A 69863-nucleotide genomic window follows, 5' to 3' on the forward strand; every position below is an offset into this window, starting at 1 on the left:
GCATTGGTGACAGCTCATGAAAGCTGGGACCCTGGAACTTCCTGCACAATCTGCAGGCACAAGAAGCTCAGCTGGCCTCAACTTTTTCCGGGTAGCTTGACCTATCTGAGTCTTACCTAGTCATCTCAGCTTGTCTGAGAGTGCCTTCCTGTAGCCCCTGATGTTATATATGCTTGGGGAAGGAGGAACATGGCATCTACTGAGTTTCAGGGACTTCCTGAAACTGTTCAGTTGTTTATTTCTTGTGTCTTAAGAAACTTCCCTACAGGATGGCATGATTCACCTTTCCTTTGAACATCTTGAACCTCTACTGTAAGAGATTGGTGTGTCTGTCCTTCCTGTGTCCTAACACTATTTACATTAGTCAACACACAGTAGGAATTCAATGGTTTCGTGAGTTCAGAGAACAGCTGATTTCAGTGACTGACTCTCAGTGGCTCCAAGTGTTGCCTCCCTCATTTTACATGTCTACCCTCAGCTCCCAGATTTATCACTACTCTCCCATTGACTAGCATCACCAGCATCACTGCTGGTATCACACTCCCTTCTGGAAGCCTTTCCCCATCGTTCACACCCAGGTTTTCCCCCACCTGCTCGGCAAAGAGAGCTTTCGCTGAAGCACTCCTCATTCTCTCCCCACTGCTGCCGCCTATGTAGTCGCTTCAGCATATTTTTTCCAAGCTCCATTGCCTGCTAATTGTTTCCCGTCTGTTGGCTTTGTGTCCCTGGGCTAGACTGCGTTCTTAGAGAGTGTAACCGCCTCTGTGATACTACAGAATCTCCCACAATACAGGGATTATGGAAGCTGTTCGATAGTTCAATAGAGCAATTGGTTCCTTCATTGATTGGGTCTGATTCCAATACTGATCACTGGCTGTTGTCCCTGGGGCACCAAGGAAGTGCAGAAATGACCGTCCTGTTGTCACAGCAGGTCCAAGTCACATGGAGAGCTACCATGATGGCCCTTCCAAAATGCTCCACACTTTCAGTCTCTTACACCCTACCAAGGTCTTGCCCTCCCTTCAGAAGATGTCCACAGTATGCACCTGGAATCACCCACCCCAGGAGGAGAAGAAACAGAATGCCCAGAGTAGATGGAGTGAACTTTACTCAGAGCCTGGAGTCTAGAAATACCTTCAGACATAATTTGACATGAGTCCTGCTCCACTGACCTTTATTTCCATCAAAAGGCATGCAGTGGATTCTCCACCCCACCTTGGTAGTGCAGTGATGCCACAGCTGATATGGCCAAAGGAAACACTGAACCTGGTTTAGAACTGAACATGAGGAAGGAAGAGAGAAAGATGGAGCCAGTGATATGTGTTTATTTCAGACAACCCAACCTAGAGGTGAACATTGATTTAGACTGCCAGCTATGGATGAGTCAGCCACTCTGAAAGAGAAGATGTACCAGTTGATGACACAAAATCACCACCCAGGTTCATCCATCCTTTTCATTAACACTCAGTTCCCTGTGGCTTAGAGATGCTACTTACTGACAGGAAGAAGGCCCTCAGAGGAAACACAGCTCAGAGGCAAGCCAAACAGGGCATATCTTCCACTTCTTCCCCATCTGGTAAAGGTAGACAACACAAAACACACCAATACAAGATGGGCCAGAGTGTTTAGTAAGCCATGGGTGGCCACAGTGTTTGTGCTCAGAGAAGTGGCTGAAGTCTTAGCTAGGGTGGGAATGAAGGAAGAAAGCACTTCTTTGCTGACACCAGAGTTCTATCTTGAAAGGTGGATGGAAATTTGGCAGAAGAGGATAATGTAGAGGCAGGCATTCTAAGAGAGGATATCAGCTCTAAAATGGACAGAAACAGCAAGCAGAGTGTGGAGAGATTGGAAGTGGGTGTGGTAGGGAGGGCAGAGACACTTCCGGCTTATTAAGGCAGTCTGAATCCATTTCTTCTACAGGCAGGAGGAAGATAAACCTCATCAGAGACATGTGGGCAGAGTGATCTTTCTAGAAAAGAGATGGCTTAGGAAACATCCCACTGTGGGACCAGCTCTAGAGTCATGGAGTCCAGCTAGATTAATCATTGCTGCAATCTCCCAGGCTAAAGAGGACAAGACTAGTGCAGAGGCTGTGTGGATGGACTGGAGGGCAGACAGGTGCTTGGTCGTTTAGACTCAGTATCTCTGAACTCTGGTCATGGATGGCATGTCAGCTGTTGTCAGGATCAAAGAAAAGCAAGGCTGGTAAGGGCATCATTGGGCCACCCACTGCTTCAGATCAGGACAGAGTACACATTCAAGAGAGAAGCCAGACACTCATGGTACACCTGTGGAATGTTCCAGAAGCTCTGTGTGCTGGAACCTTGCAACACAGGGAAAGCAAAGGGTGGTGGTGGAGTTTATGGAGATGGTTCAGGGGCAGGTAACTCCTACACCAAAAGTAGTTGAAAGGTAGTGGGATAAAACATGGAGTTGGTCCAGAGAAAGATTCTGAAAATGAAGGAGAATCAGTAATGAGTCTGGGAAGACTAGATGGAAATCTATCTACTGTAGATCACACAGTAGATAGAAAACTGACTAGAGGCAGAAATCTGTTGCATGTGAACACAGGACACCCATTTCTTGATTCTAACACACTAGCTGGTGGGGTCTAACCCTGGCCCATTTACCTTCCTAAGTTATGTCAAGAGGTCATAAGACTGACCTGGGAATATGATCATTATTTCTTATCAGTTTAGGGTTTAGGGCTAAAGATGTGACCCAAGATTTGCCAATAAACGTCAACTGTAAGACTTTTGTTGAAACCATTGGGAACATAAGTGTCCTGCTTCCTGCTGGGGTGTGATATTGTAGGACACCAGTGCAGAGCTTTCTAGATACCAATTTGTCACCTCTCGGGGAGGCTGACCTGCGAATGAAAACCAACACAGAGGAAGAAAGAGTGAGCACACACTGTTCACCCTTCAGATTATGCTGCGCCTAGGGATTTTATTTACTCGAGTCAAAGGAACTTGCATTTAAACTTAAGCCAGTTTGATTTGAGTTCTGTCATTTGCAACCAAAAGAGTGCTGGCCCACGCATGACTGCATAGCTAATGAGAAACTTCTGGTGACAAAGTAGCATCATGGAGAAGGCTAGCATCTAGCCCTGCACTTGCACATCACACAGATTTCCAGAGCAGGTCAGTGGTTATATAAACAAAAACCCCCAAAACTAGAAATTGACAAGCTGGCTGCATCTCAATACCTGTCAGTGTGAAAACACAATGATTTCCTTTCTATTGCAAGGAGTGAGTCATACTGATGAGGCCTGGCTTGGCACAGAAGCTTGGTGCTCCTGCCAAGGGCGATGGTTATGATGGGAGCTGATTTATTTGAGGCCACATGTGTTAACATCATCCCAGCAACAGAAATGCAGATATGCTTTGCTGCTGTGTGCTGTTCCAAAGAGGTCCCTTGTTTGGCCATGGAGACCAAAAGCCAGGATGTTAGATATTATGTAAGTCCTGAGGCTGACCACATGTGGGTTCTGAAGAAGGAGAGTCCACTCCTCACAACATGGACATAGTAAAGGGTGGCTTTATATCAAGTGGATCTGGATTGTGCAAAGAAGTCATTTCTAGAAAGACCTAGAAAAGGGATACCAAGTGCTCAGGCAGCCTGAACAATGAGGATGCCATGTGGCTGAAGAACCGCACTGGCTACAGATTGAGGACTTCCATTCTTTCTTTTCACATTACAGAGAGAATGGTATCTTGGTATCTTGTCTTTATAGTGTTTCCTGGTACTTAATGCATTCAATCTCATCTTTCCATGTAGAAGTCTGTCTACCCATCCGCCTACCTTCCCATTCATCCCACAAACATTTATTGCACCAGACTGTAGGGGGCGCTAAATCTGGAAGGAAGCATTTCCCAAGCAGAATGGGAAGAGCCCACCTTTGCAGAGAAAGCTCTTAACGGATACTTTGGAGTGGAAGCAGCTTATACTATGGAGCCAGTTAGAAAGGGCTTTGGATGTTGGCCCTTAGTACCAGGGTCTCTCTGCTGAGGGACAGAATGGAGGCCCTACAAGTCCAATGCCAGGAAAGATGAGACCATGAAGGAAAAAAAAAAACCAGTGATGAAATGAACCCTCCTGGGATAAATCAGATAAACTCCCACACTATATCCTAATACAGCCATGTGATAGCAGAGACCGACGCTTTAAGAGAAAATGAGGAGAGAAAATACTTAAGATGGAGACTAGTCCATCCATTAGCTTAATTTTTTCTGCCAACCAAGAGGGAACTGTCATTACTTAATATTAGCAATAGCCCAGCTGAGAGAACACCTGCCTCACGCAGACAGTTGGAGACGGCTGCTGTGGCCAGAAGGAGCTGTCTCGGGGCCTCCATCAGGCAGTGACATGATCAGATTTGCGCTCTGGAAAGGTCACAGTGGCTGCACTGCAGAGGATGGATGAAGGGAAAGAGACGTGTGGTTGTAACGGGGCTGCTGGAAAAGTACACATGGTGAAAGTTAGACTCTGGGCACCTGAAATGGAGAGGAAAATCCCCCGAGGGCAAGAGTTTGGGTCTGTTTGCCCCCTTTGACCAACAGCTAGCCTCTGCCACCAGTAGGATTTGAGAAATGCTTATAGAATTGAATTGTCTAGGACAGAAAGCTAATGAAGTCCGCATGAAACAAAACCGATGTCTCTTGCCATTTTCTGCTCTGGAATAAGCATCAGGGCTGAAGGCAGAGCTGGGAAGCTTCCTGGGGTCAGACACCCTTGAGGTTGTGAGCAACAATTTAGGTGGGCAGAATACAAAGCTGCTGTTTCCTGTGTCTGCCTGTCCGATCAGATCTCTGCACCTGAGCTATTCCTCGGGCTAAGGGATGTTTGCTGCTCATCTGGGTGTGGGAATGACCACCTGCCTTTTTAGAAGGTCAAAACTCAGTGGTGTCCATTGGGACTAGCTAAACTCCCTTCCTATGAGGGAACGTTACAGCCACATCTGGATTCCCAAACCATTAAACAAGAATCTCCAACATGTGCTTGGATGATGTTCAGTTCCCACAACTATGCCTTCCTCTTTGGGAGTGCAAAACCCAACCAATGCTTTCAGATGGCCGGACTGCTGCAGGAACAGATTCCCATCATGCTCACTGTGTTGAGGATTAAGGGCTTTTCTAGCATGTCTCCTTTAAATTTCTTCCCTAAAGGCTGTGTGACTCTCACAGTGCTGCAAACCCATCCTGTCAAGCCACTAGCCTGCTCTTGAGATCCCGCTCTTGCTGCCAGCCTGCCTTCACAATGAAAGTCCATGTTTATGGCCCCCTTCGGCACTGATTAGGATGACAAGCAGACAATGGAACACTTGTTCCCAAAAGGGACTTCGTGGACCCATTGGCAAAACATTAGAGAGTGGGTCTGAAGCTCAAGAAACAGGACACCAAAGCTCTGTAAGCTTGGGGAGGATTGCAGAATCCTATCCCAGGCCAAGAATGAGTCACAGCGAAAGCTTTTAAAACATAAAACCATCACCGTAGATTTCAGTTTTAGGGTAACACATACTTGGCCATGAGGGAATGCTTAAAAAAAAAAAAAATCTGAAGCTACTTGACAGAAAAATGAAACAGCTAAGAACATTGGAATATAATGATTTAACACTCCCCCACCCTCCATTCCTGCTCCCCTGCAATGTGGGTCAGAGCCTACAGTAACCGCTGACAGGGAGAGAGACAGGACTTCTCCCCAGCTCTTAACAACAGTTCTTGCCCAAACCCTGCGCCTCCACGAGGCCGGGGCTTCGCTGCTCCAGGCTGCCTTCTGGCTCCTGTGCTCAGCTCCTGTATTCTTCCATCTCCCTGTTCCTGGGCTCTGGAGTTGCTTGAGGTGCCTGTTTGGAGGATAAGAGACTTCTTGTTCTATTATTCATATGTGCGAACACTGTTCATCTCTCTCAAAGAGATGCAGGCTTGGTTGGTTTCCTAAATGTCCTACAATAAATATTTAAGATTCACCAAGAAGGGTCGTCACCGTGGGCTGAAACACAACACCGGGAATTTCTCTGCTAAGCTTCCTGAATGCAGAAAATGAATAAATTACCATTCTATATATTATTTGTCCAGAATCTGTAAAATTATTTTACAAAGTGCTTGTATTTGATCTTCACAATAACCTCTGAAAGGTGGACAGGCACGGATTGCAAAAATTATTAAAAATCGGACATATATATATTTAAAATACATACACTAAAAGAAAGCTCTAAAGGCTTTAGAGACGCTGGATGGAGGTCAGACCATTTGGGAACTTAATTTCAGGTCTCCAATATTCGTGCACATATTAAAAAACCATTTATTCAGAGCTTGTTACAAGCCAGATGAGATGGCAGTGGGTACAAAGATGACTAAAACACAGCCGTCCAGCGTAGGAGGAAGATCAGGTTCTAGCCAGAAGTAAACAACCCCTGCTTTGCAAGGTGGGGGGATGTGTGCTCTAGAGAATGGAGGAGAGAATAGGCCCACAGCTTCTAATCCAATGTTCCTGCCTGAGCCCGGCTCGGCGGTTGTTTACTAACGCCGTGTGCACTGAAAGGAGGAGGAGGGGGCTTTGCCACGTGACTGGGGTCGGCTCTCCCTGGAAGGGTCGGCTGCTGGTTGGCAACGGAACTCTTTCTTCCCTCACTGCACAGCTACCTCCCAGGGTCTGCACGGGCTTCCTCGCTTTTCTCTCCACGAGATGAACTCGGGGCCTGTGGCTTTGGGGCCGCCGAGTGCACGGTTCTACAGCCTCCAGCGGGGTCTGAGCCGCTTGACGTCCCCGCAACAGTCCCCGCTGATCGTCGGCAGCTCTAGGAAGGGGACTCGGGGGTCTGCACCGAGCTCGGCAGCGGAAGCCGGTCCTCACCAGCCTCGGCATCAGCGTGCACCGCTGCTCGCCGGCACCTTGATTCTTCTTCCATGCCTTAATTGTGTTATGTACCTCAAAGATAGTTTGCACACGAATGCTTAGTTGCACACTAACGCACGAACATTTGCACACGAATGCTTAGTTGCAGACGAAAGCACAAACACGCGCCCTTAAGAGAAAAGGCACCCGGGCTCCTATGCCTGGCCTCGCCGTAGCGCCGGGCTCTGGGCTCTGCTTGGCCGGCGTCGGAGAGACGTAGGCGACCCCAAGTGTGGCCAAGGTGTCCCCAGTGCAGCCCCCAAAGCTGTGGTCAAGACTGTGCGTGATGCACCCCATGAATCTGCACTGCAGATACGGGTCTGTCACCCGAGTTTGCCGATGACCCCGGCCTGCTAGGCCTCTCTGCTCTAGGGATGCGGCAACTGCAGCCCTGGGGGGGGGGGGCCCTCGGCGAGTTCCCCCAAGCCAAGCCAGAGTATCAGTGAGTCGGATGCATGGTTCCAGAGACTGGGAGGCGACCCGAAGGTCCTGCTCGTTGGAACGCAGGCATAGCCACAACACAAATTTCTTTTGGGGAGTGGGATTGGGGGGGTCTCCAAGTTAGCAGGGAACTTTTCCACTTGACCAGTACAACACTGTAGTGCCGCCTACAGAGTGTGGCGCCCAAGGGTGGGGGCCCGACGACCCCCTGACTGCACGCAGCAAGGTTTGCAAGGCCTGGAGCTCAAGCTTTTTTTTTTTTTTCCCTGTTCCTTTTTATCGCCTGGTTGTTTTTCGGATTTTTTTTTTTTTTTTTTTTTTTTAGTTAAAAAAAAAAAAAAGACCAAGCCATCTCAGCAGCGCCAGCCGCCTGCAGTGGAGCGTGCCTGGCCTGCAGAGGCAGTCGTCTCCCACTTTTTCTCCGCCCCCGCGCAGGACTAGGCTCTGCAAGAGCCACATTCTGTCTGCTTGGCAGTTGTGCTAGAAGTTCACAATTGCCTGGACCCCAGCGGTGGTTTTGGGCTCCAGGGCCAAGTTTTTGAAGTTTTTTTTTGGGCCAGGACTCCCGGCCCAAAGCCTGCACACACTTATGAAAAGGGAAACAGGGCACCCGGGGAAATACCCCGGAGAGGGCGGAGCGCTCCCACCCTTGGGGCAGGGCAACAAGGGAGATCCCTCTCCCGGAACGTTACAAACAAAGCCCATGATTATCGCAGGGGGGCACCCGTGAGGGACGGACAGGAAGAGGGCCGGGGGAATGCCGGGGAGGGGACCACAGCACGGAAACGGCCCTGGGGCAGGGTTGCAGCGGTGTCCCGGGACGGAGGGTGCCGGTGAAGAAGAGTGAGGAGGCCGGGGAGGCAGGCCGTGAGGTCCTAGTGGAGGCCTGCAGCCTGTTGGCAGTGGAGGACCAGGCCACCCGAGAAAGGAAGGGGTCAGGTCACTGAGCCCTAGAAAGCTCAGTCGACTTGCAGGGAGCTGCAGACGCTCCCTTGTAGTTTTGGGCTCAGGCCTTTTTGGTGTTTGGAGCAGGCCTCTTGTGAGGAGAGTTAACCAAATCTCGGAGTTAGAGCCACATGCCAGACACGCAGGCGCTAAGTTAGGGCTAGAAGGCCAAAATCTTTGGGGGCGGTCCTAGGAAATGAGTGGGTAGGGGTCTTTTCCATTCTCTCTCCTGATTGGTGGATTTGACGCTTGCACATCCGCGGTCGGATTGGGGAGGGGTCTCTAGGACGTTAGGTTTCGACGCAAGGATTGGGGGGATTCAAGTGCTTTGAGATCTGAGCCAGGCCTTGGTAGGGGGAGCCAGACAATTGGAAAGCCGAGGTGGTTATTTGGGGAGGGGTCTTTGCGCTTTGGCGGAGCGCAAAATTGCGCCTATTCTGGCCTAAGGCTTTGTCAAGAGAGGTTTCTATGCAAGGGCGGACCAGCTAGGCCAGAGCTAGATAAAGAAAGGGGGAAAAAAAAAATCAAGAATATAAAGGGGTGGGGGACCCTGAGAGGGGGTTCACAAAGGGTGAGACATGGCCACCAGGCGTTTAACCGACGCTTTCTTGTTGTTGCGGAATAATTCCATCCAAAACCGGCAGCTGTTAGCCGAGCAAGTGAGTAGTCACACCACCTCCAGCCCTCTGCATTCACGTAGCATTGCTGCGGTGAGTCTCCTGGCGGCCTCTCCAGACACACACACCGTGTGCACTGCGGCTCTGCCTGTCTGTCTGTCTCTGTTTGTCTCTCTGTCTAAAAAGAAAAAAAGAAAAAAAAAAAGGAAGAAAAAAGAACAAGACGACGACGATTAGGAGTGATACTAAGTGGAAGGGTTCCTTGGCCAGGGGTCATGGGGCACCTACAACCCCCAATGGGGACCACAGTATCAAGCCCTGCTCTACCTTACTTTACCCTTTTCACTTCTGTGGGCCTCCTAGTCCTCCTCCCCCATCTCCCGTCGTCACAGCACGACAGGCAGCTTCAATTTACATATGTTTTAACCACGAGGACTTGGAATCTAGGCCTTTCTCCAACCTTTTTGTTTTGTTTTGTTTGGAGTCCTCCCCCCCCCAACCCCCAACCCCCCTACCCCCCGCCCTCCTGCAATGGCCTCACTTTGGTTCTTTGAGCCAGGTAGTTGGTTAGCTGACTCAAATCCTTGCAGAGAAAACTGCCCCCCTCCCCCAGGAAGGAGGGGTGTGTGTGTGTGTGTGTGTGTGTGTGTGTGTGTGTGTCCGTCCGTGTGTGCCCCCTCCCCCAGGAAGGAGTTTTTGTGTGTGTGTGTGTGTGTGTGTGTGTGTGTGTGTGTGTGAGTGTGTGTGAGATGTTCTTTTCCCACCATTTTTCTTCAAATGGCCAAGTCCTCGGTGTAGCCGTACACCCCAAAAATAATTGCTTTGCTGTTTTTTCCCGGGGTTCATGTTGGTGAGACTGCAAGGTGCCGAGCACTTTGTTTTCCATTTCCCACACAGGAAATTAAGCTTTCCCCTCCATTCGAACTTTTTTTAAAAGCATGATGTGGATGTGAAAATTAACACCCCAAATAGCAGACGGCTTTTGATTTTATTGACCGGAACTTGGTCTAGCAGTAGTAGGTTTTTTTTTTTTTTGTTGTTGTTGTTCTTTTTCAAAGCAATGTGCCAGAAAGATTGCTGTATTTGGTTTGTTTTTGATGGAGGCTTTGACTTCCTGAGCCTCAGTTTACTGCCCTCTCAGATAGGGGGCAGGTCTGAATGGTTCAACCAGACGAATATTGTCAGCTTTTGTAATACCTTTAATTGAAAAGGGAAGGATTGAATGGACGCAGTCTTGGAACATAGGGGAATGAACAGTCACCCTAAGATCTTAGGAGGTTGTATTTGAAATACAATTTGTGAAACTCTGCACCTTTCCCGCCTTTTAGATGCTGTATTGCCTTTTCATTTATTTCTTTTATCATTTATCAAAGTGCTAATGAAAAATTAAGCTCTGTGTCGTGATTGTCAATGTGTTGCCAAGACAATTGTCCCTTTTTTAAGTCACCGTGGAAATTGTTTGGCCATATTATTCACAGAAAAGGGATTTTAAGCGGTGTGAGCAGTTTTAAGAATAAAAGGATGCAGGATGTAAACTTTGGTTACAAGGTATAGAAAACTGGCTCTGATTGTGCAGGGGCTTTTGTTTATATTCGAAGGATTTTTACATTTGTAAACTGAAAGAAATAATATTACATAGAAATAAGTATGAAAAAAAATCTTAGCATGAAAACGGGTTCATTCTAACACGGTTTTTGAAAAGAGTCTCCAGAAATAAGCCGAGAAATAATGAGTGGAGATGGAATAATACAGCTAGTGGTGGGTCTTCACTTATATTAAATAAGAGTTGCCTGCCCTTTATGACTTAATTTTATGCTACCTCATGGGGAAGGGGAAAAAAAAAACCCCGAAAAAACCGGAAAAAAAAATGGACCTAAACCCATGCTAAAGCTTCTAGGGTCTCAATTTTAATTGATGAAAAAGATATTATTTGATTTTTTAAATTTAATTCTGTAAGTTGAAAGCACCCTGAACCTTTGGGTAACATGAGAAAAAAAAAAAACCATTAATTCAGAGAGTTTAATAACACGGTGTCTCAGACAGGCAGCTTTTCAAAACGGCGTTGCTGAGTCCAGCTGCTTTTTAAATGTTTTTCTAAGTTAAACTATTTGAATATGTATCTGTTTGTATGTCTAAATATTTGTGGAATAAAATAATTTAAAATGCTTAGCTATAGGTATGGTTTGGAAAAGCAGATAATGTCAACAGATACACAGATCTATTTAGCAAATTCGGACAGTTTTTTGAAAGTGATTTATAAATGCAACTAAAATTCATGTTGAAGTTAAGAACATTAAAAATGTTTTCATATGTCATGCTTTTGAAAATACTGAATGCTTTTATTAGCCTGTGGTCCGGCGTTTTTCTTAGATGACTAAAAGGAGTCAAGTCTATGGAAATACCTGCGTGATCAGTTTGGACTACTCCAAAAAACAGATTTTTGCAGTCCAACAGAAATAGTTTGCCTAAGTTAGAGTTTAAAAGACAAAAATACATTTCTACTTTTCTATATTTTAATTGTGTTTATGAAAAAAAATGCATGCTATAAATCCCTGTTTAAAATTAAGTGTTATATTTTCAGTTTTTTTATAAGGTTTTTTTTCACAAATTATTTCTGCACATAAAATAATCAAGAATGTCAAGATATTAACAGAGATTACAATTTTTTAAATAACTTCAGGAAATCAAGAAAGCATTATAAATATTTTGAAGAAAAAGATATGCTTAAGACAATTTTTAGAAACTCTGGCATCGTTCATACCGTGCTTCTGGCTCAGAGAAATTTGAAAACCACATTTTGACTTGCAAATTTCAAAACCGGGTGGTAAATCAAAACTATTAGTCAGCTTTGACTATGGACAAGATATTAGATGATATTAGGGTATCCAAATAATTATAATCACATTTGCTAATTTTATTAGATATCTATGGAGATGTTTAATATTAAAATGGCAATTATTTTGTATATTCTGCTCTCAAAAATAGAGGAAGCAAAAGAGCAAAGCATCTTAAATTGTTAAATCTAGTGATGCATTTGTATGTCAGAGACATTTTACCACTTTGCATTTTAAATTGTTAAATCTAGTGATGCATTTGTATGTCAGAGACTTTTTACCACTTTGCATTTTTCTCAGCACGTTTTTCAGCTTGGAGAAATTACAAATAAAAATTTAAAAAGTATATATTTGTCTTAGTCATATAAGACAAAAGAGACAATTTGTAAATACATATTTAAACTTACATAATTAAAGGGGAAATAGCCAACCCTGAGAATTTAATTTTTAAAAATCATTACCTGGAATTTTAAATTTCTAATTAGAAGGTAAAACTTTAGATATTGATTTTAGTGTGTTTGTTGTCTCATGTGTAATTAAAAGCAAATATCTAAAATAATAAAATCAAAAATTTAATAATTAAATTTAAAAATTTAATATTGAGCTTTCACATCCTTATTTGAGGACAACACTACAGAAATGGATTGCAAAGGAGTATGTGGATGTGCATATCTCATACAACTGAAAACAAACCACAGTAGAAGCCTGAACATTTGAAAACAATAAGCCCATACTTTTAAAATAGTGATTTGAAGAGAAAACGGCAGGTTTGTTGGTGATAGTTTCAGCAGGAGGCTGTGTATGCACGTAGACTTAGGGCTAGGTTCGGGTAAATGTGTCACAAATGAGAAGGGGTTTAAGGAGGACTTTCAAGCAGCAAAACAAGCCAGCAGCAACAACAATAATAACAACAAACCCAAGGACCAGAATGGACCTAAAGGCCTTTGGCCCACTTGTCCCTTTTGTGGGACCCTCACGTTTCCTTGCTGGACTCCTGTGTGATAGACATGGCATTCTGGCAGCTGTCATCTTCTACTTCCAAAGTGTCTTTTTCTTTACCAATGCCAGCAGTTTGTCTCCCACTCTAGGGTCTGTCCCCTGGTGTTTGTGGCATAGGACACTGATTCTTGCTACATGTGGACCCCACAGCTGCTTTATTCCCTGGAGGGTTTTTCTAGGCTCAGCCAGCCCGGGTCAGACGAATAGTTTTAAGTTTTTTCCCTGTGAATGAAGGCTGATTTTTCTGTATTCTTTTTAAAGCACAACAACTATACAAAATTCTACTCATTTAGAATTTTGAGTTCTACTGTTTTTGTGTTCATATTAGTAAAGTTAATTGTTAAAAACAGACTGGGGTTTGATTTTTGTGTCCAAGCCAAAGGCACTTGTTGGTAATTTAGAGGAGCTGTGTTCTGCCTTAGGTTTGGAGCATCCATCATGGTATCCCTCAGCAGCATATGATAAAAGGAGAGTGATGGATGGAAGTCTGGGAATTTAGTCTAAGCCCTGCTCTGCTGTGGATGTAATCTTTTTGGATGTCTTTTTGTCTTCTTGCTAAATTGAGGATTTTGAGTGAGGTGATCTCTGGTGGCCCCATCAATTCAACAGTGTTTCTGCAGTTCTGTTTTAATACTTGTTTCTCCTGACCAAAGCACACAGCCTTACCTTTAAATTGAAAAGGAGAAATCCATAGTCAACAACAGTTTTGGCTGTCAGCTCAAGGCTGCTGAAGAAAAATACGTAGAAGCAGCTCCAGTACTGTGCAAAAGTAACTCTTGACATGTCTGCCAAGCACAGGGTTAAGTCAGTACCTTGTGTAGGCAACTGCAGGCAGTTGGCTTCAGGAACCTAGATGGATTTATAAAGTTAAATAATAATTAACTTTATAATTAAAATTAAATATTTTAATTATATAATTAATTAATATTTAATAATTAATATACAATTAATATATAAAATTAATTAATTAAATTACATAATAATTAAAAATAAAAACCAAATCTTGGAAGGACTGAAGGGGAAGCTGAATTGGTTAAGGTGCTGTGTGGCTCTTGTTTTCTTTGATCTTGAGATGAATTTGAACCCGGGTAGGAGTGCTTGGTTAGTGCCGACTGCCTGATCTATACTCTGCTGCAAAAGCATACACAATCTGTAAATGGATTATAATCTATAGAGTTAAGTGCTCCTATATTAGTTTGAAACTAGCACATTATTTTTAATAAAATGTGTGCTTTGTGGGGGGAGGGGACCTAAGAATTAATTGTGGTTATCGGTACCTAAGGTCCTTACTGAGTCTTGCCTGTGGTATTAGTGAAGATTTATGAATGCTTACTGTGTGCCTGGCAAGGCTGAGCCTTTCCCATGTGTGACCTTGTGCTGTCCTGGGTGAAGTTGGTGCTCATGGTTCAGGTGAAGAGTGATGGGTAGAAGAGGTAGGAACTGACCCCGTCACCCACCTCACGAATGTGGGATTATGGGTAAATACCTGGGCCACAGTGGCCCTGGCTGCTTCCCAGTGGGTGTGGAAGGACTTGTTTAATTACATATTTTTTCTTTTGTAGTAGGCTAGCCTGGTTTTTTATTTCTTTTTACAGCCGTCCACAGTCAGTTTTATCTTGCTCATCGAAGCTGGAGAATTATGTCTCTGTGTGTAGGCTCCAAGTATGAAATCATTGTATATTTCTCTTTAGATATATTTGCTTTTCTGCGTGTGAAGGAAGGTTCCATTTGAGCAGGGAGACTGACTTTCAAATGAGGGTTCTTTGTTGGATGAAAGTGAAGCAAACTTTTATTTTGGCAGCAACAGGGATAAAGTAAACATCAGTATAGCACAGACCTGGGCTTCCAGCTCACTTTGCTCAACTCTTCCAGACCCCTAAGCAAACACAGATGAGTTTCCACTTCTCAGTTTTATGTAGTAAGTTCTTTAGACTATAAATTCCAAATGCTACTTGGAATTTTTCAATGTTTGCTTGATTGCTTGCCATGGGCAGGTCACAAGGCTTGGTTTATATGATATAAAGGTTTTAGAAGGTGGTGATGAGTACTAAGGTGTTTGTTTTTGTGTTTTGTTTTGTTTTGTTTTGTTTTTTTGGGCTATATTGTGTTCTCTCCTGATGGTGATTCTGATGTTTTTAACTCAGTTTTAAATGACTAAATTTCCTGGTAATTTCGTGGCAGGAGCTTTGAAAACCTTCTGATTTTTAAGAAGTAGAATGAGGGTGGTCTTTGAAAAGGTGGTGTTCTGAATTTAGTCCTGATGTGCAAAAAATTCCAGGAATGATTAATAAAAATAGAGAGGCTGGAGGGTGGCATGGGGAAAGGCTTGGTGTACCTGAGCTGCCCCCATCCTCGCCATCGTCAAATACTGTGACTGTGACATTTTGAAGTGTTGTTTTGAGTATTTGTAAGTGTTGCTTTTAATCCTAGAATCTCATGACTGTATTTTCACCTCTTAGCCCCTAGTAATTGTAAGAATGAAAAGAAGAGGATGTGTGCGGTCAGCTGATAACTCAGCGGCACGGGCTCAGGTGGCAGGCGCCTGAGACAGTGGCTCACGGTGCTGCTTCCCTAGATGAAGCCCTGGGAGGCCCCTCAAAGGGGTCTCGGCTCTAGCTCCACTGCAGCCTTCGTCTTGCATCTGAAATACTGATACAAGATGTCCGTGCTCTCTTTATGGATCTGCTACACTTTTTAAAAATACAAATTTTGTTTTCTTTTTAAAGCAAAATGAAATGAAATGAGGTATTTTCATGACATGATCTCCTTGAGCCTCTACCACAGCAGTCTGTGTGTATTTGTGTATGATACGTCTTTGCACCAGCACAGTACACGAGTGCCGAAGCTCTGAGCTCCAAGATGCTCTCTCCTTAGATTTCTGTGCAGAGGGGTTGTGGGGTTACTTTGTGTGTGGATTTTGGTGTTGTTTTTGATGGTTTTTTTTGTTTTTAGTTTTTTGCTAGCATTGTGTGATAGTATTTTGGTATCAATAATCAAGTTTCATTTGTACTACTAATCTTTAAATAAGAAAATTATGTTATTTTTTTTAATTTACTGCTAAACATAAAAAAATCAACACCGTTGATTATTGAAATTCACCACTAATTATTTCCATGATCGATACTGTAGAAAAAAAGGACCTTGTTGTTTAGATTATCTGTCATTAGTAACTGTTTCTTCAGAAGATAGAGTTTTATGTTGGCCTAAAAAAGAAGCTTTAACTTTCAACTGAAATTTAACCCTTGAGTGCCCTTTGCCCCCTCTACACACTGGTTAAGTGGGGTCCTTTTCCTGTCTGCATTGTCTCCTTGGTTTGCAGGACTGTATAGCCCTCTGCATAGCTGTGCCAAATCACAGCACATGCAGGAGTGTTTTTTCTTATTCCTATTGGTGTCTCCGTCACTGGGGATAGAGCCATGGCCATGGGGTTTGATTTGTACAGTCCTTAGGTAGAGTGGCTGCAATATTATTTGAATGCAGCCATTGGTAGACAGTTTTGTGGGTTTTTTATATTTTATTTCATTGCATTTGCTGAGCTGATTGTAATGTTAAAATAGGCATTTATATGACACAGTAACATTATATTTTAGCATTTATTTTATCTTCCTAAGGAAATTTAGAAGTGATATTGCAAGTGATAATTGATCTTTATGAATAAAAATTACCACTATACTTAAGTGAAACAAAGCAAGTATGTTTTGCTTGTTTGCAATGTGTTTTAATTTTTACAACTATTTATAGATTTATTACCTCCTTTAACCAAAAGAACTACAGTAAATAAAAACACATGTTGGTGTAGCCTTTTCTAAGAAGGAAGACTCCAGAACAACCTTTTAAGGGCTGGTTTTGTAGTCACTTGAGTATGTTGATGCGTGTCTCCTCACCTGATGGCCTTGTGTGTCTGTCTGCCCATGCCTTTCTGCTTTTCCTGCCCGGACGGACGGCCCGACGGCAACACCACAACCACAGGAGCTGGATGAGGTACTGTGCTTTGGGGATTTTTGTGTGTTGGGTGATTTTAGTTTATGAAACACTGTTTTCTTGCAGTCTTTGGTCATATAGATGACACTAGCCCTGGCATACATGTAGAGTTGATTAGAATTACTGTATGAAGTGTATTGATTTCATATTTCGCCAGTGTTTACACCATTTGAAGTGGTGACCTAGAAGGATGCTTAGGAGACATGTCTACTCTTTGGGAAAGTTCTCAGTTTGGGAGCAGCCACAGGGGGAGAGTTGCTTGACTGGGCAGCAAGCTGCCTGCTTACAGGATGATGACCTGGGCTCCTGGTTTCTGAGATAAAGGGGATATAGTGGTTCAAGTGGAGCATAGGGGGACAGGCCATCTGATGGAAGCCCTCGAGCAGGCAGGGATGGAGCCACGAGTGCCTGCTGCCATCTGGCTGGTCCCTCGCGCTCCTAATGAAGTGAGGGGTACTGCATGTCTCGGCTTCTGCTTCAGGGACCACTTCTGACCTTCCTGACAGCACATGCTTGGCCTCTTCGTTTCTTGTCAGCATCTCCCCAGGAAGGTGAGGAGAGTATGCATCCATGTCACTTGATTTCAGTGGCCCTGCTAACAGGGCCAGGTGGGCGGGACACCGCTGCTGACCACATTAGTGTCTCTTTCTGTCTCAGCGATGAAGGGGCAGTGAGAGCATTTCTGAGGGAAGACTGCTTTGTACGGAAAGGCAGATCAGAGGTCAGGATCCCTTCCTCCTTTTATAGTCCTGCAGGTGCCAGCTCCTGGTTATACTCTAGTTATATGTTGGAAGAGCCTAAACTCACAGGTGGTGATGCCAACACACTGCACCACTCAAGCATTCTTCCTTGTGAGCCAGTCAAGTGAAAAGCGGAACTCTTTAATCCTCATGACTTCATGAGAATCCCACCATGAAGCTTCACAAGAAGCTTCCTGCCCTGTGGTCAACTGGGAAGGATACAGGGTGCAAATGGTGATAGACTCCTGTTCCTTTTTTTTTTTTTTTTTTTTTTTGAGAAGAATAACCCATATTCATGTGTTTGAAAAGATACATGGGATTCCATTAACAGTGGTCCCTCCTGAGATTGGGAGGGAGAATGGGATAAAAAGAAAGCTTCAGTTTTTTATCCCCATCCTACTGTACACATGTGTTTAACCACTGGCCTGCATCATTACTGTCACAAGAAGCATTGTTAAAACACACCCCCAGCCTGAAGCTCAAGGACTAGGTAGCCGGGGCTAGACCTTCCTGTCCCACCCAGGATCCTCACTGCCAGCACCCAGCCTGGGCTGAGGAAGATGTAAGATTTCTGCTCCTACACAGTGAAGCTAGCAGGTGGGTCTCATGGGGCACAGCAGACGGAGATGGATTTGCTGATGAAACCTCTGCTAGGTTAAGCCCTGACACATAGACCCTGGTGGACACACATGGGACGTAAGGATGTGCCTCCTTGCTGAGCAGGTTGCAGCCGAGAAAAGGGGTGTGATTGTGGGAGGGCAGGTAAGTAGTTCTGACACCTCAGGCCAGCCCTCATGAGCACCTTGCTCTAGTCCCTGCTGTAGGGGCAGCTTCTAGAGACTAGCCATGTTTGGGAGGAGTTTGCAGACCCTTGTGGGTTTCTCTGGGGGTTTTGACCAGCATGTAGCCTAGGCTGGTCTCCAGCTCTTGGCAGCCCAGGTCCTGGGGTCACAGATGGGTACCAGCACATTGGATCCCTGTTTGCATTTCTTGTGCTTGGCATCTGTGCACAGGGCCCTGGCGGAAGTGCGGTGTGCTGAGCAGCCTTGCTCTCGTGCTCTCTGCTCTGCACGCTTCACTTCCTCCTTCCCCAGCGCCATCATGTTTCCATAAAGTGTAGCTTCCAGAATTATGCGCAGCATACTTTATTTACCTCGTCCATTCATTCCACCCATTTACTGTTGACTCATTCAGCTAATTATAATTGTGTGTTCATTACTGTGAAGTGCCAGGTGCTGAACGAGGAACTAGGGATGTTGTTGGGAAAGGTGTCCAGAGGCTCGCTTTACTGAGGGAGGTTGGGCTTCAAAGTAGTGTCTTCTGGGAGTAGTAAACATCTGCCACTTGGGCATCCTGGCATGAAGCCACGGATCTGAGAGCCCCTGCTTCCTACAGGTAGTCCTGCAGGCATACATGTTAGCCACTCTCCTACTCAGGCTGAGGACCCTGGAGACACTGCTTCCATTCTGCTCAGGAAATATGCAGTAGAGTTTTGGCCAAGGAGGAGGCCATTCTCCATCCACAGTGTTGTCCAGGACAATATCTGTTCTCTCCTCTGTCTTCTGTGCCTGGTCTTTGCATTTTCTGCCTTGGACAGATAGTCTTCCAGAAGATAGGAGCTATTAAAAAATTATAAGGTATAAATGTCAGGATCCCAAACCACCTATTCCTATGAGCTAGCCCTTGTGGCCTTGAGCAGGTGTCTATGCCCAAGGGTTTCAACATCCACTGAAGGTTGGAGCAAGCCCTGGGGAAGGATTGTCTCTTTGGTTGCAGAAGCCAAGTCTGCAAGTGTGCTCAGGGCCATGGTGATGGGCAGGGTTGCTTCTCTTTGTTTTTTAGCTTGTGTATGTTGATGAAGGGGAGTCAGTGAATTAGCGAGATTATCAAGACAGTGCATGAGATTCCCAAGGTTTGTGTTCTCTGCTCTGGTGCCATCTGGAAAGTGTTTTCAGTAACTTCATAATGAGAAGAATCTTGTTGTTGTTGTTGTTTGTTTGTTTGTTTGTTTGTTTTGAGACAGGGTTTCTCTGTGTAGTTTTGGTGGCTGTCCTGGATCTTACTCTGTAGACCAGGCTGGCCCCGAACTCACAGAGATTCGCCTTGGTTCTGCCTCCCAAGTGCTGGGATTAAAGGTGTGTGCCACCACCGCCTGGCCTGAAAGCATTACTTTTAATCTCAGATGAAGATAATTTGGTTGTGACTTCTAGATTCTTCTATCCACTTGCTTGTTCATCCCTCCTTGAGCCTGGAGATTTCTTAGACCACATTGTTTGTCCTTGTGCTCTGGCTTCAGGACCCACAGCCCATTGCAAGAGTTGCCAGGCTATGGTTTGTAGTGTCGCTTCTGGACTCTTGAATGTTGAGTGCTCATGCAGTCGGCTGCTTGTGAGAGCTGCTCTTGTTCTACTATTGAACTTGGTGTAGATCTCTGTACTGTTCCTTGATCTCACTGCATGAGTCTACACATGCAATGGGGTGTTGTAAGCATGCAAAGCTGTGATTTGGAGCAGCAGGATTTATAAGACAGAGTGTGTATGTGTTTCTTCCATAGGTCAGGAATTTGCCTTCAGATAGGGTGATAGACACCTGCAAGAACCCCAGACACTGGTGTGAGCACTGTCAAGGGTTTCTGCGTTCGGCACAAGAACAGGGCTCTGAGGTAGGACCGTGTCCTCTGTGGCTCTTGGAGCTCCGACAACCCCAAGTAAAAGACAAAAGAGTTCTTAAATTCTTAATTCTCAAATACGAAGCTTATATAACATTTTTTTCTTGTTTAAAAATACATATATTTTTTTTTAACTTCAGAAATACAAGTTTATTTAAGAAAAGCCTTAACTCATGTCAGGTTTTAGGAGTAGGGAGAGTTGAAATTTGGCGAAGATAGATGAAGAAGAGCATGGCTAGTGAGGTCTGTGGGAAGGACAGCAGCCTGGAGACCAGTGTGAGCTCAGCGTAGCACACCAGCATGTTGGTAAGGGGAGGGAGGTTCGGGAAGTTGAAAGGGTGATTATTTATTTTGCCCGTAAGATACATTTTCATGTTCCTGTTTGTTCCCATTTCAAATAGTTGACGTTATCTTCAATTGTTTTCCCTTCGCAAAACACATGTTCTTTTTCAGTAGTACACACTGTGCTACACATTACAAACCTGTACCAGTAAGAGACATAGAATTTTTCTTCTCAGTAGAACAGGCTTTCTGTCACAATGAGCTATGGCCGTAGACTCTATCGGGGACAAATAATTGACCACATGCAAGCCTGCAGCCCTGGTGCAACGTGAGAAAGCCGCAGTGGCTGTACAGGCTGGCGCCCGTCCCTCCTGAGGTCTCCTAGTTTATCAGCTTCCATAGAACCCATGAGAGAGTGGTCTAACTTCAGTCTTGATGTACAGTTGGATGGGGACACCTCTCTTATAAAAGAAAGAGCTGCTTAAAACTGTGTGGTCTGCTTCAGCTGGATGCTCATATGTGGTGTCTGACCTTATAAATGATGCTAGTGAGAGTCCAGGTGAATTTAAAGATACCATCTCTCCACATCTTCCAGTTTTATGTGCATTTGTAAACAGTGAGAACAGCACTGCCTGTTTTGTTCACGAGTCAATACTTTCTCTGTTGAAACACACATGGGAATAATGCAGATTGGAAATTAAGCTCTATGGCTCTCATTAGTAGATACCGTGACAATTTAAAGTTGTCCTTTGTGTTGTATTCTGGAGTATTCAGATTCCACCCCTTTAGCAGTGAATCTGTCGAGATCTGCTAAAGAACATAGCAGGCCAGAGCTGAGGGCTAAGCCAGAGGTTTGCCTGATCAGTACACCCCCCACAAGGACATTCTTGGTGGCCGTGGAGTGGGGTTGTTTCCACAGTGATCAGCAAGGCAGGCCTGGGCAGACTGGCACTTGAGTACTGGAGCCTTCTCTGGCCCCTGTGTAGATGCTATAGGAAGATCCGAAGCCCTGGGTCTCCTTTACTGTCTCAATTTAGCAGCCTGTTGTTCTGGTTGATTTGCTTAGTGAACTGCAGTTGTATTGCATGGGTTACTAAGAGCAAGCTTGTGGAATGGAGTGGGGATTCTGGAATCAGCTGGCCCAGGTTTTAATCTGTCCCATTACCAGTAGCATGGTGCCTTAAGGCAGGCTGTTTAACTTTTCTGTATTTCAAGTCTGTATTTATGATTGAAATAATGTTTCTCAGCTCAGCTAGTTTGTTTGTTTGTTTGTTTGTTTGTTTTGAGGATTAAAATCATAAACATGAAGACTTCTCATTAGTGAAGGCTTAAGGTGGCTGAGAACCTCTAGGACCTCTAGTCTGCAGCACATATTTGAAGGACACACCATTAGCTCAGGCATAGATGTAACGTGGGCCTGCAGTGATGATGTGGACAATGGTGGATGTGGTCACAACCCTCAGGCCTTGGGTCCGTTTCCGTCATCATAGCCCTTGCTGGATGCTGGGGTAGGTGGAGGCCAGGCTACCGGAAGTGTGTGGGGTGCTGAGGATGACAGTTGGAGTCTGAGTGAGTTTGTTCTTGGGGATAAGAGGCTTGTTCCTTAAGGTAGTGTGTGTGTGTGTGTGTGTGTGTGTGTGTGTGTGTGTGTGTGTGTGAGAGAGAGAGAGAGAGAGAGAGAGAGGGAGAGAGGGGGGGGGGAGAGAGAGGGGGAGAGAGGGAGAGGGGGAGTTTTCTCTTCATTTGTGAGAATTTTAGATTTGCTTCTTCATTGTTAGGTAAGCAAATATGAATTTGTCAGATGCATTGAAAAATAAATGCACATGATTGCAAGGAAGGAAGGTGGTAGATGTTGCTCACCCAGTGCTGCAGTATGCCCCAGCAAGTTCACAAAGTGTTGTCTGTGAGGGCGTCTATTGACCACTGTCTTTTGGTTATCATTTGGGTCTTTTGAATTAGCATTTAAAAATTCTGTGCTTTGGAGGACCTCTAGATCCTTTCAAATCCATTCATTGCCTCCAGGCAAAATAAATAAATAACCAGGCCAGCCTGTGATCTCCCTCCCACTCGCTGGAATTTCAAATTTAAAAAACAAAAACTTTCTGTCATTTCAAAGTAAGGGAAGTACAGCCAGTGGACATGCAGCTGAAGCAAAGAAATGGCTGGTGTGCAGAGGGCGGCACTGAGACTGGAGGATGGCTGCGGTCCACGCACAGTCTAGTTAACCCTTCCGAGCAGTTCTTGGACACATGTTAACATGTGGTTCGTGGTCTTGTGACTGAGGTAACTGGCCCACTGTGGTTTCAGCAGCAGTTCCTGCTGCTATCCCACCAGCACACTCACTCTGCTTCCTGCTCTCCTGGCTTAGTGCACTTGCTAAGGAGCTGGGTTTCTGACATTTTCATTACATTTCTGTAGCCAAATCGAGTCAAAGGCGCGTCCACAAGGATGTCCAAGGAAGTTAAGAACTGGTGCATGAAAAGATAGGAATGGAGTTCAGACCCTAGCATGTCAGAGGCAAGCTTGTAATACAGGCATGTCATTTCCCCTACCTTTCCACGTCCTCTCCGGGACAGTAGGGGGATCCATGTCCTAACTGACCTCTAACCATCTTTCAATGTCCATCATTCCCTGTAGCTTGCTGATGACCGCATGGCACTGGTGTCAGGCATCAGCTTAGATCCAGAAGCAGCAATTGGTGTGACAAAGCGGTCACCTCCAAAATGGGTGGATGGAGTAGATGAAGTAAGTTAAATGTTAGTTTCTAAGTGTTTTGTTTTGTTTGCTTTTTTAAGTTTGGATGATAACATTGCCTAAAATATCTGCCATATGAGTCAGTTTGGCTCCAGTTAAAATTGTAACCTCAGACACACTCACACTTTGAATTTATTCATTTATATACCACATAATAAAATTAAGAGTGTGTCTGTTTGTCTGTCTAGATTATTTGGACTTAACATTAGCAGCAACTACTTGAATTATAGGAAGAAATGAAAAACCATGGAATAAGGAAGAGTGTGTGCTTGTTTTAGATGAGTTTATTCAATTATTTATTAATTTGTTAGCTTTGGTTTTTCGAGGCAGGGTTTCTCTGTGTAGACCTGGCTATCCTAGAACTCACTCTCTAGACCATGTTGGCCTTGCACTCAGAGATCTACTTGCTTCTCCCTCTGAGTGCTGGGATTAAAGGCATGTGACACCACCATCTGGCTTATTTCATTTTATGTGTATTAGTATTTTGCCTGCTTGTATGTCTGTGTACCAGGTGTGTGCCTGTGAAGATCATAAAAGGACATTGGATCCCCTGGAACTGGAGTTACATAGATAGTTGTAAGCCACCATGTGGGTGCTGGGAACTGAACCCAATCTTCTACCGTAACAACAAGTGCTCTTAACCACTGAGCATCTCACTTTTGTTTTTTTGTGTTTTTTAATTTTTTTAATTTTTTTTGTGTTTTTGTTTTTGTTTGTTTTTTGGTAACTTGAATTTAAAAAGTTACTTGTGTGTCAGTAAGCCACCAAATTCAACTGAATGCAGAGTCTGGTATAGCTAATCATCTTGAATGCAGAAGGATACTTGCCAGGCATGAGTGGGATTCTCGTGACTTCCATTGTTTAGGTACAGTATGATGTTGGCCGCATTAAACAGAAGATGAAGGAGTTAGCCAGCCTTCATGACAAGCATTTGAACAGACCCACCTTGGATGACAGCAGCGAGGAAGAGCATGCCATCGAGATAACCACCCAAGAGATCACACAGGTGAGGACACAAGCCCAGCTTTTGAACGGCCACCTCCAGTGCCACAGAGCCCCTATTCTGAACCCAGCAGATGATGTCCTGGACTTTCATATTCCAGCCTAAAGCCCTCATGGGGACTTGCAAAAGCCCATGGTCTATGAGTTGCCAGCATGTGTATGTGGTTTCTTGGAGGTATGGGCACTGTTTCTCAGTTGTTGGTAGATACCGCTGTGTTTGATTGTGTAAGAATTAGACTCAGCATAGTAATGCATTTGATCATTTGATGTTAAAATGTATAATTGCTATGATACACCAGGACTTGCAAATTTATGCTAAAACACAGTTCAGTAAGAAGACATCTTGGGGATTTTATTGGAAACCCAGTTTAACCTTTAGGTGGTGTGACTGTGTTTAAGTCGCCATCTTACTTTGAGAGTAGACACCCAAGTGTCTGAAGCCTTCGCTCTAGCTGAGTCACCATGAAACGTTTCTCCCTCAGTCTCTGACTTGGCCCTCCCATCTGTAAAGTAGGCACAAAACCACACCAGTACCTGCCTCGTGCTCCTCGTGTAGGAAGTCAAGGAGTGTCAGGCACACCGTGAGTGAAGTGAGCAGAGTGGGGCACACCACGGACACTGTACAAACAGAAGGTGAAGTGAGCAGAGTGGGGCACACCACGGACACTGTACAAACAGAAGGTGGAGTGAGCAGAGTGGGGCACACCATGGACACTGTACAAACAGAAGGTGAAGTCTAGTTAGGTCTTCAGGGTGCACATGAAACCTCTGGCCACCCCACCCCCTAACACACACACACACACACACACACACACACACACACACACACCAGCCCAGCCCTGCATACCAGCCTACAGAGCAGGGTGCCCCCTGGCAGAGGCCTTGGCTAGGAGAGGCTTCTCGATGTAAGCCAGAGCTATTCTCTCAGCTCTTCCACAGGTGCCAGCGTGCCGTGCAGGCCTTGCCCAGTCGGGCACGAAGGGCCTGCTCTGAGCAGGAAGAGCGGCTACTGCGGAACGTGGTGGCCTCCCTGGCACAGGCCCTGCAGGAGCTGTCCACCAGCTTCCGGCATGCACAGTCCGGCTACCTGAAACGTGAGTGCTGCTGGCCCTGTTGAGGGACTCTTGAGTAAGAAACATTGTGTCTTCTCTCCTCCTTTGGGCCTGGTTCTCTATCCAGCCCTTGCCTTTCGTTGTTAACAGCTAATTAGGCACATTCACACCTTTTGAACAAGAGGAAGCTGCTTCCCCAGGAGACCCTTGCTGAGGAGGGAAGGCCTGGCTCCTGGTGCAGTGGTATTGACAGTTCTTGTCCAGGTGAATAGCATCCAGCTCTGGCTGTCCACAGACTTGGAAAGTCACAGCATATTTAGAAAAGAAGGCTTGTTGTGATGTGATGTTGGGCTTTGGAGTTCTGATGACACACACGTAAGAGCCATTTCCTCCACAAAGTGACATCTACATGGCCCCTGGGGCTTGAAAGTAGGGTACAAACACTCTTGCATCAGCTCCCCCATACTACATTTCTCTCTGTCATCTTTGTAATGAGTAAAACCCCACTTGCTCCTGAGACCCTGCTCCCCTCTCCCCACAACCTGCATGTCTGTTTTAATTTCATTCTACACCCCCTCCCCCCCCCAGAATCTGACCAGAGTGCTTACTAGAGTGCTCCAGGAGAGAATACTGGTTTTGTGTTAGTGTGTTATAAGAGCAGTTAGAAGAGTCTCAGATGGTTGTGTCCTGCCTTGGCATCCAGTGAATTGGGCATTTAGAGAGTGACTGCCCCGAACACTTGCATGCTGTTGTAATGCTTTAATGCAAGGCTCCTCCCTCTGGAGGTGGGCTTCTTCAGACCTGTTTAGGGAGCCTCCCCTTGCTGTTGGGTTTTACTCTAGATTGCCTTTTTAATTGGTGGATCAGTAGCCATATGCATTCAAGTAAAGTGGGCCCCTGTCTGGTAGGCATGAAGAACCGAGAGGAAAGATCACAGCATTTCTTCGACACATCAGTGCCACTAATGGATGATGGAGATGATGCTGCTTTGTATGGTCAGGTATGTGATGAGACCCCCATCTGCCCCTTCTTTTCCTAAGGTCCTTGCTCCTGTGCAGTTGAGGGAGAGGTGGTTGTTGTCTGGTGTCTGCCAAGTAGCCCTTGCACAGGCAGGGTAGCCATCCTGTGCTTCCCTTCCAGTTGTCACAGGGAGGCCTGCAGTGTGTGTCCCAGAGCCTGAGCTACACAGAGCCATCCCTGGGCCCCATGTGGCTGCACATGTAGCTTCTTTCTGCACCCCCACTTCAGCTACTATATTACACACCGTGCTGTTTGGGGATTGGGTATTTATTTCCTGTCAAGGAAGTAAGTTACTTGTTGCCAAATGCTTTATACACATATTTTCAGAATTGGTTTTCCCTAACTGTTGTCTGAACCTGCCACAGCTTTCCTAACGGGCGACTCTTGTTGGGACAGGGTTTCACGAATGACCAACTGGTACTGGTAGAGCAGAACACACTGATGGTGGAGGAGAGAGAGCGGGAGATCCGTCAGATTGTGCAGTCCATTTCTGACCTCAGTGAAATCTTCAGGGACTTGGGAGCCATGATTGTGGAGCAGGTGTGTGTCCTGTGGGGTGTCTCACCCATCCTTCCCTGTGACCCTTTTATCCTGTCCTCCAGTTGGGAAAACATTTAAACATGTGCTCCTCACACTGCATGTGTCTGGAGGGGTGTGTGTTTGCAGTTACTATGGACTATTGTCATTCCCTGTGAAACTACTGATTTTTTTTTTTTTTAAAATCTGCAAGAACGAAGAAATAGGAATTCTAATGTTTTCTGCTCTGACCCAAAGATACTTGTGTGCATGCATGCTTTGGAGGCCTGGTGGACTCTGACCAAGCCTGGCCTAATTCTGCCGTTGTACAAGATTCCCTTCTGACAGTGGCAGAGCACTGTGCAATGGCTGTTGGAACCACCAGCTTTTAAGTGGAATTAAATCATTGCTCATTGGTACAATCTGATTAGGGCGTTTTTATTATCTTGCCAGCAGGGATTTGTTTGGGTCCTGGTCCCCTGAAACCAGCTACAGAGTGTAGAGCGTTGAGGCACCATCAGAGCCAGCTGATGAACTGCCATTGTTTCCCAGTGAATTGCCATCTTTTCTCCGTGCTTCCTGTAGGAACCAGGAAGAGACTGATTAATAACCTGTCCTTGAGGTCCAAGTTGTCATTTTAGACAGTGATTGGAGCAGCCTGGCCATGGTGGTAGAACCTAGTTGGTATTCTCCATCTGCCAGATCCCAGTATTTAAGCAGCAAGAAGTGGAAAGCCATGGCCCTTGGCTTCCCAGAGCCCACTCCTGTGATGGGTTTCCCAGCCCTAATACATCTGAAGGTGGCCTAGCTACAGAAGTGATCAGCCGCTGAGACCCATGCTGTTGTTGCTCGGCTGACACCACCGCACTCTGCAGAGTACCCCGCACTGCTTGGGGTTGGACACTGCTCTGGAATGAGTCCCGAGGTCTGTGATACGCATGTCTCAGGGCTTGACCCTCAATCTCCCTAGCTGTAATTATTGACCATCTGTACTGTCTCTTATTACTCAGGGTACAGTCCTTGACAGAATTGACTATAATGTTGAACAGTCCTGTGTCAAGACCGAAGATGGCTTGAAACAGCTTCACAAGGTACCAATGTTCTCTGTGTTGGGTCTTTAGGAACTGTTATCAAATCTTGGGAATTCCTAGGAGGTTCTCTTTTGTCACACGTCCTCAACCCAAGACACAAAGGGGTATAAATGGGAGCAGCTATGAGGCTTGCTATCATGCTGTAGTCTGGTTGTCAGGCAGGCCTCACTGAGAGGTCAGCATGGCTGGGATCCTTCTGTGGGCTGGGGTTTTCTTTCTGCTTTTTATCTGTCTGAGTTTTGTTAGAAGTCAGTTGATTGGCTTCTCTGGGTGTGGGCTGAGAGGCCATCTCTTGTTGCCGCTAACTTAGGGTGCTGGGGTTCACTTCTGATGACTTGCTGGTAGAGGACTGTCAACAAGGTAAAAATCGAATTATCCCTTCCTGTTTCACTCTCAAGAATTGTAGAAGTGAGGTGGGTTGTGCTCTTGGTGACAAGGGTTGTGCTCTTTCATGGGGTTTGCATGTTTGTTAAATTTCTTTTTAAGAAGTCGATGGAAATCATTTTAGAAATCCTATAATCAGTTATGAGAAATGGGCTCATGAACACGAGCGTCATGTGTGTGGTTGGACACATGCCTCCTGTGAAGGGAATGCAGCCGGCTCTGCTAACAGGTCAAATCAATCCTGTCTGCTTCCCTGTCATTGATACCAGTTGGTACCTCTGGCCATAGGTTGAGCATTTTCCCAAGTCATGTTCTTCTTTTGAAAGCAGAAACCCCCCCATCTATCTCCTCATGGTTCCAGGTTGCAGGGTCTAAGCACAGCGGCTTTGCCGTCCCTGTGCTGCCCTCACAAACTAGGGACAAGTCTTGCTTAGTAGGTCTTTAGAGTAATGGAGGCGCCAGCCCGTGTCTCACAAGCTGAAGCTCCCTGAGCTTCCTGTTCTGTAGTGGGTTGGAGGTGCTGCTGAATTGCCTATCAGTCCTGGAGTTTCCTAAGTCATACCTAGGAAACGTGGTTTGTGTTGTGATGCAGACACAGGGGGAGAGACATCTTCTCCATGGGAGGGACTGGGTCTGAGGCAAGCTTTTCTTTTGGTCTGACGTTATTGGAGAGTTTTCTCAGTATGTGGTCTGCATTGGCTCCTTGGTTCTTGGGGTTGCCCTGAAGAATGGGGCTGTCCTCAGCCCACACCATGGGGAGGCAGCTGGGACTTGGGAGCTGCTCCCATTGGCCAGTTCTCCGTGTGGTCTCCTGTCCTGTTTTTAGGTGAGGAGGGGCTTTTCTGGGTGGGTGGTGGGATGCTAAGCTCCCAATCTCTTCCTGCTCGCTGTCATTTGAGGGTCTGTGTCAGTCCCCAGCCATGTGAGTAAGTCAGTGTTTCTGTACCACCACATATTGATGGGGAGCTGGCTCCCCTGTGCTTCTGTAGGAGAAGGTGGGCACAGGTGAGCAGAGCTTCTGGGTGCTGCATGTAGGGGGAGGTGTGCAGATGGGGCTTTGGGAGCTCTTCTATGTGCCATCGGTCCTAGGGTAAGGGCAGGGTTGGTCCTCAGGTGGCTCTTAAACCAACACAGATGGGCACATACGGCCATTTCTTCCTCAGACAATGAGGTATTCTGTTTCCAGGTTCAGAGGAAGTAGAGACAGGGCCTTTTGGGGCCACTGGTTCCATGCTTTCTGGTCACCCTTTCCTGTACAGGGAAGAAAGACAATGCACATTTGTCCTGGGTGCAGGGACATGGCTCAGGGTCTTGGTGGTTCACACTGAAGGAAGGTCTAATCATGAGGCCTGTCCTGTGCTGCGGATGTAAGCCCATCCTGCAGAAGCCAGGCTTGTGTCCTGTCTTTGGGGAAAATGACACCTTCCCTCCTCTTTTGTAGGCAGAGCAGTACCAAAAGAAGAACCGGAAGATGCTCGTGATCTTGATACTGGTTGTCATCATCGTAGTCCTCATTGTGGTCCTCATCGGCGTAAAGTCTCGTTAGTGGCACCAAGTTCTTGAGTCTGCTACTGCATGGATTCCTTGGGTATGAGGGCTTCGCTGGTGCCACACTGCTGTACTGCCCACAGAGTGCAGCCCACTGGCCCAGCAACGGGCAGTGGGCCTTCCTGTGGGTGCCCCTCCTGTAGACTGGAATGCAGCAGGCTCAGCTGTGGGTTTCCATCTCTGTCCAGAGTTTAAGGACTGGGAGCTGTTGCTGAGGAGACTGGCCCTGTGACCAGCTGTCATGTAAACATGTTTTCTAGAAAGTGAGAGGAGAAAATGAAGGTTTACAGGCATTGCCGAGCACCAGTACGATGTGTGTGAATGAAGGTTTACAGGCATTGCCGAGCACCAGTACGATGTGTGTGAATGAAGGTTTACAGGCATTGCCGAGCACCAGTACGATGTGTGTGAATGAAGGTTTACAGGCATTGCCGAGCACCAGTGTAATGTGCGTGTGCTCAGTTTTAGCACTCATGTCTGAGCAGCATGTTAAATAAGTTTTAGGAATTTTTTTTAACCATCTGGTTTTTAAGAAGTTTGGTACCAAAAATTTATGAGTAGAGGCAAAAGGCCTCTTCATCTTCCCAGCTGAAAACAAACCAAGAAGTCCTTCAAGAATTTATAATCCGTTCCCCATTAACTTAATTTAGCTTTTCCATCACTGTTAACGATCAGAGTAACAAAGTGTGAAAAATAAGAAACCATCATTGATGTTAATTAACACATTTAGACGGGCCAGTTAAACCAGCTTCATGCATTTAAATCAATTGTAAATAGTGTATTCCTCATTCAGAATTTTGCACTGTATTTTCTATTGTAAACCAAGAGCAGTTACTAAGCAAAACCTCCTGAATCAGAGAGTTGGTCATTTGAACCAACCTGACATTATAAGAAAGCTTGACAGTATCATGAACTAGATTGAGCCAGTGTGTCTCTAGTCATCCTTACTCAGTCCATTACTTACATTCTAGCTACGTAATGACCTGTCCAAACCTGACTCCATTTAATGAACTGTAAATTTACACAGAGGCCATTTTAAATGGGTCACCCCATTTAGGATTAGTGGATCTCAAATTATTAACCAAACATCACTCCATTTCAAAGTAAAATATTCTCCCCATGATTTGATTTATCGACTCTTCCATTGTCACTTAGCAATGCCCAGAAAGCAGGGATATTCCTGAGGACAGTGAGAGCCCTATGTGTATGCTTGCTCTGTGTGTGTGTGTGTGTGTGTGTGTGTGTGTGTGTGTGTGTGTGTAGATATTCATGCTCTGTGTATGCACATGTGCTATGTGTAGATACGTGTGCTCTGTGTGTGTATGAGTGCACATATCACATACATATCAGATTGCCAAAGTAAGGTTCTGTTTACTTACTTGTTAACTCTGGTGCTCGAGTGCTCTGCAGAGCTGGAGTGATGTGGACAGTGATGGAGCTTTGAAGATGAGGGTGTGAGTGTCTCATTTGCCGTCTTCATTGACACTGCTGTCATTTTAGTAGTCTTGGTGTAATTTTTGATGGCTTTTAAAAATTGTCTCTGCCTCTCTTAAATGATTTAAGAGTGTGGCCTGTTAAGTGTGTCACAGTTCCATTATTTAAGAGTCTGGGACTGTTGAGTGTGTCACAGTTCCATTTGTATATATGCAAATGTATGTATGTATAGATATCACTGAAGGGGTGGCTCAAAACTCTAATCATGCAGACCTACCATTAGCTCAGCCTCCCTGCCCAGGCTGTGGGATATTGGGGTCCAAAGGTTTACCAGATCCTTTGGTGACATTAGTAGGGAGCGTTGGGAAGGGGAGTCAGCACCTACCCCATCACTTCAGAATCGAGAGAAAGGGTCCCACAGGCCTCTTCTCCTGATGTCTGAGGTTTAGACAAGCTGCTCCTGGGTGGACTGGTCAAATTAGGAGGCCTGCTTCAAGCAATCTGTGGAGCATGCTGAGTCATTGTGAAAGCCTTGAAGAAAAGTGACCTTTTAAGAAAGGAGCACCATTTATTTCTATTTATTTCCCTGAATAGGGTTCCCCCCAACCCCCGGGGGGAGGTAGTTTTTCCCCAACCCTTCTGGGTAACCTAACAGTTCTGGTTAGAAATTGTCCCAAGGACCTGTGGGAAGAGGGACTGTCCCCTTCTGCTTGAAGACAGTATGGTTCTGGTCTGGGCCCAGCCACCCTGATGGTCATCCTGAGGGGTATGGACAGGCCTGGCCTGTAGCTGGATCAGAGCCTTGTGCACTAGCTCTTCGGGGACCCCACTGCTCTCTTGTGTTGAGCCTGGCCTGGGGGAAAGATTAGAAACCTGTGAGGACACAAGAGAACTTAGTACCAGTGTCCTAGTAGGGACCTCAGGATAATTGATTTTGGAAGAGGACTCTTCTATCTGCTGACAGCCACTGTCTATGGGCTCCTCCTGCCCTTCAGTCTAGCCGCGGAGGTGACAATCGCATCTCTCCCTGTGCCTGGGAAGCACCGTGGGGAAGAAGCCCAACCCCTGGACACCACCTTCCACTGTAGAAGTGTTGGTCCTTTGGGGCCCCTGATCTTTCCTAAGACTAGCCGAAAACTGCTGTCCATCTGTCTGTCTGTTGCTGGGGGGAGGGGTGTTGGGGTGCTGGCTGGGCTACTGTGTGAAGCAGCGTGTGTCTAATTGAACGGATGTTCTGCGCTCTGCTAATTGAGAGAGCGTTATTTATTTGTTTTGACACAAGTGCTCGCAGTGTTTCAGCCCAGCTAATGGCTTCTTAAAGGTAATAAAACCCTCCAACCTAATTGGCCAGATAAGACTGTTTTCCTTGTGTGCTTAAATAAAGCAATTAGTGGAGCGCTTCTATCCAAAATGACTTTTTTCTGTCCTAACTAATTCACCGCTACTGGAAACTTTGTACAATAAAGCAGTCTCACAGATGAAGAGCATCCTGCATTCTTAGTGTTAATTTTAATGATGGGGGTCATATTTTGTTCAAATGTGTTGTGTTAGCAGAAGGTCTGGCCACGTCTGGGATCTTTGGGGCCATGGCTATTTATTTTGTGCCTGAGGCCTCTGCCTCAGTGTCTAAAAGTCGATTTGTCTATCTAATGGAGGCCCGCAAAGGGACCAATCAATTTGCTATCCGATATACAAAAAGGGAAGCCACATAAAAGGCAGATAATTATTTTTCTTTATGAAAACACACTTTATGTGAGCATGTTTGGCAATCTTCAGATTGTGCCCAAAGTGGTTTGCATGTGCAAATGCCTTCCTCCAGTGTGGTATGACAGACATGAGGGACAATGTTTGCTAGGAATGTCCAGGTCTTCCTCCAAGGCCAGAACAGAATGCTGATGTTCATTTACATGCATATCTGGGAGGGCCAGAGTCGGGTTGCTATCACTGCCTGTGAGTCCTGGCAGACAGGTGGTCATGATTGTGAGTGCTCCCCCAGAAAGCTTGTTGAGCCACAGATAGCGTCCTGCACTCTGCTGTATAGTCCCTCTGTTCTCATCAACCATTAACTAGCCCTGTCTTCCATAAGGCTAGAGAATTGAGTCCAGGAGTGATGCCGATCAAGCCCTCCCTCCTGACGTGGCTTGAGGTGGGAAGCCCTCCCTCCTGATGTGGGAAGGCCTGGAAATGTATAGACTGATAGATGTAAAGGGAGAGTATGTTTTTTGAGACAGGGTCAAGGTAGCCCAGGTTACTCTTGAACTTATGACTCTGTCTTTGCCTCTCAAGTGCTGGGATTACAGGCAGACAAGTGTTACCATGCAGGATTGTGGGTGGCTCTAGAGTGAAAACGTAGTCATCTTTGCAATGGAGTCTTTGGTGATTTGGGCTTCAGATGGTCGCACAAGAGTGTGTGCATACAATTGGACATTGCCATTAAGCAAACTGCCCTGAGACTTGGGCACCGGGTCAGGGTTGGTGGACAGTAGAGGTGTATGATCCCTTTGAGTCTCATCTTGACTGTTGGAGGACTAGCTGTGTATGAAGTCACTCCGCTAATTGTGGTGAACATCGTCTGTGAAATAAGAGCAGCCTTCTTCATGTGTTTGCCGTTGTGAAGTCAGAGCCAGCCTACCTACCGAACCAGAGGCATGTGAAAGCCATAACAGCTTGCCAGCTGTGAGCCTCCTTGCTTTGACGGTCAGAGTTCCTTGTATCTCAGCCATATGGGAATGTGAAGAAACCTTTTCATGGTGGGCTGCTATTAAGTGGGTAAAGAGGGGACAGCAGCATCTGTAGTTACACAGTAGGGTTTAATTTTTTCTAAGGGGGCAGCTCTGCTTCATCTGATGTGTATTTGGGAGCTTCGATCTGCTCAGTGCATATAAGTGTGGGTCTCAGTTGTGTGTTTCTGTGTTTATTGGCCCTTTGAAACCTCTGGGTTTTCTCTGAATTCTCTTGACCACCCACACAGCACCTTTAACCTTGTATCTGATGTTTTTGTTTAGTTGTTTTGAAACTGAAGGAAAGCAGACCCTGCAAGCTGATGGGTGTCAGGACAAGCTAATGAGGGCACCGGTGGGCATGTAGACAGCTTGTGTAGAAGTGCTTCCTATTTGGGGCTTAGACTTAGACTGGGGGACGCCAGCTGTGTGCATCTAGTCCCTACCTCCAGACCCTCAGACAGGCTAAACCTGGCTGTGCTGGGTTTTCTTACCACATCAAGGACATTCCACAGAGCCAAATGGCAGAGACTCGTGCACAATTATCTGGCCAATTGGGGCAAAAGAAAATAATCATTTGTCCAATTGTGCAAATGAGCTCCCTGGACTGTCCTGAATACTGAGATAATTGTGTGGTCCTCCACTTTCATTCCATAATCTGGCAAAGATGGGCTATTTAAACAAGGCTCCATTTGAGAATGCACATTGAAATCAGGCTCTGTTAAAGCAGACCACTGGGTTTAGCATTTTCTGTTTGTCAACTATAATTCTATAATTGCTTTAAGCTAACCATCCAAATTCCACCATTAGTAATCACTGTTTCTCATTTACAGATGTGATAGAGGCCAAGGGCCCTGTTTGTATCATTTGGTCTCATTTTCCCAGGAAATGCTGAGGGAATCAAATGCTTGTTTTTTTAACTTAGTGTTCTGACCCAGGGCATCAGACCTCTGTTTCTATCCACTGTGGGGGACAAAGAACGCCCTTCCACACTGAGCCTTCCCCTTTTCCAGACAGGGAAACTGAGACCCATGCCCAGATGTGCTATGGTCACAAGGCCAGTGTAACTCAGAACTGGAATTGTCAGCTTCCTAATTTCTAGACCAGCACTCCTTTCTGCTTATTCCATTTTAATTGTTCATTTCTTTCCATAAAATTAAATGACCTTCTTCAAGAAAGATTTAATGGTCAAGATGTGATTTGGTAAAAAGCTTCCTCAAGGGTTTTTTTCTTATTACAAAGATGATGCCAGGCTGCAGCTAAGAGAGATTTGCAGACAGTGGTGAGCCATTATCCCCAGTTCAGCCTCTGTGTAATTGGTGCGAAGAGATTGCTGCCGATGAACCAGCCTGCTGCCGAACAGAAGAGGAGTGACGGGGTGGTGACCCACGTAGTGCGTACGTGTGAGCTTGTAGTTGTTTACGAAAGGTATATGTGTGCACAAAATGCTCACAGAGATGGAGAATGTCATTTTAAAGTTGTAAATAATAAAAAATTGTCTTGGGCAGACCTGATTTTACAATTGCCTGAGAATGTGGTACTTCATTTCAACACTATGTGATGGCTAGAAATTGATTTTTTTTTTAAATCCAATTAAGCCTCAAGGTTGGTTATCCATTTAAAAGGTCGGATGAGTTAAACAGTGACAGCGTCTTCGGTTCATGCTCATAATTAGATTTACACAGAACTCCAGCCCTCAAGTCCGCCTTACGGAGGCATATGTTTTCTGTTTGCTCAACTGGGAGCTGCCCAAGCCCCCAGCCCGTAGTGCAGACAGACCAGGAGAGCAGGACCCAGACTTTCTGAGTCCCCAGCTGGCTACTGACTGCATCATGCCTTCCTCTCAAATTTCCAGAATCTTCCCTAAGGAGTGTGGGTCACAGCACCAGGCTACCTCCTGGTCTGTAGCCCTGAGCGTCCTGGGAAATGAAAGTAGCGTCTCATTTGAAGATTTGGTGTCATCTAGTTTCATGTGCTACTGAGTTTAATGCAACAAATAAGTCCTGGTTGAAAATGGCACCTTAAAGCACATATTTGCTGAGTGTACCTGGCATGGGGAGAAGCGGGCTTCAAAACGCCCTTTGCAGGTTCTCCTGGGTAGTGTTTTAAGTGTTACCATGTTATGAAGATGCTGGAAAACCATGAGTCTGAGTAGAACGCTTTTTTCTGTGCTTGAGCTAGAATGCCAGTCAAGTTTTATAAATGGCTGAGACCTAACATTTCAGCCTGCACTGTAATGTAAGGCATTTCAGTAAGCTCCATTCATAACCAGACCAGCCTGAAATAAGAGACCTTCTAGAACTTTCCATCCACAACTATGAACCAGCCTGAAATAAGGGACCTTCCAAAACTTTCCATTTATAACTATGAACCATTCTGAAATGAGGGCCCTTCCAGAATGTTGCATCCATAACTATAAACTAACCTTATATAAAGGCCCTTCCAGAATGTTCATTCCATAACTATGAACCAGCCTTAAAGACCCAGAATTTTCCATCCATAACTTTGAACCAGCCTGAAATAAGGGACCTTCCAGATTCAGTGAGAAGAAAATATTGACTTTGCTTCTCATTACTCACTGTTCCAGACAACAAAGAATTTCAGGTTAGCTCTTTGCCTCCCCCACCCTTTCCTCACACCACTCAATTGCCCAAATCCTCAGCAACAGATTTATGATTCTTTTTGAAAGGTCTGCGTCGGATAGCACAGATAGATGTGTAATAAACACAAGGGTGTTTGGGAAGTAAATGTGACGCAGGTTGGAGTGAGTCATTTCAATACACTGGAGAAATCCGCCTTCTAACAGGATCCTGCCGGGGAAGGTTTTTCCTCAGGAAAAGATTTGATCAGAATAAACATTTACCCCCATTTTGCTTTTCTGTAAGTCTCCGTGTTCACAGGTTGAGTTTGCTTAAGGGAATGTGGGACTGTAGTTGCTGTTAATCATTTCCCTCTTCCTTCCTACAACCTCCCAGTCCCAAGGCTCTAGGTCTTCAATATGCCCTCGAAAACTTTTGCAACTACAAAAATAATTGTGCTGGTGTTCGAGGTAAATAGGAATTTAGTTCCTGAGACATGAGAGTTATTGCTGCCTTGAGCTTGGAGGCTAATTCAGGGACTCACTCAGCCCCTCATCTTCTCCGGAAGTCCCAAGACCTAGTATCCAAAGGACCAGGTTCAACTTGTTCATAAATGGTTCTGCTAGTACACTGTTATTAACACGTTCTCTCTTGGCCTTCTGATGGCAGAGAGTGAAGACTGCTGAAGAGATGAGAGTGCACGACATGCGCTTTTCAAGCTCAGTGCAAAAGATTGTGTGGCACCTTTTGTGTAAGATGCATGGTGGTAGGAGCTATATTTTTCTCAAAGAAGAGGCAGGCAAGATAAACCAGAAACTAATAGAAATGGCTACCTGTGGGGGTAAAGGGATGAATAGAAGCCGGGACAGGAACGACCCCTTTTGGAGCATTCCTTTTTACAGCTTGGATTTCTGAGCTGTATAAATGTTTCATGTATTCAGAAAAGAAAATAGAACAAGAAGCAAGAAGAGCAAGCCTCCACCTGAACAAAAACATGAACCTAAGTGCCTATCACAGATAAACCACACAGAAATGAATTCCTGACATGTTGGTGAGCATATTGCAAGCATAAAAAGAATAAAGAAATGGCAAGTGTGTGGTCAGGAATAGAGCTGGTGCTCTTTATGGTTGTTGAAAGCAAATGATCATCCATGGGAGGGTAGGTGGGTGGCAGGAAGAATCCTGCAGAGGGATCAGGATGGAAGGAGTCTACAAGTCCATGTTGTCCTATGTTGGTCCATCTAAGCCCAACAAAAGGACCAGAAGCAAGGACCCCATGGCAAGTAGGGAGGTAGGATCTAGTGTGCTCCCACTTAACCAACCAGCCAGTCACAATGCTACCCAAAGGAGCCACAGCATCTTGGAAAAGTGGCTGCTAGAATTTGGGCAAGAAGGAACAGAGTGAGCTAATCATCTTATAATTCCAGACCAAACTTACAAACAAACCTGTAAGAATGTGTTAGATGGACAGGTGAACCAGTTCAATAGGGCTGCCACCAGCCTGAGCAACTGTATTGAAGACAGGCAGGCAAATACCTGTGAGTGCTCAATAAGGACATGGAGGCAGGGTGCTGGTGCCCTAGGGCCTCATGCTTGGTTCAGTTCCCTGCCTTGTTCCTTTTGGAGATAGAAATTCTACATTTTCACTCTATTGGATTTACATGATGTAGCCAGTCCGAGGGGTGAGAAGGAGACCACTGCTCAGAAATAACAGCCACAGGTTGAAACCGCAGGACTGTTGTCGCACCTGGTACAGGACTAGGGCTGGATCTCCACTGACACTGAAGACACTGAACACCAGAACATGCTGGCAGCCCCAAAGTGTCCCTCCAGCCCTGCGAGGGGGGTGCAATTTCCCCATGAGGAAAAGAGAAAGGTTCTAGCAGGGGAGACACTGTACCCCTCACAGTGGATGAAAACAAATGTCTCTTCTGGTGCCTGGGTTCAGAACACCAAATTAACAGTAACATCATGGTTAGTTTCTTTCGTCTCTCCTGAGGAAACGAGACCAGTGCGAGCCAGAGTCCTCTGCAGCTGCTGCTACTGCATGAGGGAAGTAAGGACTGGGAATGTGGTCCAGGTGGTCGAGTGCTTGCCTAGCATGCATGAAGCCCTGAGTTTATTCCCAGCTGATAATGGCATGCACCAGCACTCCTAGCAATCCTAGGAGAACAGGCAAGAGGATCACAAGTTCAAGGTCAACTTCAGGTACCTGAATGAGTTCAAGAACATCCTAGGCTATATGAGTCCCTGTCTCCAAAAAATTTTTTTATAAAAATGGATGACAGAAATGGAGGTTATGAATAGCAGAACTTGGTTTGTAAAGCAGACATTGCCTTTTAATTCTATCATTTATAAAGGGGAACTGTACTTTGACCATGAAGAGATCCCTCAGACCCCACTTAAACCAAATGTAATCGACACTTAGATCCTGTACCTCCTCATGAGGGACAGTGGAAAGCATAAAGAGGTTTTTGCCAAACACTTTTAACCCAAATCTAATCGTGAGGAGGCAGACAGATGCAAACTGGAGGGCCTTTTACGTGACACAGCCGCCTTGTGAGAGACAGAACGGGGATTATTCGGGATTCAGGGAGACTAGAGAATCTGACAAGCCAAATGGAACGCCTGATCCTTGCTTGGATTCTGGATGTTAAAGGCAAAAGCCACAGAGGATGTCTGAGGACAACGAGGAAGACAGTGCTAGAGGATGCTGTTGTCGACTCTGCAGTGGGTCTGAGTGGCTGTTGCTGGGATGACATGGTCCAACCAGTGTCCTTGTTCTCAAGACACAGCCTGAGGTTCACAGGGATAAGTGTGTGCAATCTGCTTGAAATAGTGCAGGAAAGAATATGCTCACATATATGTACACATGACTGTGTACAGATTATAAACATACATAGTCTTGCTGAAGGGCACAAAAGTGTTTTCATTGTACTAGTTTTTTAACTTTCCATAGTTAGTGAAGGTTTTTGTTTTTGTTTTTTTAATATTCTAGAGAAATGTGTTTTCCACAACAGTGAGCTCCTCTTTCTTCAGGGGACTCTGGTGTGAGCAGAAGTGAACCGTCTGGTACCACCGGTTACAGAATGTAGCCAAGGCATTTCCTCATCTTAGGGAACTCAGGACATGGTGCAGAGAGGCAAGACAGACATCACAGCCTGAAGCAGCACTCAGGGAGGTCACGTAAACATTCCAGTCTTTGCTGGTCTGGGCTCCCTTCTAGGCTGGTAGCTTCGGGAAAGTGTCATAGAGTGGGGATCAGCAGACCAGAAGCTGGCTTCCACTTCCTTCATGCTAACGTAGATCACTGCCAACAGCAATCAGTCTGCTCTTATCTCACTTGAGTCCTAGCTGAGGTACTTCCCACCGGTGTACAAGGACAAGCACAGCCCTATGGCTGAGTATTATCTTAGGCACTTACTGGGTCCAGCCATGTGAGTTCAGATGTCCCAAGTGGACTGTGTCCTTTACCACCCCAGGGCACCCTATGAACAGTTACTTCCTGAAGCAGGATCAGACTGCCAGAAAACTTCAGTTCATCCCTCAAGACCCAAGCCAAAGGTCTGTCCCAGGCCACAGGGCCTTCCCTGCTCAGTCCTGTCCCAGCAACTGGGTGTCTGGATTTTGTGGCTGTGTGACACCTCCCATCCACACCCTGCAGCAGCTTTCACACACTAGTGTTCTCTTTGGAGGTAACGGCCTAGAACTGTTCAAAACTGATGTTTCCTGTTGGACTGAGGAGGCAGAGGCAGGAGGATTGCAAGTTCAAGGCCAGCCTAGGCTAGAGATGAGTTTAAGACCTGTCTAGTGACATTGAGACTCTGTCTCAAAATGAAAAATGAAGAGATCTAGGGATGTGATTCAGTGGCAGAGCGCTTGCCTAGCATGCTGAGACCCTGGGGCTCAGTCTCCAGCACCAAAATAAATATGTGACTGTGTATATGACAGGGAAGTGAAGATGCCAGGAACGAGCATTGAGAAAACCTGTGGATCAGTGAGTCTAAATGGACATGTCCCGGAATGTGACTTAGCAACTCCTGAGAACTCTACTCTGCTTTCTTCCAGAAGCCTCTGAACTTTTCGGCTGTTTCTGCACTGCGGCTGAATGCCCGGGTGTGGAATTGGTTTCAAGTCATCAAAATTGTAAGTTGCAAACTCTTGGGTTGCAGGGTCTGGCCATTTGTTTTCAGAAAAAATAATAATTAGAAGTTGAATTTTTCCTTGACAGGGAGGTGTATCCCGAGCCGTGGATTAACACCTTCATAAAAATGTATCTAAACCAAGTGCCCTGTCTTATTTATGCTAGTGTCTGTGAAGTCTGCTGGGAGAGGGGAAGCGGTTTCCTGAAACTTAACTTGTATCTGTCACATGTGTTGTCTTGAAGAAATCTGTAGGCATCCAAAGTGGAATGTTTTGTTTGGTTTGGATTTCTTTGATTTCGGGGGTGGGGGTGGCGTAAAATAAGGAATCAAGAATCCTTGCTCATATGAAACATCTAACTCCTCCCTTGATCTGTGTGTAGTAAGTGTTCAATAAATGTTGGCTGAACTGACCCACCTCATTCATCTTTGTGGTTCACAGAGGTCATTTCCTCTATTCATAAATTCTGGGGGTGTTGGGGAGCGGGTTCTGAAAGTGTTCCAGATGACCTGTGAGTAGCCTCTCTCCTCCTTCAACTCCCTAGCAGTCACAAGGCTGCCAGGCCCTACTGTCTGAAATGCTGGTGTGTGTGTGTGTGTGTGTGTGTGTGTACATGCAGAGGTCAAAGGCTGACTTTATGTGTCTTTCCTTAGTGAATCTCCATCTTTGTTTTTGTTTGGTTTTTGGGCAGATTTTTGTCTTTACAGTTACTTATATATTTATTTTGTGTTTGTGTTTTTGCTTGAGTGTGACACAGTACTCATGGAGGTCCAAGACAACCCATCCGAGTTGGTCCTCTCCTTCCCATGAGGGAACTGAGAATTAAACTCAGGTCATCAGGCTTGGCTTGTCGACAAGCATCTTATCCACAGACCCCACTGTAGCTAGAGTTTTCCTGCCTGGCCTTTGGTCAGGGCAAATCTCTCTCACCTGCCAGCCCCACAGCCCCTCAGACCCAACCAAGTAAACACAGAGACTTATATTGGTTTCAAACTGTGTGGCCGTGGCAGGCTTCTTGCTAACTGTTCTTACAGCTTATATTAATCCATTTCCATTAATCTATACCTTGCCACATGGCTCGTGGCTTACCGGCAACTTCACATGTGGCTTGTCATGGTGGCGACTGGCAGTGTCTCTCTCTGACTCAGCCTTCCACTTCCCAGCTTTATTCTCCTCCTTGTCCCGCCTACACTTCCTGCCTAGCCAATGGCCAATCAGTGTTTTATTTATTGACTAATTAGCAACACATTTGCCATACAGAACATCCCACAGCACTTCCCCCCCCTTTTTTTTTTCAAAAAGGAAGGTTTTAACCTTAACAAAGTAAAATTACACATAATTTGGGAATTTGGGTGTAGCTTCTCTTACTACTTCCTGCTGGAGGGGGGCGCTGTATCTCATGGGGACACAAAGAAAATTTTAGGATTATGGAATAGTCCATGAGGCTGTATTGTCTGAGCCAGTTGCCTTCAAACCATTCTGGATGTTGGATCGTCTGGGCCATGGTGTCATCGGAGACCTTTCAGGGGGTCTTGGCTGGTCAAACCTGATGTATCTAAATCTGGAACAAATCCATAGCCTTTGGCTTTCTGTGGGAACAAAAGCAGAGTCTCCTTTCCAAGGCAACATATCCTTATATCCAAATTTTAAAGTCAAGGTATCTTTAAAATATACAAATTGGTTTAACTCAACATCTTTTACGATCAAATATTTTTCTGCAGTTAAAAATCCCAAAGACAACACAATCCAGATTCTCTGTGCAATATTCATCTTTACGTGGCTTATTTTCTATATTAATTTTACTGTCTCTTTAAAGACTTTACTTTTTAAAACTATGTATTTGTTTCTATATCTGTATATATCACCTTTCTTGTCTCTTTCAAGCCTACGTATATTTTACACACATTGTAAAGTATTACATCTGAATCTGTCTTATTGTGAATCTATTGCTTTAAACTGCAGCAGCTGTGGCTCCGCCCACCTCAGCTTCCCAACATGGTGGTGGTAGTTTTTCCACCAGCTCTGGGAGCTATCGTGGGTCTATGCTTTTATCCAAGCAGCGTGTAGCCCAGAAACCTCTTTTTTTGTTTTGTACTAGCAAAGGCTAAATCCACCACACAACTTAATGTGCCACTTGCAGAGGCCTCATTCCCCCTATACTGCAGATCGAGCGCACACGCTAGGAACCCACCAGTAGCTCAAACCAGCAGCTGCCGCTCATTTGAGAGAGACAATTAGGAAGCTGTTTTTAGCTCCGTTTTAGAATCTTTTTTTTCTCAGTTTTTAGGTGGAAACTCTTGCCACCACGTTGGACGCCATTCGTAGCTAGAGTTTTCCTGCCTGGCCCACAGTCAGGACAAATGTCTCTCACCTGCCAGCCCCACAGCCCCTCAGACCCAACCAAGTAAACACAGAGACTTATATTGGTTTCAAACTGTATGGCCGTGGCAGGCTTCTTGCTAACTGTTCTTACAGCTTATATTAATCCATTTCCATTAATCTATACCTTGCCACATGGCTCGTGGCTTACCGGCATCTTCACATGTGGCTTGTCATGGTGGCGACTGGCAGTGTCTCTCTCTGACTCAGCCTTCCACTTCCCAGCTTTATTCTCCTCCTTGTCCCGCCTACACTTCCTGCCTAGCCAATGGCCAATCAGTGTTTTATTTATTGACTAATTAGCAACACATTTGCCATACAGAACATCCCACAGCACCCCACCTTTCTTTTTGAGGCAGTGTCTTTCACTGAACCTGAAGTTAACCAGTTAGGTAAGACTAGCTGGTCAGTGAGCTCCAGGAATCCTCCAGCCTCTGCCTCCTCAGTGCTGGGATCACAGCCCATCTTTTTACATGAGTACTGGGCATTCAAACGCAGACCCTATGCCTGCATGGCAAATACTTCCTACACCAACCCATCTCCCAACCCCTCGGAAATGCTTCTTGGATCTCTTTATAGTCTGTAGTATCTGTAGAGTGGGTAGATTCCCTGCTCACTTCCAGGCTCCCATTCTTCACTCTCTGTCATCCTGTCTGTCCACCCCAACCCCCACCCCCAGTGTCATTCCTGGGAACATCTTGCTGTGAACTGGCCTGTGAAGTCCTTCTTTGCTCACAAGGATCACCTTGATCCTGCCACCCTCTAGGTAGATTGCAAGTTGTCTTGGCCCCTCCTGAGTGCCTTGTGCCTCACACTGTATTTGCAAACACCTTAAAATCAGGATAGATCTTCGAGGAACACTTAGTACCCTTTACAAATGTGTGAAAACATTCAGTTGCTGTAAAAAAAATCTTTTTCAAGAAAATAAGATCCAATTAGCGTTGACTCTTGTGTCAGGCAAGCTAATGTTTCGAAGGAATTCCCTCTGCTTATTTAGCTACTATTTTGTGGTGTCCCTTCCATGCCTGTTTTCAGGGCTGGCCTGCTCTGACCTGTGTGTTGCCACAGAACCCTTCAAACCTGAGGGAGGACACCATAGGTAGCTTGTGGGTAGTGACAGCAAGGCAGGTGGTATGGAATGCTATGCTATGAATCTGGCTTGGCTAGGTTAATTTTTTTATTTATATAGTTTTCTATCTCTCTCTGTCTGTCTCTGTCTCTGTCTGTCTCTCTCTGCCTCTGTGTGTGTGTGTGTGTGTGTGTGGTTGTGGGTGTGAGTGGGTGCTTCTTGGTCAATGGATAACTTATGGACGTTGGTTTGCTCCTTCTAGATACAGGGTTAGAACTCAGGTCTTTTTCTCGCTGAGCCATCTCGTGTTGCTACTTGTAAAGACGGTTATTAAAGAAAAAATTCAGATCAAGAGTGACATACAAGACTGGAGGTCACTGAGGGGTGCCAGCACCATGCCTGGAGCAGTCAAGACCTGGGCAGTGTTGGCTCCTTTCAAATGACTTCCCATAACGTCCCCACACTGCTAACTTTTCTTCACATAGGTGACCAAGTGCAGGCTGTAGGGGCAGCTTGCTCGCACTGCTGCTGCTCGGTGACCTTTCTGCCAAGGGTTAGGCTGAGGAGGCGGCCTACGCTGAAAAAGGGGGTACCTGAAAATGCCTAATTGTCTGGCCCAGTAGCCACGGCCGCCCCTGGCATGGAAGGCTTCATCGTGTCCCGGGACCTACTGGAAGGCGGCGGGCCTGGGTAGGAGCTGGAGCTGGAGCGGTTCCAGGGGCTCGCGCGCCACTCGACCCCAACGGTGGCCCGGAAGGCGCAGTGCGGCCCGCGCCCCGCCTCCGCCGGCGCCCCCTCGCGCCCCGGGTGGGCCCTGCAGGGCGGCGCGGCCCAGCGGCGGCGGCGGCGAAGGCGGGGCGCCGAGGCCGGGCGGGCCGGGGCGGCGCCGAGCCGGGCCGGAGCGGGGCGCAGGGTGCTGGGCGGCCGGGCCGGGGGCGCGGGGGGGAAGATGGCGAGCGTGGGGTTGCAGTTCCAGGCGAGCGCCGGGGACGCTGACCCCCAGAACCGGCCCCTGCTGTTGCTGGGCCAGCTGCAACACCTGCACCGCGTGCCCTGGAGCCACGTCCGCGGGAAGCTGCAGCCCCGGGTCACCGAGGAGGTGAGCGGGCCGCGGCCGCCATGCGCCCGCCAAGCCCAGGCCCCGCGACACAGGCCCCGCCTAGCCCGCGCGCCCCGCCGGGCCCTGGGCGCAGGCCCGTCACAGGCCAGGCCGCCTGTCCCGAAGGCCCTGGCCTTGCGAGGCCCGGCCTGTGTCGCCGGCCTGCCCAGGCCGAGCCACCTGGTGCCGCCGCCGGGCCTGGCCTTCCAGAAAACCCAGTGGCAGTCTTTCGCGTGGCCTCTGGCCTCGAGACCCGCTTCTGTGGAAACTGGCCAAGGCCCAGGAGCCGGGCTTCCAAGTGTTTGAAGCAGAGGGTCCCCAGACAGGCCTTGCCAGCTCGAGGCGCAGTCCCACGAGGGTGGAAGGGCCAGGGTGCTGTAGACAAGCAGGCGTGGCCAGTAGGGCATCTCCTGACACAACACGTTTTGAAGCCGTCTCTTGTCTCCTTTCTAATCTAGCTCTGGCAGGCAGCTCTGGCCACGCTCAACCCCAACCCCACGGACAGCTGTCCCCTCTACCTGAACTGTGCCACAGTGGCAGCTCTGCCTTCCAGGGTGAGCCGGCATAACAGCCCTTCCGCCGCCCACTTCATCACCAGGCTTGTGCGAACCTGCCTGCCACCTGGAACCCACCGGTGTATCCTGGTGAGTGCTGAGCAAGGGCCCCACTGTGCTGGCCCTTCAGTGTACTCAGAAAGCCAGTGGCCCACCCCAGGCAGAGCGTGCTGGTCCATGTGACCTCCCATTCTAACTCTTCAACCACAAAGTGATTTACACCAGATCAGTTCGCGTGACAAATCAGGGAGGCCAGCTTAGATTGATGGAGGCCTGGGCTTATGTGTGTGCCTTGCTCCTGCGTCTGGGAAAGAGCAGACAACATCTGGTGGCAGACACTTTTCTCACGTAGCCTCAGGTTACTGTGGGTCACAGACCTCTGGGTTTGTCCACTGTAGCGCTGGTGTTGGGACAGTCCCGGTGGCATCCCGCGGTAGCCTCAGCCCCACCCTCCTCCTCTCTCACTACAGATGGTCTGTGAACAGCCTGAGGTTTTCGCCTCCGCCTGTGCCCTGGCCCGGGCCTTCCCACTCTTCACACTCCGCTCAGGGGCATCCCGTCGCACAGAGAAGAGGACGGTTGTGGTGGAATTCTTCCTGGTGGGACAAGACAATGGCCCGGTGGAAGTGTCCACCTTGCAAGTGGGTGTCTAGAGGGCACACTGCCTCCTGGGAGCTCAGGTGGAGAGAACTCTTCCCCTCCCTTGCTCCCCCAAAATGCAGCAGGCCCTTCTGCCGCAGGCTGCTGTTGTGCTGTGGTTTGGGTTCCTGTTCTGTCGCATCGGTGTTTGTAGAGTACCTGCTCAGCACCTGGTGCAGTTGTGTTTTGATTCTGCACTGTTTGACCCTTGGTTGGGGAGCACTTTATTGTGTGTCGTCTCACTGAAGCCTAAGTCAACCTGTGCAGGCCGGAAACCATCCCCAACCTGTCAGTCAGTGGAGCTGCCTTCCCACAAAGCCCACTGCTTTGGGGTCACTCCCACCCAACAGCCAGAGACCAGCTTGTCCCTCCACTTTGGTCTCAGGAAGGCTGTCACCTTGAGCCCCAAGCCAGCCCCTACTTGGGGGCTTTGTCCTCTGTCTTTCTGGGAGAGTTAGAGAGAAGGTGGGGTCTGCCCCTGCCATCTTGAATCAGCTTTGTGTGTTCCTGAAAACAGCCTGGTGGCTTTGCTTGTTTTCACTTCCTTTCTCTACCCACCCACCCAACCTGGTTTGGGCCCCTTCTCTGTTTCTGATGGCCACGGTGTGGCCATCCCTCCTGGAAGCATGCCCACCAATTCTCAAGCCCCTGTCTCTCTGCTGCTCCCCCAACCTGCCTTCATCCTCCTGCATTCTCTTCCCCATTGGCCTCACTGCCTCCACTCTGGGAGGTGCCCCTGGACTTCACCTGGCAGTGGCCACTGAGACCATGTCTGTCCCTGTCTCTGGGGAGTTCCTTTGGAGCTGCAGGCTCACCTTCTTCCAGATCCTAGCCTGGAACATGGCCCTCCCTTCTTTCTGCACACTGCTGGCCCTGGCCGCTTCCATCCCTTCCCTGCTTCCCACCCTCCCACAGCAGACTCCCTCATCCCTCAACTAGCCGGGTATGTTCATGTCTGGACACCCGGTGCTGCCTCCTCCTTTTCCTCAGTAAGGTGTCCCCTCAACCTCCAGTCCTAGAGCTCTGGGTCCTGTGGACTTCGACTTGTTGCTTCACCCTTGTCTCTGCTGGCATTGCCCCCTGTCACCTGAGAGTCTGTCACATTGCCTGACATGTAGCAGGCCTCACGTAAACACGTACAGAAAAGCGAATGGACTTTGCTTTTCTTGTCATGTAGAAACTAAGGCTTCCATTCTCTTCACTCTCACTCATTGCTTTGTGGAGCTCTGTGCCTGTGGAGGGTCTACAGGGTCATCCCTGCCTCCCTTGAGGCCAGTCCTCGGCCCAACACACATCCCACGCAGGCCGCCGCCTGCTGACAGGTGGAAGGGGCCTCACAAGCACAGCTCATATCTGAGCTGTCAGCTCCCAGGTCTCTGCTCGGAGCCTTCGAGGTTTAATTACCTGGGACAGGCCGTGGCTCGTGTGATGATCAGACAGCGGGGGCGGTGGCCGGCTGGCAGAATCGACCTGCGCCTGCCCTCCTGACATACAAGTCCGGGGGAGGCGATGATGGACTTCAAGCTGCTGCCCTGCGCCTCCGCAAGCCCCTTAATATCTGTTTCTTCCGGCCAGCACAGAGGCACTGACGTAGCCAGCTGTCCCCGCCTTCAGAGGTTTTGGGTACATGAGATTAAATGAAGGTAGAGGTATGCTCAAGTTAGCTAAGAGGAAGGCCCTATGGCAGAGAAAGGTGGGCAGGCAGGGGTCTAGGGCTGTGCTGGCTCTGCAGACACATGGGACCACACTTCTCTCGACACACCCAGCATCTTCAGTCACTATTGGGCTGTCTCTGAATTGTCCTTCTTGGCACAGGACCAGAGGTCTGGCGGGGGTCCATGATCTCAGGTTTCTGTCTTCTCCTTGGTCTTCTGAGACTCATGAGTTCCCTAAGACTGAGCTTGGTCCGGTTCCTTCCACAGCCATGCCCCAGTAGACCACTCAGTGACAAAGAAGACAAGGTGGTAGACCTCTGTGCCTCCAGGGGACTCATGGGAAGCACCCCTCAACACCCTGGGGTGATCTCCAAAGCTCCTGTTCCCACCTGCTACCTCCATGGCTGTGAGCAGCCCACTGCATTCTCCTAGAGTCTTATGTCTTTGAGGTCTTTGGTCCCTGGGGGACTGGACGAGGAAAGGACACTCCTTCCCACCCTGTCCCCGGGTCCTAGTGGTGAACTTCCTTTTTTCCTAGTGTTTAACCAATGCCGCAGAAGCTGTACGGCTAGCCGCCCGCATTGTGGACACACCATGCAATGAGATGAACACAGACATCTTCCTTGAGGTTTGTGGCCTTCTCCTTCTAGAAGAGGGACAAGCTGATGTGGGGAGAGAGGGGCATCTGACCACAAGGAGAGGCCAAGGAAGCCTGAAGTTGGTGCTTTCTATGCCCAGAAATCCCCGTGTTGTTTCCATCAAATTCTAGAGTCCATCTTTCTCCAAAAGGTCAGCATCCTCAGCTGAGTGCAGGGGTAGGATGGAGCCTCGCTGGGGCTGTCTGTAGGACGGGGACCACCAGCTGCAGGAAGCTGAATGTGCAGGGCCAGCCTTCCCCCCAGACTTAATCATGAGAGGTGCAGCCACTGGCCTCTGAGTGGCTCCTTTCCCATCACGAAGCCATGGACAGACTCATCTTTGGCATGAGTCCCAGCCTTGCCTTGACTCACGTGTCTCGTGTTGTTTTTCCATGAATATGTCCAGGAGATTACTCAAGTTGGAAAGGAGCTGGGGATCACCCCCACCATCATCCGGGATGAGCAGCTGAAGACCAGAGGATTTGGAGGTGCGTAGAGCTGCCCTCCCACAGCTGTTACCCTTCAAGAGAGGCTGGGGGAACCCGGATGGCAGGGCTAGCAGTGGGGACATTTGGTACAGAGTCCCAAGTTTCATACTGCTTGGACCTGAAGGGAATCAGCCTTGGTTCCAGTCCAAGACTCATCTGGGAGGCAGAGCATCCCTGGGGGAGACAGGGGCAACCTTCCAGGCTCTGATGCTGATCCTGGGAGCCACTAGACCCATGTCCTTTTCCTGCCTGATCTCCTCCTGCCTTCCACACCCCTGCTCAGAGCCAGCTCAGCAGGGCCTTCTGTTCCTCGAATACACAAATTCATGGCCATTTTTGGCATCTCAGTGGATAGTGTTCTCCATATAGAATATTTTTACTGTGATGTCCATGCAATGGGGTCTGTCCTGACCTTCATGTCTCTCTCAAAGCCACCTCCTCTCTGGTCTCTTTGTACTTAGGAACTGGAGGAAAACTGGCCTGTCTTGAGGGGCTTTTAGACTGAGCAGGCAAAGGTCACTGTCACAGTTGTCTGTGACTATGAAACAAGTCCTTTCTAAGGTCCAAGTCCCTCCGGGCTCAGGAAGCAGCTCTCTTGGTCACAACCCTCTGATGACTTAGGGTTTCTCCTGGCCACAGCTGTGTGAAGACTCCAGGAAAGAAGCTGTTGCTGGCTAGACTTGGGGCTGAGGGAAGCTGCTAGTCACAATGTGGCCAGTGTTTACCTCAGAGCAAGGTGTCTGGGGACAGAGTTGTGAACCATGACCAAGCAAGATGTCCATCTAGTCTGAGAAGGCCCTGTTGCTTCTGAGTGCTGTTACAGATGAGACCCTAGGACCACCTCATCCAAGGGAAAGGGGATTGCAGGATCCAAATGCTTATGAGCGGTGTCATTGGGGGCCAGTTGCTTTAGCCAACCCCACACATGGACCAGTTGACCACTGAGGCAGAGGCCCTTTATGTTAGGGAGTTTCTCTCAGGATTTAGCAGTTGCAGTGGGTCTTGCCTGATGAGTAGGAGTTTCTCAGATGGCCATTTTCACCCTTGTCGTGGTTGAAAGTGTTTGGGCGGGGTACCTTGTGTAGCCTCTGTGCTCAAGAAGCTCCTCATTCTTTGGGAAGTTGGAGCATGTAAGCAGTGAGCAAGGGAGGTGGTGTTGCAAAGGCCGTGGGAGCAGGCTGGAGAAGGAAGACTCAAAGATCAGAGTAGGGGGACCCATGTGGGCAGGAGAGGCCTTGAAGCATCATCCAAGAAGCCTCTCACTCTGTACTCCTGTTCTCTTCCTCCTGGGCACAATACAATATTTTTTTCCCTCAGTGAGTTTTTCTTGCCTAATAGTCCTTTGCAGTCTTAGATGTTGGAATGGATCTGCATTCCCCCATCCCACACTGGCCCCTAGCAGGAGGGGGAAGGGAGATCCATCCAGGGTTGCTCTGCAGGGAAGTGTGGGCCAGCTAGCACCAGAGTTTGCAGGCCCCCGGAAGTCTCCGCTGGGGAGTATACACCTCACACTCTCCCTTTCCCTGCACAGGAATCTATGGGGTCGGCAAAGCTGCCCTCCACCCGCCTGCTCTGGCCATCCTCAGCCACACCCCTGATGGGGCCACGCAGACCATTGCCTGGGTGGGCAAGGGTATCGTCTATGACACCGGTGGCCTCAGCATCAAAGGGAAGGTGAGATGTGGGTTTTGGGGTGCAGTTCAGACCAGCGTGTTCGAGTACCTAATACACTAGGTATCAGGAGTGGGCGATTGTTTTATTTAAAATCCCTCCTCTTCTATCCAACACAATTATTTCCAGGACTACTCAGGGAATGGAACTAATAATACAAGTTTAAAAATAACCCCAATAGCAAACACTCTCTTTTATTGAATTCCACACATATTATCTTGCCAGTTGAAAAATTTGAAAAGAAAAATATTCCAGTCCAAATAAAGAGAGCGGCAGCATATTAACACTTCAAATATCGTTAATGTATTTTAATAGGGATAAAACCCACAAAACAGCTTCCATCGCAGTCTCTGCTAATTGCTAATGGACTGCGGCATTAAAGAAGTTTGTCCGGGTCTCTCTCATCCTGGGAATTTGACTTCATCTAACCTGCACATGTCTGTGTTGGATACACATGGGAACCAGGGCTGTTCGTGGGTCCCTGCTCAGAACCCCAGAACACTGTTACTTAACTCTGAGGAGTTTCTGTCACCCCAGGCAATTGATACCAGAGGCTCCTGAAAAGCAATACTAGATCACATTCTAGAATTTGCCGTGCTGGCCATGTGCTCAGATCTCTGAAATCCATTTTAACAGCCTCCACATATCTGTGCGTCAAAATGTCTCAAAACACCACACTCCAAGACTTGCAGAGAGTAGAGGAACAGGACTTTGGGTTCGGTTACACGCTTCTCATCTGCTGTGATTGAGGCATAGATGTCCCAGCTCTTCTGGCAGCTCAGCAGTCTTGCCCCTCTGTAGCATTCACAAGTGGGTGGTTAGCTGAGTCTGTCTGCCAGGGCCAGAGGCCCTTTTACTCCAACCACAAAAAAAAAACAAAAAAAACAAAAAAAACAAAAACAGGCTGCTGCTTAAGGGTAAATCGTGAAACCATAAAGTCAGGTGAGTGCAGAAGATAATGTTGATATGGTTATAGCAGCAGAAACTGCTGAAACTTTGAGCAACTGAAGATTTGGGGGAGGAGTGTTTAGTTTCCAACATCAAGTAGAAGAAGGGTAGCTGCTTTATTGCTGTTGGAAAACCCCACCCAGGCCATGCTCCTGGCCCTGCACCTGGCCATGCACCTGGCCATGCTCCTGGCCATGCACCTGGCCCTACACCTGGCCATGCTCCTGGCCCTGCACCTAGCCATGCTCCTGGACATGCACCTGGCCATGCTCCTGGACATGCACCTGGCCATGCACCTGGCATAGCACCCTGAGTGCTGCCCTTTGCAGTTCCCTTCTCTCTGGTGGGAGGTGAACTCCTGCTTACTCTTGTTGTGGGCTTGTTGGTAGGTCAGAGCACAGATCATGGCTTCTGCAGGCTGGATCCCTCTGATGTGGCTGTAACTCCTGTTGTTCAGGAGGAACACTGGGCCTGAGGTCCTCTCACTTGGCCTCTGTCGTGTAGCTTCCAGCAGGCCATAGACTCTGGGTAACTGAAAGAGCTGCCAGGGCACAGGGGTCCAGGCCAGCCTCCAACACTGAGACACCAGCTTTGTCCTCCTGTGGTCACACTAACCTGCAAACATGTGGTACACATAATGACCATGGTGGCACATTGGCTGTTCTTAGCCAACCCACTTGTCCCCTACCCTTGGAAACATTTCACCCCAATTCGAGGTGAACCAGGGGTGCTTTCTGAGCCTCAGCCTGGCATGGAATTGGACAGTGAGCCTCCAGAGGTCGACACAATATCCCAGGCCTGACCTGTAGATGCTTCCACAGCCCTCTCAAGGCTGGGCATAAAACTCAGTGCAGCAAGAGGGAGCATGAGCTCACGTAGTGCCCCAAGAGCAAGCCGTGTGGGATACTTGCACCACTCTTTCCTGGCTCTGTTTGCAAAGAGGTCAATGGCAGATTGGAATCAGTGGAGTGGCAGGTCCTAGGAGGCCTCAGACATCCCTCCTGACCTCTCTACACTATTACAAAGTACTGATCCCAAGTGGGTTTGGTTGGTAATGCTGGTTATGGCCTGTAGGTCCTGTGCAGTAAATTAAAATTGATAATTAAAATTGGGATCCATTTGGAAATAATGCACCATGAATAGTAAAATGTGATAAAGATAATATGATTTTCAAATGAGAAACAGTTCCACGTGTGGCACTGGGCATTCTGTCAATCTCTCCTTCATGGGGACCTAACGGGGCAGCTAGGAGCCTGTGCTGCCTGTGCTGAGAGCCGGCTGTCACCGTGGGGATGCATCCAGACAGTCTGGCTGCACATTTCATAATGGCAGCAAGGAGGAGGCATGGCCCATGGCCCTGAACAGTCTTTGCTCTTCTACCCAAACTTGACAAGTGGTATTTGTGAATGATTGTTCTGCTATGGGGCCCAAAGCAGTAAGTGAGCTGTCCTGAGCTTCAGATGTCTGTCTTGTACGTGATGGGTAGATCTTTGGAGGCTGTCAGCACACAGAGCTGTGCAGAAGCAGTGCCTTTTTGTGGACTTCCTTCTACCAGAAACCTCATATTCCTTGACGTCACCATCAGCTTATCAGAGAAGTCCTTGAGCCGGGGGAGGCTGTCAAGTGGCAGACACAGGTTTCTCCAAGTTCTGCCTTGTGCGGGAGAGCTCATGTTAAAGCCGGGGGTGATGCTGCCCCTTGCTCTCCCACTCTCGTGGCCGCCCTGTGCTCTGACTGACCTGGAAGAGGCCGCAGAGGCATGCCATCATGCACTAGAGACAGCGACTCACCCGCAGGTGAGACTTTTACCTTTTTTAGAGATTTATCTTACGTGTATGAGTGTTTTGCCTGCATGTCTGTGCACCACACACAAGCCTGTGGATGGTTCTGACACCATACGGGTGCTGGGAACTGAGCTCGGTCCACTCAGCAAGTGTTCTTAGCCTCTGAGCTATCTCTCCAGCCCCAGGAGAGTTTCCAAACTTAGCATTACTGATTCATGGAGGGGCTTCTGCAAGTGAGGTTGCCGTGACTTGGTTTTCCTGGAGTGCATGAAGAGGAAGCTGGTCAGTCCTAGTTCACTGCCAGGCCATAGCCTCTGTTGGACCAGGGCTCTGACATTTCCACCAGCCATGGCTTCTGTGCATGTGTCAAAGTGACTAGGGAAGATGGCACCTTAGCATTGAGAACCTTTTCCTTTATAATGACAGAGGTGACACAGACGAGTCAGGAGACCTCATGTGAGCAGCCGAGCTTTATCTGTGAGCTTGGCTCTCTGCTTAGGAGGTAACACCTGTGCAGGGGCACACCGTGTTCCATGAACAGCTATCATAGACATTTTCTGGGTGGGTCACTTTGAAATGGTTTACTGCCAGGCCTGTAGGGCCATTTCTTCATTTTGACAGGCCTGTGCTTTGTTACTGATTAGGTCAGAAAGATGGCTTCTTCTCAGTCATGCAAGATGGGTCCTTTTCACTTGACATAATTATGAAAGCAGCATAGTTTATGTCCAAAAATACTTCCAGCTAAAATCCAGACCTCATGGAATACAATAAGGACTCCAAAAACCCTACCTTTCAAGCCAAGATTCTTACTTCTGAAGACCTGTTTTTATTTACAATATGAACTTGTCAGTTTGAGTTGGAAGCCTATACAACATAAACATGTGTAACGACATAAATAGTTCATAGGAGGCGACATTGACATTGGTGGCAGGGGCTACAGCTTAGACCCAGCAGGGAACTGACCACAGTAGGGTGGAGAGACCCCCTACTGGTGGTTGGATGGCAACGGCATAAGAGGTGACCAAGGTGTGCAAGGAGAAGAGCTGACGCAGACCTGGGCCTCCCCGGGAAAGCTCCAGGGGTGGCCCATGGAGGTGAGTGTAGGTGGCGTCAAGGCTTGGCTGTGGGAGCAGGTGGGAGCAGGCTGGGGTGAGTGTGAGTGTCTGTGGCAGGAGGGCCTGGGCTCCAGGGCGCTTGCTTCGAGGACAAGTGGGCAGGACGTTGTGTAGGCTGTACCCTCACTGTGACTGGAGATGGAGGGGCCAAGGGCAAGGCAATCAGCACACTATGACTGACTATAGTTGGGCTCAACTCCTAGCCAGAGTCACTGACAGGATGGCCGCCAGCCTATGCTCAGGGAGGGTGGGATGGGCATGAGCCTGGGGTTACCCTACGTCCCTCTTCAGAGTAGACACAACAGGAACCTGTGGTAAGTGGGGAACACAGGCAAATGGCATATTGGCAAACACATCACCTCCAGGGCCTCACATCCGAGGTGGGACCTTCTGATTGCCACTGGGAAGCCTGGCCAAGCCTCTTGAGGTGCTGGCTGGGTGACTCCTTGTGAGTCTCAGTTTCTATGGTGTTTGGGTGGAGAAGAAGGCAGAGGCCCCGAGTGTAGGCTTCCAAGCTGGCATGGAGTCCAGGCTTCTGAACCCGGTCATGGTGAATCTGGCCAATGGACAGCTCCTTGGTCTCCCTCTATCATATTATCTATTACTTGATAGCTCTAAAACTCCACAGAAATAAAACATCTGTCACCACCATTTCTGAACATTACTTCCTCTTGCTTTGGTAGAACACTCTCTTTGGGTGGTCAGTTTCGTGATTGTAGGGGTGTTCAGAGAGCCCTGATATGACGTGCAGGTTGGAGCCTGAGAGTCTGCTGCCTGCTGTGTCCATGTTCCTGTGACTCATACCCTCTCTTCTGGTCCTTTCGTGTCACCATAGACCACTATGCCGGGGATGAAGCGAGATTGCGGGGGTGCTGCAGCCATCCTGGGAGCCTTCAGAGCCGCCATCAAGCAGGTGAGGACGAGAGTTCTGCTTTTTCTCCTTTAGACTCTGTTTGACTCTCCAAGACTTCACTTCACTTCCCTGGCCATGGAGCTTATCAGGGGTTGTTCAGTAAGGGAGCTTGCCAGAGGTTCTCTGAAGGAAGCAGCCATGCCTGGGCCTGTTTGGAGAAGTCCTGTTGTTGGTTTGTACCAAAGACACGCTAGAAAGGAAATGCTCAACGAGGGTTGTTCTGGACTTTGCGCCAGCCGATGCTGCGGTACTCACTGATGGGCATGAGGGGTACTGGACCTACAGGAAGCTACAGCCAATGACTTGTGGGTGCTGAGAGGACCCCTCCCCCGTGTGGAAGTATCCCCCACACATTCACACAAGAGCCCTCCCTGGTTAACGCACATGTCCACTTGGCACTGACCTTCCCCTCCGTCCTCTTGAAGAGGAATGTGCCTCAGTGAGAGTCACAGAATGAACAGCAACGACAGTGACTTGACCCACAGGATACCCAAGGCCCCACAGCCACAATGGAGGGTCTCACTGAAGGAACACAGCGGTGGAAAGACTGGTTCTTGCCATGGGGGAGGGAGGGTGACCACTGGCAGGAAGAACTGAGGAACTAAAGTCATCTGCCAGTCCTCAGTAGCAATTGTTTGGGGTAAGAATGATGGTCAGGAGGCTGAGGCAAGAAGAGTGCCTCAGATTCAAGGTTTTCATGTGCTGTGTAGTGAAGTCCGCTGCATGGTCTGGACTCTGGAGGGCTTTGCCCCTTCTAGCAGGGATTTCCCAAATTGCATCTTCAGACCTGAGCTCCGCTTCCTGCTCCTGAGGTCCCCAGTCTGTCTCCTGCTGTCTGCAGGTCTGAGAGCACCTGGCTCTCCCCTTCCAGGGCTTTTGGTCGGTATACCATGGGACCTCTCACCTGCTTCTCCTCTCAGGGTTTCAAAGATAACCTCCATGCTGTGTTCTGCTTGGCTGAGAATGCTGTGGGCCCCAATGCCACCAGGCCTGATGACATTCACCTTCTGTACTCAGGAAAGTAAGGACGGCCCTCTCTCAGCTCTGGAACTGTTGTTTAGACTGTTGGCTTCCTCCCAGAGCCAGGCTAGGTCAGTTTGAGCATAACCCAGGGTGCGGGAGAAGCCCACCCTGCCTCCCACCTGACACGCTCCTGGGGAGGGCACATGTCATGGAGAAGGAAGAGCTACAATAGCAGAAGGGCTCACTCAGCACTCTGGAGAGCTGCATTTCTGAACCAGGGTCTGTGTCCCACCCAGGACCGTAGAGATAAACAACACGGATGCCGAGGGCAGGCTGGTGCTAGCCGATGGAGTGTCCTATGCTTGCAAAGACCTGGGAGCTGACATCATCGTGGACATGGCCACATTGACTGGAGCACAGGTGAGTGTCACATGTCACCCCTTACGCCCCCATTAGCCTGGACCCCTCTTGGCAGGTGAGAATGGAGCAGCTGTCATTTGGAAGTGAAGAAGCGTACCCTCATGAAGTTGAACCAGGATGTGCTCTGCCTGCTTGTTGTTCATGGTTCCTTTCTCTGCCCTCCTTTCTGCCTCTTCTTTGGTCTGTCTGTCTGTCTACTGTTCCACTTTTGCCTTTTGTGTTTCTCTTCTGTCCTCCCTGGTATGGTTGCTTCTCTTGTGTCCTTTGTCTAGGGCATTGCCACAGGGAAGTACCATGCAGCCGTGCTCACCAACAGTGCCGAGTGGGAGGTAGCCTGCGTGAAGGCTGGCCGGAAGTGCGGGGACCTGGTCCACCCTCTGGTCTACTGTCCTGAGCTGCACTTCAGCGAGTTCACCTCAGCTGTGGCTGACATGAAGAACTCAGTGGCGGTAGGTGTGGGGCCTGCCTGCACTGATGTGCGGAGCTGTGCCCCTGGGGAGTCTGTGAGCCAGAAGACCAGTATCCCCAGGCGCCAGGAGCAGTACAGAGGTGAGGTGTGACTTTATTCAGGACACACTCACTGAACATGCTCGATGAACAGACTCTACACTGGAGTCTGACTTAGTTGCCCCTTCAGGTTCTTGGTGGTCCTCCCTTGTCCTGGGGGAGGTAGACGCCTTGTTCTAGGTCAGAGCCCTCCTCAGTCATCTGGGTCAGCAGGTACCTCTGTGCTTATGGCTGAGGGATAAGGGTAGACTCCTCCCACTGCTGGGAACAGGATGTCACCAGATGTCACCCTCTTGTCCTCAGGACCGAGACAACAGCCCCAGCTCCTGCGCTGGCCTCTTCATTGCTTCACACATCGGATTCGACTGGCCGGGGGTCTGGGTCCATCTGGATATCGCAGCTCCAGTGCATGCTGTAAGTGCCTCAGGGATACTTCTCAAGGCCAAGCGATACACCTACTCCTGCCAGACACATTGTGTCTCCTCCTTACAGCCGGGGCTCCTCCCTCCCTCCTGTCCTGTCCCTACAGAGCCCCTCTAGCTCAGAGCTGCTTCTGAGATCATCAGAAAGGTTCTGTGTTGCGTGTCAAATTGTCTGTGGCCCAGCCTCCAGCCATCTGTGGTCTCCCTGACCTCTGGTCTCTTCCCCACTAGGAACAGAGTAGCTGCTCTGGTGCAGTCCCCCCAGCCAGCCTCGTCAGGGCCTCTCCACTCGGAGCTGTGGCATTGACCACCTGGTTTCCTCTGTTGGCCCTAGCATGTCAGGACATCTTCAGGAAGGCCAAAGACACAGCCTCGTGTCCTAGGCCCTCCGTGTGGAAAAGAGGGATATGGGAGGCCTAAAGGTGCCCCCTGGCCTAGGATTTCCACCTTCTCTGTCCACAGGGCGAGCGAGCCACAGGCTTTGGTGTGGCCCTCTTATTGGCACTTTTTGGCCGTGCCTCCGAGGACCCGCTGCTGAACCTGGTTTCCCCACTGGACTGTGAGGTGGATGCCCAGCAGGGTGATGATGTGGCACGTGACTCCAAGAGACGCAGACTCGTGTGAGCGCTACTTCCCACCTGGGGACATGGGTTCCTTACCTCATTTGCACTGGCTGACTGGTTTTAAGCATTTGAGAGATGAGATCTTGAGATGAGTTTGGCTTTTCCTTCTGTAACCCGTGGTGATGGGAGTGGCCATTCTTCTCTTAGAAGACAGCTTAGGGTTTGGTGGGATCTGGTGAAGGCTGTCACAGACCTCCTAAGTCGGCTTCTGCAAACTCACTGTCCCTTGTCCCCCACCTGGTCTTTAGAACCACCTCAGGTCACCTCTGTGGTGAGTGCACTTCCTGATCCAGGCCCTTGCTTCAGCTGGGGCTCACTGGGGTACCCAGCCAGCCCATGCCTTGGTAGATGTGACTGGCTGTTAAAGGCTCCATTCTGTGAAGCAGGAAGAGCCTCACAGCCCCTCCAGTTCACTTGAAGTTGAAATAAATATGACCACAACATACCCTTGCCTCTGCTCATGTTCTTCCTGCTCCTCTGTCTGATAACCCACCTGGAGCCTGTCAGAGGCAGAGGTGCGGAATTGCTCCCAGCAGCCCTTAGCCTCTCATCTGGTCTTGAGATGGCTAGTTGAACTGGTTTTGCAGCCCAGAGCCCTGGAGTCTAGGGCAGAGGACAGCAGCCCTCAGGCCTAGGCCTGTTGGCCAGCTGCTTTGGTTTTCCCAGTGTCTCCACAGAATGTGGGATGGCTTCTGAAAGGCTCTGTTATATTAGGGTGGGCATGACTTTCCTCAGCTCTGAACCTGCATCTTCCCAGTTCCTACCAGAGAAACACTAGGCCACAAAGGGCCTGGTTTGGAAACCACTTATGACTCCCAGGAGCCCAGCCAGGGTTCGGAGTCTGTAAACCACAGCTGGGCTGCAGGGGAAGCCGGCCTCGTGGTATCTGGGGTTATGCTTTCTCCAATTTAGACGAAAACCGCCTGCTCCCCTTTGTCTTCCAACACAGTACATCCCAGTGTGACTGTGAGAGATCAGGGCTAGCCCAGCGAGTAGAGACAGGGTTTCCTCCACTTTCTCTGAAGGGTGATGAGGCAAGAGTCTGGCTGTAGGTTTGCAGAATGCATGCATCGGGATGTCCTAAGTCCATGACAACTCCAGCCTAGGCGTCCTAAGACTCCAGGTCTCTTATGCCTTGGAAAGAAGGTGTCCTGTTTCTGGGTCCGATGGCCATGCAAATGTTAACTACCTACTGTATACATAGCCCTAGGTGGACCTGAAAAGTCAAAGCCAGCTCCTAAGTCCCACCCCTATATGAGAAACCTTGCTTGACAATTAATAGTCATTGTGGGCAGTGGCCAAGTGAGTGAGAAGCTGTGGGCTTCTGCGCAGGGAGAGGCATGGCCAGGCTGGAGGGCAGGAGCCTTCATGGGTCATTAGTTCACTTAATTGCCTGCAGTAGGCAGCTCTCACCAGCTTCCCCCAGTGACACCCCAGAGGAGGCAGGGGTCACCGAGGTGGTCTGGCTCCTCCTCTGGGGCAGCTGGCACCATCACTCCCCCTTCCTCATGCCAGGGAACTGTGCCCGTGTAGACACAGGAAGCAGGGTCACAGAGCAGCAGGGGAACTGAGTCTCCCTTGTGTGGGCACAAAGGCAGCTACAGGGCTAGGGACCCAGCTGGGGACCAACTGCAGGCTCAGGGCCTGGATGGCATGCCCAGTGTTGAGGCTTCCAGGGGTGAGCCAAAGGCTCTGCTTTCTCCAGGGCCAAAGGACTTAAGGGTACAACTGCTTCTCTAAGCTCTGCTGGAACCCCAGCAGTAGGAGTCACAGGACAACTATCTGGGCAGATGGACACCCCTGGAGTCATGTCAGCCTGGGCTCTGGAGAGCTGCACAGAAGAAATGTGGCTTCCCAGTGTGGATGAGGAAGATGTGCAAAGCCAGCCTGACCATCACCACCATCATGAGGAGGATGGTTGGTTTGTCAACTTGACATAACCCAGAATGACCTGGAAAGGAGTCTCAATGAGGGAGTGTCTATGTCTGTGGAGAATTGTCTTAATAAGTTTAAATGCTGTGGGAAGACACAGCCTACCCTTGATGGCACCATTTCCTAGGCAGGGTATCCTAACAGTGGAAAAGTGGAGTGATGGACTTCTGAGGACCACAAAAGAAGTGCTCTGAGTGAGCTGGGCTGTGGTTGTCACTGCCATCACCACAGTAGGGTCCTGGCATGCTCAAGGAGGGAGTAGAACCTTCAGCTTCCATGCTGGGAGCTGGCCAGCTTCTCCTGGACTTAAAGAGGACAGAAGAAAGAGACTTTCCTCTCTGCGTTAACTTAGGGAGCCTTAGACAGAGCCGTTAACAGGAGCCTGTGTGTTTTCAGTGCTAAGGGAACATGGAGACACATAACTTAGAAGTTTTAGGGAGCAGTGCAAATGACCTGTAGGTGCTTAGAAGCATGGAGCCGGGGCCGGGGGGAGTTGGTGGGCTGAAAGCCATGGTTTCTATGGCCAGGGGTGCCTTACCCAAGCTCACCTTCTCTGGACACTCCTGTGCCCCCAATCACCCAGTGTCTGGATTGTCGCCCTAGCCATTGGGCCTAAGCACCTCATCTAGACCATTGCCTTGCAAGAGACAGCCAGCCAATCTCCATGCTACAGCCTGAGGGAGTGGGTATATGAAAAGGGTATAGTCAACAGCTATGAAGGAACCCCCACTCAGGTTTCAGAACCACAAGAAGTCACTCCCCCCAAATCAGTTCTCTCTCTGCCAGCAAAGGGGCGTTGACCGGCTTTCCACAACTGTGGTAAAATACCTGAGGGAATCAGTAGAAAGGGGGAGGTTCATCATGGTTTCAGAGGGTTCCATCTGTACTTTGTCTCATTGCATTGATTTGTAACAGACACAAGGCAGCTGGTGGGGGCGGATAGCTGTGGAGGCTGCTCATCTCACGGCAGCTGGGAAACAGAGAGAGAAGAGATGTCCTTCAAGGCCTGCTTCTGACCGTCAGGCCTCACCACAGGAGCATTCAGCAGGAACTCCTCAGTGGCTAATCCACCAGTAGAGTTAGTGCCCTGCCTCCTTCCATTTCTGTTGCTAAAATAACTGACGAAGAGCAGCTTAGGGAGAAAGGGTTTATTTTAGCTTAGAATTCCTGGTTACAGTCTGCCACTGTGGAAAGTCATGGCAGCAGGAGCTTGAAGGAGCTGGTCACATCACATCCACAGTCCAGAGCAGAAAGAAATGAATGTATGCATGCTTGTACTCGGCTCAATGACTCAACTTTTCCCAATTCAGGATGCCCTGCTTAGGGAATGGTGACACCCACAGTAGATTGTGCCTGCCCAAATCATTCAACTCTTAAGACAATTCCCCATGGTGTAGATAATCCCTCATAGAGACTCTTCAGAGATGATGCTTGATTATGTTAAGTTGACAATGAAAGCTATCTGTCATCCTCATGATCCCACCACCTCTCCATCCCATCACCTCCGAGCATGGTTATGCTGAGTGTCAGACCTCCAGCACAGTATCTCCACAGGACAGATCCATTCAAAGCTGGATCTAAACTGCAAGGAGGAAACAAGGCAAAGTCAGGCCAGATCCAGCATCTTTGCAAATGACCTGCTGCTGCTCGGACCTTGGAAGGTCCAGGGCTACTCAAAGTGACGACAGCAGGAGAATGACGCCTTACAAGACATGATGAGTGTTTTAGGGAGCAGTCTATGCTCACCTGCCCTTTAGGAGTGCTGAAGTGGTCTCTGAGGCTCATTGAGATGGAAGAGATAGAGGCTGGAGAGATGGCTCAGCCAGTAGTGTTTGCATGCAAGCAGGAGGACCCAAGTTTAGATGCATGGCACCCAGGGGAAGCCAGGCACAGCAGTGTGTGCCTTTAGTCCCAGCTCTGAGGGGTACAGACATGAAGATCCTTGGAGCTTGCTGGTCAGCCTGTCTAGCAAATCAGTGGGGGACAAATTAAGATCTAACAAATTAAAGTACACAAGTAATCGAGGAAGGACACTGAATGTCAAGCTCTGGCTTCTATATGTAAACACACACAAGTACCCACATATTCTCACCCCCCCCACACACATACGCACACAGGTGCACACACATGAATCCCTACAAATATATACACCACACACACAAACACATTCAAAAATATTTTTTTAAGAAGGGAAGCAACTGAATGTTATTTCTACAGGGGATGTTGGGGGCCAAGGGAACCTGTGAATTATTAGCTCCCCCGCTTCCACTGCCGATTATGTCTGCTTGTGATTCCATCAGAGACTGGTAAGAGCAGACACCTGTCCCTAAACCTTTTCTTCCAAGCCCTTCCCAAGAGGACATCCTGTTCAGGCACATCTCTCTGTACCACGCCAACCTGCCCCCTCCCCCCTGCGCAGAGCCCACACCTAAAGCATCTGCCAGCATCTCCTGTGAGTTCCCGGCTGGAGGGCTTCCGGGAAGGTTGTGCCCTGCCTGCAAGGACATGTTGCTGTGCCCCCAAAGCTTTCACCCAGGTGCTGGCCTGGTCCCAGCAGGCCCCTCCAGCCCAGTAAACGCCTGTTGAATTTTCTGCTGCGATTGTCTGCCTGGGGCTCCAGTTCAGACTGTGTTCCCTGGTGAATTAGCGTTCAGCATTTTTGTTTATTTGTTTGTTCTTTAACAAAAGGTTGTTTTGGTTTGAGATTCAGCAAAAATACATGCTGCATTCAGCTTCCTCTCCATTCAGGACTCAGTAAATTAGTTGTTTTCCAGTCTGTTCTGAGTCCTTGCCTCAAATGAGCCTCCAACAAGATAATGCATTTAAAAGCTCTGGAAAAGTACCAGCCCCACGCACATGTGGGGGGACTGTCATCCTCTGAGCTCTCTGAAGACAAGCCCTGCAGCTGGCTCACTCCATCCCCGCCCCCACACTGGGCCTAGATACAGGGCCTGCTTCTAAGCTCCAAGATAGGGCTCAGATGGGGAGGGAGCTGCCTCCAGGTTGGTCCCCTAGAGCCCAGAGCTGTCTCCACCCCCAGAGGCTTGGGGTTTGTGGTCCAGGCACTGCTAGGGGGACTGAAGGGAAGGACAGGTGCAAAACCAACATTCCTTAGAGGAGATGACCTGTCCATATCCATGTCTGATCCGAAGGCTGTTTTGGCTTCCTTTGGGCCCTGCTGTGGTCCTGAGGGTTTTGGAGCTCAATCCAGGGAGGATGCTGTAGTCAGGAAAACAAACTCAAACCTCCCAGCTTAAAAGGCTCAGAAGCCTGCTCCTTACTCCCAATCCACAGTCAGAACAAAAGGTGCCTCCAGCCATAAGACTCTGTTCTTGTTGGCTGGCCTTGTCCTGCTCTGGGGTAATGGAGGGGGTGGTGAACCTTCCTTCTACCCCATAAACCTTTCCTTGTTTGTATGCCTCTTTCCTGTCATGATCTGGATGACTCTCTGGGAGATTCATACCTATGCCTAGTCCAGTGTGCCATTCAGTATACCAATGGCATGGAACTAGCTTCCTCATTCACCAACATTTATTAGGCACCACCTGCATGCATGTAAACACCCTGAACCACAGACCCCTCTCTTGGGAGTATCTTCCCATCCTGAGCCCTAGAAATCAGTTGTCAAAAGAAGCCAAAACTGCCTTGCTAGAGGCTGGAGAAAGCTGTGTGTGGTGTTCAGGGGGGCTGCCTGGTGGAAATGAGAACCCTAGGGCTTACCTCAGAGACTGGCATTATTCCAACCATAGAGTGCCATGAGCCGTCACAAGAATAACTAATATGCCACCACCAGTTTTCTGCTTACTAGACAGCCAGGCCCTTGGCTATATGCTATGATCTTGTCCTGCCTAGCATCTACAGAGGGCCAAGGTCACACAGATTATTGGTGCCTATATGTGGAGTAAGGGGCATCAGAGCTGGCACAGTCCATGCATGACAAGATCTGCTTTCCCTTCACAACGTTTGCCATTTGTTTCACCCTGTACAGGGTAGGTGAGTCCAGTGGACCAGACTGTGTGTGGTCAGACATGGCACTTCCCAAGATACCAGTGAGCAAATACCCAGAATGGTCTATGTGTGGCCCTGGGCTCTGAGCCTCAGTTTCTGCATCCATAAAGTACATAAGCCCTACAAAAGCTTCATGGCATTGTTTGGTAGTGATGTCTACGATGTGACCTCAATAGCACTGGCAACAACAACAACAACAAAAAAAAAAAAAAAAAAAAAGAGAGAGAGAGAGAGAGAGAGAGAGAGAGAGAGAGAGAGAGAAAGAAAGAAAGAAAAAGAAAATTAGACTTGGTGAAAATTCTAAAATGTTGTGCATCAAAAAGGACTACAGTGGCTGGGGCTGGGGCTCAAAGGGGAAAGTGCTTGATACAAGCATGACAACCAGAGTTCATCGTCAGCTCCACATACAAATGCAGTCAGCATTGAGAGCTGGAGACAGAAAGATCCCTGGAGCTTGATGGACCGCTCATGTTGGTCAACCAGTGAGTTCTGGGTCTAGTGAGAGACCCTGTCTTCCCCCAAAAAATATGATGGAGAGCAGTAGAAGAACATACTCAATGTTGATTTTATCCTCCATATGCACCTCCCGAGAGGTGCGCATGAACACACGCACGCACGCGCGCGCGCACACACACACACATACACCCATACACCTAAATACACATATCCAAAACACTATTAACTGAGTATAAAGGAGAAAACATTGGTAAATTACATATCTAATAAGGGACTGACCCAGAATACATAAACACCTATAACTCAAATTATGTAGCGGAGCATTGTCTAGCAGACACAAAGGCTTGGCTCCTCTCCCCATTCTCATTCTCCCAAAGCGAGACAGACCAATTTAGGTGGACACAATGGCAGGCACCTGTAATTCAAGCTACTTTGGAGACTGAGGTGGGAGAATCACGAGCTGGGGGCCAGGTCAGGCTACATAGTTCGAGCTCATCTCAAAAGCGGCAGCAACAACAAAGCCTCCACCAAACAGCAACAACAGAAAACAGCCTAATTCAGAAATAGGCAAAGGAGTTGAATAGACATTTTTCCTAAGAAGATACACAAACGGCTAATGAGCGTATGAAAAGATGTTCAACGTGACTAATGGTTAGAAAAATGCAAGACAAAATTACAGTGAGATACACGCTCACACCCATTAGGTGGCTGCTATGCAAGGAACCCAGGAGATAATGAATGTTGATGAGGCTGGAGGGAAATTGGAGCCGTCACGCAGGGCTGGTGTGTCTCGTGGCATGAGCACGAGGGAAACAGCCTGCTACTCTTTCAAAAGTTCAAGTACGATTACCCCATGACACAGCAGTTCTGCTTCTGAGCACGTCTCCAGAGAAGCCAAGGCAAGGATATCAGAGAGAGGTGTGTAGGTCCATGGTTGTAGCTAAACACAGAGCGAGTAGTGTGGGTGTGGAGGGTTAGGGAGTAAATGCAAACATGTACAATGTATGTGGAGTGGTCCCAAGAGAGGAGGCAACCCAGACCCAAGCAACAACTAGGATGAACCTTGGGGACATTCCGACATGTGAAATAAGCCAGTTTAAAGCTGAAACTAGAATGCTGGTTGCAGGGCTGAGGGAAGGAAGGAGGGAGAGCTGGTTTGGTAGCACTTTAGCTGAACAAGATAATGGAGTTCTGGAGGTGGGTGGGAGGGATGGGATAGCATGAGTCTTCTCAAAACCCATACACTTCAAACTGAGCAAGATGGTAAACTTTATGTTGTGTGTATTTTACCACAATAAAAATCAGATGTTTTCGTAGGGGCTGGGGAGATGGCTCACTTGGTAAAGTGCTTACCACACAATCATGAAGACCTAAGTTTGCTCCTCAGAACCCATGTAAAAAGCCAGGTGAGGTGGCATGAAGTTACAATACGAGGGGTGGGGACAGGGGCTGTTCTTGCACCCCAGCCTAAACAGCAAGCCCTGGGCCCACAAGAGACCCTGTCTTAACAAACAAACAAGAAGGTAGACCCTGAGGCACAAAATCTGAGGTTGACCTCTGTCCTCCGCACGCATGCATGCACATGTGCACACATACCTGAACATGTCACAGACATGAACACACACATACAAAGAATAAAGAAGTAGGAACTTTAAGACATGGATGAGCTCTGGGCTCCTCTGCTGGGAAGCAGGCTGGTCTGTGAACAGCGCATTGGCTCTGAGGCCAGCAGATCTTTGACTACCTCTGTCACCTTGGTAGCTCTGAGACTTGGAGTTTCCCCCAAGTCTTCCACTTGTGTGGCATGTCTGGTGATCTGTCGGGTGTTGTCTTCTAACACAGAACACATCTTTTCTGTTCCTCACCCACAGTAGCTGGGCTGCACAGGACACCCTTTCAGCAAAGGCAGGCCTCATCTCCAGGGCTCCCTCCTGGCATGGCTGAGCATTTGACCAGTGTTGTTGTGGCTTGCTTCTCCATGTGTTAGGTATCCACTCTGTGCTGGCTAAATGTTTAAATCTTCTTGCCCAGAGATACATTATTGAAGCAGGGAGGGAAAGCCCAGGGGGCCAGAGGCCAGTGCCTGGGTCTCAGCTTCCTCCCTTCTCAGCAGATGACCCACCTTTGTCCCTCTGCCCTGCTTCCTCCAGTCAGCCTTCACCCAGCCCTGGGAACGCCAAACAAGACAGCCACACACGGCTCCTTGAGACCCCAAAGGAAGGCATCATATCCTTCTGTGGTTGGGAGCCATCATGGGCCTCTTTCCTCCCACGCTATAAATAAATAGCTGGCAGATGTGGAGACAGCAGAGAAGGCTACGTCATCTTTCTCCTTACCTTTGAATGCATTTTTATTTATTCATTCGACGAGCATGCATCTTACTCGTCCTCAGTGTCAGATGCCAAGAGACAATGTTGAAAGATAATCTCCAGTTACATGATGGTCATAGCCTAGCTTGCGGGGTGGGGGTGGGGGGAATGGATGTTCATCAAAATGTCACACAAGTGAAGACACTAAAGTCTGCAACTGCCTTTCCAAAACCTTGGTAGGTGATATGATGAGGACATTTTGGAGACATCACTCAAAGACTAGACAGCTGGTGGGCTGGAAAGATGGCTCAGTGGGCAAAAGTACTTGCTGTACAAGCCAAATAAGCCGAGTTTGATCCCTGGAGCACACGTCACTGCCGAAGGCGATGACTGATGGTACAAAGTTGTCCTCTGATCTCCACACACTTGCCATGACACAGGTGCCCATCCGTATACAACACACACACACACACACACACACACACACACACTCCTAATTATTTTTTAAGGACCAGCTGATTAAGCTAAAAGTACAGAGATGCAAATTTAAATGGAGAAGAAGATAGAGAAAATCCATCCAGAAAGAAGGAAATGTATTCGCAGCTAGGAAAGACAGTGGCAGGCTGATGGATAGCACAGAGGCCCCTGGAGCTGGAAAAAAGGGTGGCATAAAGGAACGCAGTGATGGGGAGGTGGACTGGAGAGGCAGCTGAGCTGCACTCTGAGAGCCATAGAAGCCTTCAAGGAGTTATGAGCAGAGAAGAGCTTGGCAGAATCCACGTCTGTGAAGGAACCCAGGCTGCACATGACGTCAAAGGCTGTCCCCGCTCACCCAGGTACCTGGAACCCGTTTTCACACACAGGAGCCACTGGGGTAAATGTAGGTTCTACGTAATGCACAATTAGGGTGCGCTAGGACGTTGTTCTGCACCCCCTCGAGGCTCCTCCACATCCTGGCCATGTGACTTTTGCCCCAATGACTCCATTATTCACAACTCAGCCCTTTCCCTTTTCACTGGAGAAAGTAGTAGACATTTGCACCTCTCAGGAGACCCCCGGGCAAGCATTGTGTCAGTGGTTGTTGGAAAACCAGAAACAAATGTGAACTCTCAACAAATACAAAAGCCAATTGCCTAAAAGTGCTACTGGACTGAAGGAGGGAACTGAGATGTGATTGTCAACTTGACTGAACTTTGAGTCACCGTGGATACACACTTGTGGGGATTTATGAGGGTGTTTCTAGGGAGGTTTAACTGAAGAGGCAACACCCACCCTGAATGTGGGTGACACTATCTCCTGAGCTGTGGTCCTGGACTACATAAAAAGGAGAAAGCTAGCTTCCTGATGCCGCTACAATGCCATCAGATGCCTCAGTGTCGCGCTGCTGTGGCTTCTTGACATGATGGACAGTACCCCTTTAAACTCTAAACCAAACAAACCCTTTGACCTTTAAGTTGCTTTTGTCACAGCAATGGGAAGAGTAACAGATATACAAGGGAGAAACATGCTGCCTGAGCTTTGCCCCTGAAGATGCTCCAGTCCCTGGCACGGAACAGCTGGACTCTAGCAGAAGAGCCCTGTTCTTCTGACCCCAAAGGCAATGCCAAAGCACTTGAAGGCCAAAGGTCTGAACGACAACACTCACCATCACTCAAGCCCAGGCTAATCTCTGAGAGACATAAACAACAACGTTGAAGACACAGTTGATGCTGGAGCCGCCATCCACAGAAGAAACCGGAAGCTTGCAGTGGGAAAGGGACTGGGTGCCAGATATAAGAGAAAGGAAGAAGGGTTGGGCAGAGGGTGTGGGGAGAAGAGAGGGGTAAGGACTAAGGAAGGAGCAAGAGAGGGGGAAGAATGGGGGAGGGGGAGGAACCAGAGAGGGAACTGGACAGTGAGCAGAAGGAAGAAGAGAAAACTATACTCTCCAAACGGTTAACAGGACCCACTCTTCTTACACACCATACACAAACATCCAGGATAAAAACTAAACTTTACTCAGTTTATCAAGAAGAAAGTCAACCAACAAAACAAACAAACAAACAAACAAACAAACACAAAACAAGACAGACAAAGGAAACAAAGTGATAGCCAAGCTGCTGCAAGGCGGTCTGGATATTGAAATTACCAAAGAATGAAACCAGCTCTCTGTGCCATCTTTACTTAGGTAACACTGAAAATCTTGATATAAATGGAAAGGAAGAAAACCTAGAAAAGAGAGCCACTGACTGTGATATGACATCCTGGGCCAGTGACAAGGACAAAGGATGTGAGTGTACAAGAACTAGTGTAATCTCTGCAGGGACTGGAGTCTGGGTCTTCCAAGGCACCACAGTCACCAAGGGCATCAAGCCAGCATTAGCTTTGATGGGCATATCATGCTACATCATGGCATGGGCATTAGCATCAGAGAGAAATTGGTGGGGTGAGGGATAGATAGAAATGAACTGTATTCATCTTGACAATTTTTGTAAAAGACAAATTATTACCAAAATCAAAGGCTAATTAGAAACCAGCTAGATCAAAGTTTTAGAATGGGGGGGGATCTGAAATAATAATACAAAGTAGAGTCACAGCAGAAAGAAAAAGATGGGGGAAGATGGGGGACAGAGTCAGTGAGTTGG

At 48.1% G+C, this 69863-nt stretch overlaps 2 protein-coding genes and 2 long non-coding RNA genes across 9 annotated transcripts; 2 read left to right on the plus strand and 2 right to left on the minus strand.

Moving 5' to 3' along the window:
• The first annotated feature begins 8092 nt into the window (after positions 1-8092).
• Positions 8093-30073, plus strand: Stx16 (syntaxin 16). Of its 5 annotated transcripts, none has more exons than XM_059262023.1 (8): positions 8093-8942; positions 23042-23149; positions 24024-24164; positions 25089-25254; positions 26121-26212; positions 26629-26772; positions 27759-27839; positions 29665-30073. In XM_059262023.1, exons 1-8 carry the CDS (start codon positions 8862-8864, stop codon positions 29767-29769), a joined length of 918 nt encoding a protein of 305 aa, XP_059118006.1. In that variant the 5' UTR covers positions 8093-8861; the 3' UTR covers positions 29770-30073. The 5 variants fall into 5 exon arrangements, with proteins under 5 accessions (XP_059118006.1, XP_059118008.1, XP_059118007.1 ...); XM_059262025.1 differs by lacking the exon at positions 8093-8942 and adding an exon at positions 12737-16714; XM_059262024.1 differs by lacking the exon at positions 8093-8942 and adding an exon at positions 17726-18051.
• Positions 27166-31808, minus strand: LOC131910029 (uncharacterized). The gene is made up of 2 exons (XR_009378967.1): positions 31591-31808; positions 27166-30027 (listed from the first exon to the last, which is right to left on the minus strand). It is a non-coding gene; the product is annotated as an uncharacterized LOC131910029 (long non-coding RNA).
• Positions 31809-41962: 10154 nt separating this feature from the next.
• LOC131910028 (uncharacterized) lies at positions 41963-44834 on the minus strand. The gene is made up of 2 exons (XR_009378966.1): positions 44689-44834; positions 41963-42236 (listed from the first exon to the last, which is right to left on the minus strand). It is a non-coding gene; the product is annotated as an uncharacterized LOC131910028 (long non-coding RNA).
• A 206-nt stretch (positions 44835-45040) lies between these two features.
• On the plus strand, positions 45041-58979 carry Npepl1 (aminopeptidase like 1). Of its 2 annotated transcripts, XM_059262029.1 has the most exons (12): positions 45041-45194; positions 45653-45838; positions 46219-46389; positions 48581-48670; positions 49087-49168; positions 50700-50842; positions 55522-55599; positions 56520-56620; positions 56859-56982; positions 57255-57431; positions 57793-57903; positions 58374-58979. In XM_059262029.1, exons 1-12 carry the CDS (start codon positions 45045-45047, stop codon positions 58533-58535), a joined length of 1575 nt encoding a protein of 524 aa, XP_059118012.1. In that variant the 5' UTR covers positions 45041-45044; the 3' UTR covers positions 58536-58979. The 2 variants fall into 2 exon arrangements, with proteins under 2 accessions (XP_059118012.1, XP_059118013.1); XM_059262030.1 differs by lacking the exon at positions 46219-46389.
• Positions 58980-69863: the final 10884 nt, after the last annotated feature.

The sequence above is a fragment of the Peromyscus eremicus genome, chromosome 4 (genome assembly GCF_949786415.1).
Source record: "Peromyscus eremicus chromosome 4, PerEre_H2_v1, whole genome shotgun sequence".
Taxonomy (NCBI): Eukaryota; Metazoa; Chordata; class Mammalia; order Rodentia; family Cricetidae; genus Peromyscus; species Peromyscus eremicus.

Coding starts and splice junctions, on each gene's coding strand:
- Stx16 (XM_059262023.1), top strand. CDS start 8,862: ATGGCCACCAGGCGTTTAACCGACGCTTTCTTGTTGTTGCGGAATAAT. Junction 26,773..27,758: donor GAGCCATGATTGTGGAGCAG/GTGTGTGTCCTG, acceptor CTTATTACTCAG/GGTACAGTCCTTGACAGAAT. Junction 27,840..29,664: donor GCTTGAAACAGCTTCACAAG/GTACCAATGTTC, acceptor CCTCTTTTGTAG/GCAGAGCAGTACCAAAAGAA.
- Npepl1 (XM_059262029.1), top strand. CDS start 45,045: ATGGCGAGCGTGGGGTTGCAGTTCCAGGCGAGCGCCGGGGACGCTGAC. Junction 56,983..57,254: donor CCACATTGACTGGAGCACAG/GTGAGTGTCACA, acceptor TCCTTTGTCTAG/GGCATTGCCACAGGGAAGTA. Junction 57,432..57,792: donor ACATGAAGAACTCAGTGGCG/GTAGGTGTGGGG, acceptor TCTTGTCCTCAG/GACCGAGACAACAGCCCCAG.